The sequence below is a fragment of the Hyalella azteca genome, unplaced genomic scaffold (assembly GCF_000764305.2).
Source record: "Hyalella azteca isolate HAZT.00-mixed unplaced genomic scaffold, Hazt_2.0.2 contig6244, whole genome shotgun sequence".
In the NCBI taxonomy this organism is placed as follows: Eukaryota; Metazoa; Arthropoda; class Malacostraca; order Amphipoda; family Hyalellidae; genus Hyalella; species Hyalella azteca.
This window is the reverse complement of record NW_025936410.1, coordinates 1-52,608: the sequence shown is the minus strand read 5'-3', so window position 1 is coordinate 52,608 and position 52,608 is coordinate 1. Positions and strand designations below refer to the sequence as shown.

General features: G+C 39.9%; 4 protein-coding genes across 4 annotated transcripts; 1 reads left to right on the top strand and 3 right to left on the bottom strand.

The window, feature by feature from the left end:
• Positions 1-1,825: 1,825 nt before the first annotated feature.
• Positions 1,826-8,860, bottom strand: LOC108670416 (equilibrative nucleobase transporter 1; the record flags this gene model as incomplete). The annotated part of the gene is made up of 10 exons (XM_018157891.2): positions 7,459-8,860; positions 6,929-7,071; positions 6,252-6,298; positions 5,831-6,000; positions 5,278-5,401; positions 4,503-4,554; positions 3,216-3,280; positions 2,794-2,877; positions 2,357-2,441; positions 1,826-1,993 (listed from the first exon to the last, which is right to left on the bottom strand). Coding segments are annotated over exons 1-10 (1,226 nt in total), but the record flags the coding sequence as incomplete, so codon positions are not given.
• Positions 8,861-19,019: 10,159 nt separating this feature from the next.
• LOC108670415 (RNA-directed DNA polymerase from mobile element jockey) lies at positions 19,020-22,003 on the top strand. Its single transcript, XM_018157890.1, has 2 exons — positions 19,020-21,225; positions 21,876-22,003. The coding sequence occupies exons 1-2, from the start codon at positions 19,020-19,022 to the stop codon at positions 22,001-22,003; spliced, it is 2,334 nt and encodes a 777-aa protein (XP_018013379.1).
• A 1,587-nt stretch (positions 22,004-23,590) lies between these two features.
• On the bottom strand, positions 23,591-29,294 carry LOC108670417 (ionotropic receptor 21a-like). Its single transcript, XM_047880785.1, has 8 exons — positions 29,197-29,294; positions 28,652-28,784; positions 27,007-27,231; positions 26,292-26,564; positions 25,031-25,255; positions 24,384-24,617; positions 24,000-24,104; positions 23,591-23,823 (listed from the first exon to the last, which is right to left on the bottom strand). Exons 1-8 carry the CDS (start codon positions 29,292-29,294, stop codon positions 23,638-23,640), a joined length of 1,479 nt encoding a protein of 492 aa, XP_047736741.1. The 3' UTR covers positions 23,591-23,637.
• A 6,230-nt stretch (positions 29,295-35,524) lies between these two features.
• Positions 35,525-40,288, bottom strand: LOC108670414. Its single transcript, XM_018157889.2, has 7 exons — positions 40,191-40,288; positions 38,935-39,266; positions 38,555-38,627; positions 37,897-38,022; positions 37,336-37,480; positions 36,058-36,275; positions 35,525-35,884 (listed from the first exon to the last, which is right to left on the bottom strand). The coding sequence occupies exons 1-7, from the start codon at positions 40,219-40,221 to the stop codon at positions 35,793-35,795; spliced, it is 1,017 nt and encodes a 338-aa protein (XP_018013378.2). The 5' UTR covers positions 40,222-40,288; the 3' UTR covers positions 35,525-35,792.
• Between the last annotated feature and the right edge of the window lie 12,320 nt (positions 40,289-52,608).

Below are 52,608 nucleotides of genomic sequence, written 5' to 3'. Positions count from 1 at the left end.
CCCTTTGGCTCCCTAGTGAATTTCTATCGCCCCCCACAGACCATATAAAACATACGCCTCTTTCCTGAAATTTAGTACGCTGCAATTTCAAAATATAAAGGTTAAACACAAATGTGTATTTCACAAATAGAACCCCATTTAGTGAACCAATATGTTTTTAAGCTGTTTTAACTCTTTCAGCACTAGAAACCTAGGACATCTTGGGCAAATTTACGGCCGGACTCGTGGCCGGTCGGAAACTTGGAATATCAGAACGGTGATTCATCAGAACCTAACGGTGATTTTTAGCTCGTAAAAATTTTAAATTTTACCTTCATTCGTGAGTTATATTGCGATAAAGGCCGAAATTCGCAGTGATCAAATAATTTGAACGAAAATTTGAAATTTAACGAAATTTTGAATATACATTCCTAACTACCAAATGATGATTTTTTAGCTTCAAAAAATTTTCGATTTTACCTTCGATTTTTTCGATTTTTTTTTTCATTTTGCCGTCATTCTTGATTTCACACTTCCTTATATTCGGCCTGTATCGCAGGATAATTTGTCGCTTAAGTTCGCGGCGATCAAGAAATTTCTTCTAAATTACTCTATAGATTTCAACGAAACTTTGAATATAAGTACATAACCTCCCAACGGTGATTTTTAGCTCATGAAAAATTTTCTATTCTGCTTTCGTTCGCGAGTTAACAGATATAGGAGGAACAACTGGCTTTTCTACCGGCCGGTTTAACTAAGAGCCGTTTACGAATATCCGTATACTTATAGCCGTATAACTCGCAAACGAAGTCAAAACTAAAAATTTGTAGCAAACTAAACATCACCGTTGCTGAGGTTAGGTATTTAAATAATAAGTTTCGTTCAAATATATTCAGTAGTTTTGGAGGAAATTTCTTGATTACTGCGAATTTAAGCGCGTATTGCTGTTTAAATCACGAATGAAGGTGAAATGAAAAAAAAAAAACTCGCGAACAAGGGCACAATCGAATAAATTTTCACGAGTTAACATTACCGTTCGGTAGTTAGGACTGAAAATTCAAAATTTCGTTCGAATCTGTTCAATAGTTGGAAGAAATTCCTTGTTCACTGTGAATTTCGGCCCGTATTTCCATATAACTATGGCAAAAACAAATGAAGGCAAAATTAAAATAAATTCACGAACTAAACATTACCGTTAGGTCCTAATGAATATGTGTACCAAGTTTCAACGAGTTAAGTTCATTAGTTCGAGATATTCCTTGATCATTGAATTTGGAAATTGGCCGTGAGACCGGCCGTTAATTTGTCCGAGACGTAAACACAGGAGAGGTTAAAAAAACAGATCTGGGTGACAAAACCATTGCTAGGAGTAATGATGTGCTGCACGTGTTGTGTACAAATCGTCAAACAAACGTTGGAACTTCTGACTTTGACTTCGGACTACCGCCCCCCTATCGCCCCCCAAACGCCCTTTTCTTCCGTACCGCCCCCCAAAATCTTTCCACCGCCCCTAGGGGGGCGATATCGCCCACTTTGGGAACCACTGGTGTATAGCGTCATGTCGAGCATCGTGTATGACATTTACATCCTCAATCATTATAATAACAGCGTGTCAGCGTTGCAAATTAGGACTTGAGACCAGTAGCCGATTCTTAACATCGTAGAACTTTTCACAACTTGTTCAGTGTCTCGAACACGAAAGTGACTGCTTCAATCTTGTTTCTTTACGTAAACACGAAACCACCCCACCCTCATGAAACACCATGCCCTCCACAGCATCAGTCAACTCAACACCACCATTCTATCACCATCGTCATCAGACCTACTCGGAGTGAGCAAGACTCACCTTATCCTGACGAAAGCGGTGGCGACGGCGACGACGCAAGGACGTGTGAGGGCCATGAAGACGAGGGAGCAGTAGACCCCCACAGGGTGGAAGAACAGCAGGAGCAGGTACATGCAGAACGTGCACACGGTGGTGAACGCCAGCGGGAAGATGGTCGACCGGATCTCCCTGGTACGGCGGTCACGGTATGAGAGGCCTGGTGGAGGTGTGAGGTCAAAGGGTATGTCGGGACACGTTGGTACCGAGAAGGGTTACGTAGGTACGAAAGAAGGGTTATATCGGTACACGAGAGGAGTTCTTTGGAACTCTAACTTTGGAATGTTGGTAAATCTTCAGTTCATACTGGGTAATACAATACTAGTAGGTCCAGAGCACAAAAAAGGCTCTGAAGCACAAGTAACAGAAGGGTCTCTGGCACAAGAGTTACAGAAGGGCCTCTGGCACAAGAGTTTAAGAAGGGCCTCCGGCACAAGAGTAACAGAAGGACCTCTGGCACAAGAGTAACAGAAGGGCCTCTGGCACAAGAGTTACAGAAGGTCAACGAACACCGAAATGAAGTTCACGCAGCTGTACAGGATCGAGAAGAGCTCGGCCTCGTCCGTGGTGCACGACACGACTGTGGAGCATGCGTGGTGTGAGTGGCATGTGTACAACAAGCGTGAGTGGCATGTGTACAACACGAGTGAATGGCGTGAGTGGCATGTCTACAACACGAGTGAATGGCGTGAGTGGCATGTCTACAACAAGCGTGAATGGCGTGCGTGGCATGTGTACAACACGAGTGAATGGCGTGAGTGGCATGTCTACAACAAGCGTGACTGGCACGAGTGACGAGTGGCATCAGTTTAATTACATGCGATTATCACGAATATAATAGAACGATAACTTGAGGTACGCTCAACTAGAGGGCGATTATCATGAATATAATAGAACGATAACTTGAGGTTGGTTAAACTAGAGAGGCTCACTAGTGATCCAGTAGTTGTAGGTGAGCTGGTAGATATTAACAGCGAGGAGGTTGGCAGTTAGCCACACCTGCAGCAGGATGGACGNCAACAAGCGTGAGTGGCACGAGTGGCGTCCGTTTAATTACATGCGATTATCATGAATATAATAGAACTATAACTTGAGGTAGGTCCAACTAGAGGGCGATTATCATGAATATAATAGAACTATAACTTGAGGTAGGTCCAACAAGAGGGCGATTATCATGAATATAATAGAACGATAACTTGAGGTAGGTTCAACTAGCATGAATATAATAGAAATATAGTAACTTGAGGTAGGTTCAACTAGAGAGGCTCACTAGTGATCCAGTAGTTGTAGGTGAGCTGGTAGATATTAACAGCGAGGAGGTTGGCAGTTAGCCACACCTGCAGCAGGATGGACGACAGCGTCACCAGGGCCCTCAGGAGGGACAGCTCCTGCACCTCCTTCACCGCCACCCCTCCTGTGCTACAAACGCACATAATAATAATAATAGCGGTTTTAGCGTTTATTAGGCCGTAGGCCTGTCGCCGATTCTTAACATCGCAAAACATTCACAGCTTGTTGCGTTCTTGAACTCGCAACACACTGCTACAATTCTGCAGTGCTTAACCGCCCGGCCTCCTCGCCGATTCTGACCAGAAACTGGCGCACAGAGCTGGGATCGAACCCGCGCCTCTCTGCGCCAATCCTGGTACTCTGGGACCATATTTTCAAAACTCGCAAAGTGAACGTAAGTACTTACGCTCTATTTTCTTGTCAATGATTGGTGGATATTGCTTGAAAGGCCGTCAATTATTGGCTGATGAACTTACGATCCCTTAACTTTTTTTGAAAGTATAGGCCAGCTGAATTGCAACCACTGAGCCACCCTGGGCCATCGTTTAGCTTCGTGATGATAAACTATCAGCAGTCCTATAACAAGAGAATTACTAGTAGTAATAGATATGTGTTTAATAATAGAATTAATTAGTACTGGTAAGAAAGAAAGAAGGTTTCCAATGTTATTGTTTCGACAGGATGAAATAGGGCACAGCCCAATATTTGCCCAAAATAGGGCACGAATTTTGAAAAAATTCGTTTTAAATCGACGACATTCAGACACCCATACTCCACATGAGCGGGGATGGCGGATATGTTGACGCGAATGAGATAATTTAGGTGAAAGGCAGGATTTATGAAATGTATTCGACATCGTACGAGTATTCCTAAAGAATCTCACGATTGTCGTAAGCTGCTGGCCGGTCGTAATGGCACTTTATTAGAGTCATAAAGACGTGGAGTGACGACGCATGTCGTAATCATGTCCACGTATCATGAGCATCAAATTAGTGATGTTACGATGTTGGATGTCGTAATCATGCTCAAGTATCATGAGCATCAGACGTTACCGTCATACATACAAGAATAGTAAGGCGATACGGCGATCTTATTGCTGTACACGTGACACACTTGTACACGTGACACACTTGTACATGTGACACACTTGTACACGTGACACACTTGTACATGTGACACACTTGTACATGTGACACACTTGTACATGTGACACACTTGTACATGTGACACACTTGTACATGTGACGCACTTGTACATGTGACTCACTTGTACACGTGACTCACTTGTACATGTGACTCACTTGTACATGTGACTCACTTGTACATGTGACACACTTGTACACGTGACTCACTTGTAGCTGTAGGAGAGCGTGAGTTCGTCGTGCTCACCGACGCCTGATTTGTCTGTAAAACAAGAAGACTTTAATAATAAATAATTAACTAATTAAGTAGCCTGATTTGTCTGCAAAAAAGACTTTATTAATAATTAATTATTTACTTAAATTAATTAACATGATAATTAACGACAGACGCGGGGAGCGAAGACCAGGAAGCAGGTCATGTTATTTTTTTTAGTTAAAAAAACAAGAAATTCTGACCAAAAAATCACTAGAAAACGAACTATAAAATCCCGCCTACAACCATCAATTGGTCCTTCAGCGCACCGTGAATGAAAACTACATGAATTAAATTGAATGAAAACGTAAAAATTATTTGCAGTGTGCCAGTTTTATGGTCTACATTAATGCTACAGAAATAGCACTGGATTATTAATGTAATCGATGATTACATAATTTTCTAACTTTTTCAAGAGCGTGTAGATATCAACGTATTTAATACAGAGCGACAACGTATAACAACGTTTAGAGAAATACATTAAACCGGCACATCATGTTAAAGTTGACAAACTTCAGAGACCGATATTTAATATTCAAAGACCGATATTTATTTTTTAATTCAATATGGAGCTTTTCCGCTAGCCATCAGGGTAACCACTTTTCTTCAATAAATAAATAAATAAATAAAGATATTACTGTACACCTCACACATGTTAACATAGTCATTCCTATGTAGCATTCATGTTGAAATGTATGTAATAATGTTCAACATAAAATGTGGTGTATTCACCGTAGTCGTCGTGGCAAGGAATGTGGTGTGGTGGCATGATGAATGTCATCCACAGCACGAATGTTGACAGTCCAGCCAGACACCAACATATGATGCTGCGCTCTATGTGGTACCGTTCTGCAAGCTGCACAACATAGCAACATTTCTTGAATGTTTTATTCTTCGATCGGAGAACATTCCCATTTAATCTCAATTTTAATCTAATAAAAAATAAATTCCCACTTAATCTAAATCTCTAATATTAAATTAAAAACAATCCCACTTATTATATATGGGTGAACGTGCTGGCTAGGAGGGTGAATGATGCTAGGAGGGTGAACATGCAGGCTAGGAGGGTGAACATGCTGGCTAGGAGGGTGAACATGCAGGCTAGGAGGGTGAACATGATGCTAGGAGGGTGAACATGATGCTAGGAGGGTGAACATGATGCTAGGAGGGTGAACATGATGCTAGGAGGGTGAACATGATGCTAGGAGGGTGAACATGCTGGCTAGGAAGGCGAACAAGTTGGCTAGGAGGGTGAACAAGGTGGCTAGGAGGGTGAACATGTCACCTGGAACACGAGGAAGAGGGAGGCGGAGGTGCTGAACATGCTGGCTAGGAGTGTGAGGGCGGTGGCTTTGTGTGCAGGGAACATGTCAGCGAACTGCAAGCCGCTCATGCGCAGCTGGTTGCCTCCTAGCGCCAGCAGCATCATGGCTGGGAACAGCCAGTACGGCGACTCTGTTGGGACATCGCTGCTAAAGAATCAGTAGAAATAATATATGTTCTCACAATGTTCGTATAAACATGAACGTATGATAGATAAAATCACAACTCTGATCTTATTAGCAAGCTATTATTATAAAACACGAACATATGATGCATCAAATCACAACACTGATCTCATTGGTAAGCTATTATTATAAAACTTATCTCATTATAGAGGCAGTGAAGCAGTAAGTGAGGCAGTAAATGAGGCCAATTATATATACCTTTGGTCGTGATGCCCAGAAATATGAAGCCCACACACAGCATCGCCCTGTAAACAAAGATATTTCAATGCCTCCGTCATCATAAAATACTACAAATTAAATCATATAAAATTGCTATGCAAAATTTTCAAAGAATTTTTTCCGTAAAACCATCGCGTGTAGGAACTTCGTCCCGATTTCCGTAGGTAAAACATTACGAGACTCGATACCATAATTAGGGAGCACGCATTTCTATTTTGCTAAGCTACACGCAGCACGGTAGCCACACGCTCGCCCCGCAGTCGCCACACGCTCGCCCCGCGGTCGCCACACGCTCGTCTCGCGGTCGCCACATGCTCGCCCCGCGGTCGCCACATGCACGTCACACGCTCGCCACACGCACGTCACACGCTCGCCTCGCGGTCGCCCCACGCTCGCCTCGCGGTCACCACACGTTCGTCCCACGCTCGCCCTACGCTCGCCCAACGCTCGCCCTATATACGCACGTCACACGCTCGCCTCGCGGTCGCCCCACGCTCGTCCCATGCTCGCCCTACGGTCGCCAGACACTCGCCCTATAAGCTCGCCACAGCACGCTCGTCCCGCGGTCACCACACGCTTGTCCCACGCTCGCCACACGCTCGCCCCGCGGTCGCCACACGCTCGCCCCGCGGTCGCCACACGCTCGCCCAACGCACCCTGCAGAGATCCTGGTGGGCCAGAGGCCGGCGTGATGCAGCAGGAAGCCCACCAGGAAGCTCGGTATACCGTAGCACCCAACCGCCAGCGTGAAGATCAGCGCGAACATCTCATCTTGGGGGGCGCATTGCTCGACCCCCACCTGGAGGGAATGATTCGTAGGGGAAATTCACTGGGGATGATTCACAGTGAGGGATGATTCACTGGAGGGAAGGATTCATTCGGAAGAATGATTCACTGGAGGCAATTAATTTATTGGGGTGAATACATCATTGAGGAAATGAGTAACTCTGTATTTATGATCGATGAATTATTTTCTGCATTTTTTTATGAAATGATTCATCGGCATTGACTAAAACTTTTGAATTGATTTCTGAAGAATATACAACAGATTTTTAATGACATGTTTCCGGAGACCAGTTTCATCCTTATTTAAGATCTACGGAGTAACATAATCGGAAAGAATACAAGGAATCATGCAATGAATAATTTATCTCAAAATAAACCGGTCGAAGATATCTAATCTCACCTTGTGTCCCGGCAAGAAGACGGGTGTCGCATTTAGCGCCATGCAGCGGCTGTTGTTGAATATTTCGCCTTGCGGCACAGCCTCGTATTTGTTGATACCAGGCCCTGCGGCCGTGTTGACGTCGTTGCAAAGATCAGCGAAAACGCTGTCCATCTTCAGGAGGTGGACAAGCTGCGGCCACCCGAACACGGCTCCTCCAAACAGCAGGACCTCCAGCGCCCCTACCATGAAGATCGCAGCTCGCCGGCATGGCGAGAGCGTCAGGTCCGGGGCTTGTTGGCATGTCATGCTTGGTACGTGTCTTGGATACGAGCTACGTATATCTTAAAATATGAGCTATGTATGGTTTAAAATACGTGCTACGTATGGCCTAAGTTACGAACTACGTATGGCTGAAAATACGAGCTACGTATGGCCTATGTTACGAGCTACGTGTGGCTTAAAATACGAGCAATGTTTGGCCAAGATATGTGCTACGAATGACTAAGTTACGTGCTACGAAGCGCCTAAGATACAGGTTTCGTATTGCCTAAGAGGGTGGTATGTACGTGTGGTCTAAGATACGAGCTACGTATGTCCTATAGCTGTATAAAGTTTGTATGAAATATGAGATAGCCGTGAGTACTTATGATCTAAGATGGTCGTAGGTACGTGTGATATCACGATGGCCGTAAGTTCTGCACTGTTCGACAAGTTCTCGGGTTTGACATTCCCATCAATCACAACCAGATCAGATTCAATCCCCTATATAGATTAGTAGGGGATGAAAGACGGGGATGATCAGTTGGGGATGCAAGACTCAGCGAGTCTTTTGAGCTTCCCTTGCACCTGCCAACCCGGTCCCCCAAATCCGGGGACGACGCGTACGTTGACGTAGCGCTGTAGGGGGACACGTCAGGGCTGAAAACGTCTTGCCACGTCTCGCGTGACGACAGTGACGTTGTGTCGTGTCAAGACGTTGTGTAGGCTACAGTGAGGCGTAAACTTTCAGTCTTCAGTTCATAAACAGCAGGTGGACGAACACACTCTCGGTAGAAGGCAGGAAAGGATGGTAAATATTCTCAATTTACTTTTATTCTGTTAGCGTCAGAACTATAATAATTACACTATTCACTTCACTGTTCCTGAACACTATTAAATGTCAATGTTATTACAACTACAACAAAATAGGCTCTTTCACAATCAGCCGTCAATGGCTTACTATAAATAAGTGCTGTGTGGGCGCAATAATTTCTGGCAGAAAGATTAAAAAATGCTCAGTAACATGACGGCCGCTTAAATATCCGACCACAGTTTAAGAACTGCAGCAAGCACAACGCAAATGGCAAACTCTTAACACTCTTAGGAATGTCAATTCAGAGTAATTAGTTAAAATATTACTCATCTTAACTTGGGCAATCATAGCTACTGGGAATCAAAACAATGATTTAATAAAAAAAAGATATTATGAGACAGGTGAATATAGATTTTTAATTGTCACTCAACAATATACTGTTGCTGACATATAAAGCTTGTGATTGCTCTTAAAAAATCAACCTCATATACTTCTCGAAATTTAATTCACGTCTAATAGGCATTCACATAATTCCTTGATATAGTGAACTGCCTGATGTTCACTAACTCGAATAGCTAAGCTTAGATAGTTCTTAGCATGGTTGAACTAAAGCATTAATTAACTAACTAATGTATCAATTCAACCATGGTTCTGAATGCCCGAAACTAAAAATATTTTACAGAATGTTTGACACAATTTAGACACGCACGGATGAGAAAAAATCTCATAAAAATTTTCGAAAAACGTATCAATCGTCCGCCAAAAACAAAAGTGTCGAAGCTGATTTTGGCCTGGCGAACAACTGATCATCTTCTGACACTCCCGATATACGCGCTCAGAGGTCACATGGTCCGATGCTCAACAGGCGATCGATTAACCGCGCACGAATGACTGCCGCCGTGCATCGCACCTGCGCTCACTGCGTACGATGTGATGCGCGGTGCGTATACGCAGCACGATAACTAAACGAATAATGATGAGGTGTGCGCAGCACGCTGCTGTGTACGCAGTGGTGCACGCAGCACGCTGCAGTGTACGCAGTGGTGCACGCAGCACGCTGCAGTGTACGCAGTGGTGCACGCAGCACGCTGCAGTGTACGCAGGGGTGCATGCAGTGCTCCGAGGTCAGCTCATTGCTGACGCAACATCAGCGAACGTTTCGCGGGCTGCCCGCTTGAGCTGACGACACCTACCCCGCCATGGCGTCAGCTCCCAACACCACCTAAACAATCAGCTTCATAATCACTTAATTATAATTAAGTTAAGATGGCAGTAGACCAAGTAACATTAAAACGATTAATGCTATTGAAAAAAATAATCTTGCCTAGAAATAAAACACCCATCACTTTCACTGATATCTAAAAAAATATAACTCAGTACTCACAGCAGTGAGTGACAGAGAACGCATTTTCTCGTCGACGAAAACTTGAGGTCACGGACAGACGGACGGACAGACAGACAGACAGAGAGACAGACAGACGGACATGGCGAGCACAGTAGTGCATTTTTCCATAAATGAGAAAATACGCTCATAAGTTAAAAACTAAGATAAGCCAAGTGACAGACCTGGACGTCTTCACTCACAGTTCATCACTCACTGATGGACCAAACATCCTCTTCAAGTTTGTAGCTTTCGTTATCGGCGCGATAACATATCTCTACGTAACGGTCCGTGCCGGATATACGTGCTTGTTATTGATATCTTTGCGTTATATAATGATAAACGTGCTTTTTATAGATATCTTTGTATTGTATACAATGATATACGTGTTTGTTATAAATGGCTTTGTATTATATACAATGATATACATGCTTATTACAGATATCATTGTATTATTAACGATGATATACGTGTTTGTTATAGATGTCTTTGTATTATATACAATGAATTAAATGCTTCTTATAGATATCTTTGTACAGGTATTGTATACATTGATGTACATGCTTGTTATAGATATCATTATCATCAATAGTATTCAGGATAAAGGTACCGAATTTAGGAGGTAGCTTGAGACGAAGCTGTAGAATGAAACCAAAATATGTATATTTCCCCAATACCATATTTATAGATTTGTGACAAATATAAAAAAAATGCAACTCAGTACTCACTGCAGTGAGTGACAGAGAGCGCATTTTCTCGTCGACGATACGCGAAGTCACGGACAGACGGACGGACGGACATGACGAGCACAATTAATAGCGCCTTTTTGTCACAAATGAGAAAATGCACTAAAAATACAAATATGGACAATAAGAAATGGAAAACAATATATTATGTGAGTCATGTGGTGAGACACCGCTAACTTGCTAAGCCTGTTGAGCATGGAATGCATATCGAAACTAGGTCTCTAAATTAATCCTCAGCATCACCAATAGAATTTATGAATTATTAAAAATTAATTCTTTCCAATTAAAAAATAATAGTTTTTTGTAAGCTATTTTTTTACTTTTTTTAGATACTTTTTATATTCGGTAAATTCGTTGGAGCCAACGAGAAATGAACAGTTAGTCGTCATATTTGCTGTCGCTGTTAATTCTCAATCAACCATAATTTGTGTTGAAATTGTTTATATTGATCATTGTTTGAAACAGGAGTAGAAAAGATCAAACACGTGGGATATCCAAGGAACAGGAATGGAATTAATAACATTCAATAAACTTGACAGATTAAAATTTAGCACAAATAAGATTCCAACAAATATAATAAGAGCTGCCAGGCAGATATGGGGTCATCCAGCAGCCAGGGCAGGGCGGGTGGTGATAAGGACGGACGGACGGACATGACGAGCACAATAGCGCCTTTTTTCCATAAATGACAAAATGCGCTAAAAATATAACTCAATACTAACTGCAGTGAGTGACAGAGAGCGCATTTTCTCGTCGACGAAAACGTGAAGTCACGGACGGACGGACAGACAGACAGACGGACGGACGGACGGACATGACGAGCACAATAGCGCATTTTTTCCATAAATGAGAAAATGCGCTAAAAAGTCGCACAAATAGAAAGGCAATAACACATCAGTCGACACAACATTTATGTCTCTAGCAAGCAATCGAATAGAAACCGAATCAAGCCTGACATTTCTGGTAAGATCGAAGAAGGTTTACTGGGAGGCTTTGCTAAAATAACATTCGCATTTTCTCGTCGACGAAAACGTGAAGTCTCGGACGGACGGACAGACAGACAGACGGACGGACGGACGGACATGGCGAGCACAATAGTGCTTTTTTTCATAAATGAGAAAATGCGCTAAAAAGTCGCACAAATAGAAAGGCAATAACACATCAGTCGACACAACATTTCAGTCAACACACACACGACACAACAACATCAGTCGACTCCAGCAAGCAATCGAATAGAAACCGAATCAAGCCTGACATTTCTGGTAAGATCGAAGAAGGTTTACTGGGAGGCTTTGCTAAAATAACATTTTTCTTTGCGAGCGGAGACTAGCGAGTTGAGTGCAGTGTCTGCAGTCTGCTAAGATAACGATGCGGCTGGTGTGTGTCACTGACAGTTGCTTGAATTAACGATTTATCTTCTACGTACGAAGAACCTGCACTAGAATCCTATATAGATGAGAAATTTTCTAGCCGTCTGAGTACAGAAACGTTGATTGTGTGACGTCTAAATCCCAAATGTTTACTGTCTTTTGTATAAATACCACTCTCGATATATTATGAGATTCAGTACCAGTGTTTATTTAACTACTGCGTTTAGTTTTTCTGCTTGAAAATCTGATAAATAAGGGAATCATTTAACATTTGGCAGCGATTCCATATCACCTTCTTTCAGTAATCTCATCAAATCACTTTTGAACTAGAGCAGGAACGTTTAGCCGGCACTGCAAGTGCAGCCGATGACGTCCAAGATGCACTGTACACACTCCTCACCGCTCGGCATACGCCGGCCAACTGCACACCGATTGACCGACTACCGATTTACGCGACGGAAGAAGTTTGCGCCCTGCAGCTGGCACTTCTGTAGATGCGAAACGACATAGATGCGTTTCGTTGAAGTCAAATATGTATATATAATTTTACTAAAAAAATGATTGCGACGGATTTTATTAAATTGAACCTTTAAATCACATTTTAAACGCCAAGTGATCGATACAAAGGTGGATAAAAAGCCGTTCAGCATATCATATGTGTTATCGCACCGTAATTAGGCCGATGCGTGACTTTAACCAAAGTATAGGACAAATTTAAAATATATATTTATCGGAATATATACTGTTTGTTTAATAATAGAAATTAATTAATTTTCTCACATGTATCGCTAATATTTGGCTGTCTAAATACCTACACAAAATTGATCTTAAGAAAAATATCGATATTGACCTTTCTGAGCCATCCACACTCAAGAACCTATGTTGAATCAAAATTTCCTTCTCCTCTTACGATTACAGTTAGAAATTTCATTCAAGATTCTCCATCATACGAAATAGAACAATGTTTATTATTTAGAAGCTGGGTCTTAGATTGTTGTTTCTATGGATAATATATTTCAATGTTCTAGATTTGGTATAGAATAGCGGTGTCACCGTTGGCTAGGCCGTTAGACCTTCAACCCATTCTTAACATCGCAGAACATTCACAGCTTGTTGCGCTCTCGAACAAGCAACTCACTGCTCGTGTTTTGCGGTGCTTAACCACTCGGCCTCCTCACCGATTTTGAACAGAACTGTAGCAGGTAGCCGGGGTTGATCCCCCAACTCACTGCTCGAAATTTATTACTCTTAACTGTAACCACAGGGCCACCCTGCATGCGTCCCTGCCACATATGAGGATATATTGGGAATGTGATAAATTGGGTTATTTAATAAGGGAAATGTAAGGTTAGACTGATAAATATATTTTTTCAGTGATTCAATGGAGGTCAATTAGATCAAAGAGCTTGAAAGAGGTCACTTTCATGAGTTGCATCATGGTTTAGAAGCTTACGGTTTACATTTTGTTACGCAGATGACGTTACTGCGCAGATGAGATTTGGGTCATTAATTAATGGTTAAGGTTCAATCATTACCAATCATAACTCAAAAGGATAAGAAAGTCTCAACAATAGATTAATACAATAATTTTTACGTGTAATGAACGAAGCAATGGGTAATGAAGACGGTGATATCTGTTAAGGAATGAATATGTCATGCTAAAAATTGCAAAAGAAAATACAACGCACTAAAGAAAACTGAATTTTCTAAGATTCTATGGTATCCTAAAATCGGATATTTATGTAGAGCAGAGTCACAAGACATAGAATAGAATAGAAGTGTCGGCGTTGAAGACATAGGCCCATGGCCATAGCATGGTTGAATTAATACATGTATTAATTCAACCATGAGACATAGTTCATGTCCACGTATTAATTATTTATTATGGTATCAAACCAATTATTATCAATTTTTATACGAAATTTCAGCGAATTCATGCATTTGTAAAAATTAGTCACTGTTTCTGTATTGATATCGCTCATGATAATTTCTGAAGTAGTCGTTTTAATGTAAAAATGTTAATTTGTTATTTTATTGGTTAATGGTCAACTGCACCTGTATAATATGTATACATTTCCGTGAGTTATGATGCATGTCAATAAAATTAATATTTAACCGATTTTGAGCAGGTGAAAGTTTTTCATTCAACTTCAGTAGGTATTGTTTAGTATCCGTTAAATTAAATTAGGTATAATGAAATAAATTAGTTATAAATAGATAATAGCAAGCATATGGCTGTTTATTTTGCGTGGTATGTTTCGGTGAAAAATTAAGTAAAGGATTTTGTCACATAAGCTCGTTCCTACGTGCACGTAGCTCAGCCCCTGCACGTAACTCAGCCCCTGCACGTCACTCAGCCCCTGCACGTAGCTCAGCCCCCGCACGTAGCTCAGCCCCTGCACGTAGCTCAGCTCCTGCACGTATCTCAGCCCCTGCACGTAGCTCAGTCCCTGCACGTAACTCAGCCCCTGCACATTATATAATCAATTATGTCGCTTACACAATTAGGCAGAGGTCTCCATGCATTATTTCCTTGATACCTCAGACTGTTGGTTCTCATTGATTGAAATGAAGTATTTTTCTGGCAATTCAAGTGAAATAGGACACGATTAGTGTTATCCGGGGGGCGTAAATCGCGTGAGGAAAAGTTGAAAACGCATTTTTCTCCGGACTTCTCTCAACACGGGGTGATAGGATACAGTCATTACAGAGTCAAAGTTAATGAGGTCTGCTGGTAAATACATAAGGATATACCACCAACTACTCGCTCACAATTGAACCTTTTTTGGACGCGAGCCTACGTTTTTTTAGTAGACCTACGCGCGCACATTCTGATAGTGAAAATGTTTATAGTAGTGCAATTACCATTGATTGACATTTATGTCAATGTTTTGATAATTTGTAGTTAAGTTAGCATTATTATATAGTCTTCACGAGTAGACGAATTTATATACGAGAATTGCTACTATATATTACATTATTGCAAAGCGAAGCCTCATTAACGGTATAAATTGCAATATTTTTAATATGTGTCACTCTCTCAGCTAGTGAAATAGCAAACGGTATATTGATTTTTTAATATTCACATACGAATTACAGTCTGCTTTAGTGCATAATTGAACTGGTTTCGTAGTCTTGACATCCATTTCGATTTACCTCGTGTGAGGAGAGGGCAGCATCAACCATTCGAGTTTCGTTTACTGCTGGCAGGTTCATGTTTATGGTATTATATAGTATCTATAATATATGGTATATTATAGATGCTATGGTATAGTATCTTATGGTATAGTATAGTATATAGTATAGTATCTTAGACGTTGAAGAATAGGCTTGGTTAGGCCTGTCGCCGATTCTTGTATTTATCGTGAATTGTTTGCAGATCTAAAAACTGACCTGTTGACCTAATCTTTTCAACTGACGGAGGTTTGAAATCATTACTGGACATTCATTTGTTTTATAGGGTGCTAGGCATTTAAAGACTGAATAAATCCTAATGCGTAGCCTTGTCTAGTTTATTCTTGAACGCATTTATAATCGGAGCGTCAACAATGGTCCCAGGGAGTTTATTTCACATATATCGATGACTCGAAGCGAGCGAGAAGTGTTGTCGAGTGGAAGAGTTGCACCGAATCGCCCATCGAAGAGTTGCACCGTTTTCGCCCATCAAATGCATCAAATGTAAAAAATATGCACGACCTTGGCACTGCTAAAAAAGCAGTGGATCGGCATAACATCAACAAACATGAACAGGCACGCGGGTTGTCGACTTGACGAAGTGTGGCCGAAATGAAAGTACCACGGCATCAGATTACCTGGCATAAGATTCTCCATCAACGTTTAATATCATCCATGTCTGTTGCAGCCCCAAGGTGGACTTCTGAGAATACAGTCTGCTACGGAGAATTGAAATAATTGCTTATATACTTATATGAAGGATATACGAAACAACCTGACGTGTCATAGTTAATAAATCATGCACGGTTAATCGGGCCTGCCGCATTTTAGTTCTAACCAAACCGATGACGTCCCGATACGCACGATTATTCAGAATATTTTATACCTACACAATTCCTTCATTTATCAAATAGAAAATGTGCTCGAAACGCAATAATGACGAAGTAATGAAACAAAAGTTATCAACTTATTTTATTAAAGCATTAAGATATGTTACTTTCGTGAGCACTAATCTTAAGTAAAGAGTTTTTAAATATTTTGGCGTTCTTAAATATTCGTGAAAACTAAGTGAAGAAAATTAAGGGCTACAGGTTTATTTTTACATCCACTAATACCAATCGGACATTTTTGCGACCGGATTTCTGATCTAACTTACCAAGATATACTGCCTATTCTATCGAACAGATTTCAATGAAACTTTGTGCATGATTTCATTAAACCTCCCGCTCGAGTTTGGATCATGTGAAAACGAAAGTGCTTCGTGAAAGAATGATATGTAGGAGTTGAACCAGCCAGACTTGAGGCTAACGACGGGGCTGGAGACCACAGGGTTGCCATACGGTATTTTTTTCCGGACATATTCCGCGATTTAGTCTTTTCAATGTCGTTCGCCGGCTAAAATTTATGATAGAGGTACTTCCTAATTAAATTTGAAAACCATAAAAAATGGAATTTCTGCACCGGAACCTACAAATATATTAGTTTATATTGGGTTATAGGCCGTTATATTGAGATATTTGCTCGTTTTTAGACCATATAGGAACCGTGCAGTGGAGACTCGTAAGAAGACTTCTTGGAAGCTTCGCGAATTTCTCCGCGCGTGCACAAAAGGCGGGCGTTGAGAGCGCGGGGTGCGCGGAGTGCGCGGCCGATGAGAGGGCGATCAGTGTGGGTCAAGCGTGCGTAAAGAGATGTGCTGCTTGCCTTGAAATTGAATAAGTGAAATACGGTGAGAGATGCCACTTTGTTGGAGTGTTCGGCGTTAACTGCAAGAGGGAGTTATATCTTATATGTAGCCCGGAAATGTTATGGTGATTAATTTTCTTCAAGATCAATTAGATACCAAAGTTACCTGTTCCTTATTTAATATCCACAAACTTGATTATGATTAGTTTGATAATTCATGTGAAAATCCCTACACTATCATCGACTATGTTGGTCAATTTGACCTGGCGTGGACGGCGGCAGTAACGTTTTTGTGAGCAGCCAATAACTTGTGCAAGGCAATATTTTGGTGACATTCGAGTTGGAAATTTTTGCGAAAATAGCACAGCCAGGGATGTAGAGTCCCATAATATTCTACTAAGTCTCGAAGGAATTCTGAAATTAATTTAAATTCGCAATCGCAATCATGCAATGGAAAATAATAATGTTATTTTAATTTAGCGTGAAAACGTTGCCATATTTTGGTTGATCATCGCCGTTTCTATTGAATCGCTAAAACTGATTGTTTAACGTTAACCTCTCAATTAACTAATAAATTCTAGAATTAGGAATTCAGTGGCATAGTTTAAACACATGGCCATACATTTTCATGATGCTTTAACCTTATTTGACCAGATCAATTCAGGCAGTACGGACGGTGGCTACGGTGGAAGACGGACGTGCGTGGGTCGCTCTCTAAATTGTCTGGTGTTGTCAGTATTTTCGAGTACCAAATGAAGTAATCCCGCTTTAAGTGGACTATTTATCTACCTAAGAAGCCAATATCCATAAATCTGAACGGAATCGAGTATTTTTAACTGAATTGTAAGCTTTTTGAAGACTTGTTTGTGAGGTGAGCGACCGACAACAATCAAGATGGCGACAAATCCAAAGTGTTCGTCCGATTGCTGAATTACTGACGCAGATAAGTTGCTGTATCGTATAACATAAGTCGACTAACTAATCAAATCCCAAGATCCTAACGGTGAGTGACACCTTTTCTAGGTTTCCATCGCCAAATTGAATGAAAATATGACATCAACTAGGAGGGGAACGGCCTCAGCCCAACTCGGGCAGAAGGCGAAAGATTGTGGAATTTGTACGAAAATCGTAACTGCGAGAGACAAGGCGCTGAAATGCGAAATCTGTGAGCAATGGTACCACACCTCGTGCGAAAAAATTGAAGATGATGAATACGAATTCATCCTGAAGGATAGTAAAAAGGATTGCCCCCGTCTACATTGGTACTGCACCAAGCAATGCAACCAAGTAGCCAGCAAATTTCTCAATGGAATGACTGAAATTCAGAGGCAGGTTGACAACCTAACTGAGCACGTAGCACTGGTAGAAAGGAAGATAACTGATGTACGTGAAGGCAAATTCACCCAGAAAATGATAGACTCAGTCAAAGAAATAACTAAGGAAGAAGTTCATGTACAACCATCTGAAGAAAAGCTGGAGGAATTAATGGGCATATTAGATTCAAGAGGCAAAGAGCACATTACAGAACTTGAAGAGAGAATGAAACGAAAGCATAATTTGATGTTGTTTCATCTTCCGGAAAGCAAAAACAAGGACAGGGAGGCCCGACTGAGAGAAGAAAAAGAACAGATCAACGAACTGCTGACGGAGGTTAAAGTTGACCATAAACCGTTGGAGCTCCGTCGCATCGGTAAGTTCACGGAGGCAGCCAAACCAGAGGAGCAGAAGCATCGTCCAGTACGCCTCACCTTCTCATCCGAAACAATGAGGGATGAAGTGTTGAGGGCCTACCACAGAGCAAGGAAGGAGGAACCAGCCAATGACCAGACGGACGCTAAGCTGTGTATGACTCTTGCTCTGCGGAGGGACTTGACACCCCAGGAGAGGAAAGAAGAAGATAGGCTGTTTGAAGAGCTGAAGGCCAAGCGACAACAGTCCGAGCAGTCGGGGGACGAGAATGCCCACTGGATAAGGAGGAACGGTCGAGTGGTCAACATCGGCCGGTACCCCCGTCAGGGGGAAGGAGACCGTTGAAGAAGAGCATAGCGAAAGATGTAAATAATTTTAAACGTCCGTCGGATCTTGAAAATCGCACATCTTTGTTCAATAATGTAAAAAAATTTACCTGTGTATATAGCAATGTGGACCAAATGATGAACAAGAGAGATGAAATCCAAGCACTGATAGAAACTCACCAGCCTGCTGTGCTGGGCATCACCGAAGTGAAACCAAAGAATAATCGCTTCACCATTGAGGAGTGTGAGGTTGCCTACAAGGGCTATGAGATATTTCATAACTTGGGCAAACCAGGCAGAGGTATAGCCCTATATGTGAAAAGTGACTTGAAGCCATCAGTGTGTGATTCTTTGGACAGTGATTTCGCAGAGTCAGTATTTGTCGAGTGCCGCCTTTCTGGCAATGAACAGCTTCTCATTGGACTAATCTATAGAAGCCCCAGCAGCACTGCGGACAACACAGCCAAACTCAATAAACTCCTGCAGCAGGCAGCTGATTTGAAACCCTCTCACCTTCTCATTATGGGTGACTTTAATTTCCCGGAATTGGACTGGAACACAGAGAAGAGTGAAGCAGGACCAGCGCACCCCGCCACTGTCTTTCTCAGAGCCACAAAAGACGCATTTCTTCTGCAGCACCAGAAACTTCCCACACGGTACCGTGTAGGACAAAAAGCCAACGTACTTGACCTAGTCTTCACAAACCGAGATGATATGATCAATGACGTCACCACTACAGCTGGGGTTGGGAAAAGTGACCACTTTTTGTTGATCATCAATGTAAACTGTGATTACGACGTCGCGCCCCGACAAGCTCGCTACAACTACAAGAAAACAGACTTCACAGTTTTGACCCAAGAACTGGAGATGGTGGACTGGGTTACTGAGCTCACCGAGCTGTCGGTGAACGATGTCTGGTTACGCATCAAGGAACATTTACATGGAGCTGTTGAGAAGTCGACTCCTAAATCATCAACATCGGGACGCAGAGGGAAGAGTTGGATGGACACTAGCACACTGGCATCAGTTCGCAAAAAGCACCAGCTGTTTAGAAGATGGCTTCAGACTCGTGTTGGTGCCGACTACCAAGCCTACATTAAGGCAAGAAACCAAGCAAGGAAAAAATGTCGCACAGCGCAAAAGAAACAAGAAGAAAGTGTTGCCCGAGAATCAAAAAGGAATCCAAAGGCTTTTTGGGCATTCGTGAAGTCAAAAACAAAGACACGTTCAGGAGTAGCAGACCTCAAGAAACCAGATGGCACCAAAACTTCCAATGACTTGGAGAAGGCAGAGCTACTTAACTCATTTTTCCAAAGTGTTTTCACCAAGGTAGATCCTGGCCCTCTCCCACCCCCTCCGTCTGTCCCCCATGAACAAACACTGGAAAATTTCGTCATTGAAGAGGAAGACGTTCGCAAAGTGCTGGCAAACCTCAAAGTGGATAAAGCCCCAGGCCCTGATGGCATAAGCCCGCTTGTTCTTGCAAAAGCTGCAAACATTCTTGCCAAACCCATCTGCCTTCTGTTTAGACAATCTCTAGAGTCTGGCGAAATACCGAATGACTGGCGGCAAGCAGTAGTTTCACCTATCTTTAAGAAAGGTAACAGATCTGATGCCAGCAACTATCGGCTGGTTAGCCTGACCTCGATACTGTGCAAGTGCATGGAGAAACTGGTGCGAAACAGCGTGACCACACATCTACTAGCCAACAACCTCATTTGTAAAGAGCAGCATGGCTTCGTCGCTGGCCGCTCATGTACAACCCAACTGCTGGAGACTCTTGATGAATGGACTGAGATTCTTGATGATGGAGGTAGCGTAGACGTCATTTACACAGACTTTCAGAAAGCGTTTGACACCGTACCGCATCGACGACTCCTTCTGAAACTTCAAGCGCTCGGTGTAAGTGGACGAATACTTTCCTGGATCAGTGCGTTCCTAAGTGATCGCCGGCAGAGAGTAGTTATCAATGGCGTACCATCAACTGAAGCATCTGTGTGGAGCGGGATCCCGCAAGGCAGCTGTCTCGGGCCGTTACTGTTCGTCGTCTTCATCAACGATCTGCCAGACAGCGTTAGCTCATCAGTGAAAATGTTTGCAGACGACACGAAGGTCTATCAAAGAAGCGACATAGCCGGCGCCACAGCTGAAATACAGAATGACATCGACAAGCTCCAGCGGTGGTCTGACGACTGGCTTCTGAGGTTTCATCCTCAAAAATGCAGCGTACTCAAGCTTGGTGCCAAAAAATCTGATGCGAACTACTATATGAAGTCCAAGGATGCCAACGGCGACGACTGCATTCTTCAGCTGGCAGAAAGCGAGGCTGAGAAGGATCTGGGTGTCACGATAGACAATAAACTATCATTCAATCAACATGTGGCTCAAGCAACATCGAAAGCTAACAGAATTGTGGGCATCATTCGCCGCTCATTCACTTGCCTGACGGAAAAAACATTTGTGACACTATATAAGAGCCTAGTGCGACCGGCCCTTGAGTATGGTCATTCAGTGTATAACCCCCAGACAAAACAACTATGCTGTGAGCTGGAGGATGTCCAGAGACGTGCCACTAAACTGCTGGCTTCACTGAAGGGCAGGTCTTGTGAAGAGAGACTGAGAACCCTGGAATTGCCCAGCCTTGAGCACCGTCGCTGTCGAGGTGACATGATTGAGGTCTATAAGTACCTTCACGGCATATATTGTACCGAGCGACCTCGATTCGAACACCCCCCGGCCAATTTCGTGGCATTCATTGCTGGAGTGACGCGTTTATGACGTCTTGCCCCGAATTCCACGCTTGTATGATCTGCTGTCTCATCAAAAGATTGCTCACTGTCAATAAACATATTAATCTGATCTGTTGTCTCTATCATGCCACTTTCTTTGGGGTACTTGGAGGCAATTTTTTTAGCCAAGTTAAGTGCTTCAACATCCTCACCATCATTGGCTGTCCCTATGATATCACTTTCACGTGCTCGCTTTTTGCAGCCTGCAACTGTCACTTTATCATTGCTGGCAAGATCAATGTCACTGTCAGAAGGAATATTTGCAAAAGAATCCCTGAGACATGCAGACTGATGTCCGGCATCACAGGAACTGCTCAAGGAAGCGTCTAGGCCTCTAGAGACTAGCTCTAGATGCAGTTCTTTTAAATGCAATTAAGTATAACAACAATGAAAAGAGAGGAAAAAGAAATAACAAATAGCCTAAATAAATAATAACAAAAGTAGAAGAAAGGAGGAAAAAAATAGGTAAAAAGAAAAAAAAAGGACTGGCAAACCTTTGTGGGAGAAAGCCAGTAGGGTTTTTCTAATGAAAATAAAATGAATTTCTATGGTGGAATAGGCCTACACAATGATTTTATAACTTTAACTTCAAGTGGTGTACCTACGAATTTAAGTTGCAAAATTAGCTAACCGGTTATTTGACAGAACGCAATTCAAACACGTGCTGTCGCTTCCAACGCAACTGACTCTCTCAGTCCACTGTCTACAGACCACAGTGACCGACATTAGACAAAAAAAAATAATAATTTGCCTTAGGATGACAAATGCGAATGCATTTTGTACCAACTTTTCATAGAATATAACACAACTTTATTAAATTTTCAATTATTTATTCTTTTTCGCATCAACTGATCAAGTTATCCTCTGTGTCAATGTAGCTAGTGCGTATGCATATAATTTATAAAAACAAGGTTATTACTCAAAAAGCAGGCAGAAACGCACAATCACTAATCAGTGCCGCAGTGCGAGCGTTACACAACGAACTACAAAGCCGACTACTGGTGAATCACTGATCGCTCAAGAGTCAAGACTCAACCGGCGTACTCATTACTCAAGAATGAACTGGGTTCACGAACTTCACGTTCAGCCTTCAGGTTGGATCAAGTCTGTACAGGAAAAAAAACGTCGATCGTTTGCTCGCTTCCACAGAATGTTTGTCGTCTTCTTCTTTTCAGGATGTCCACGCAGGGTAGACTTAAAGCCACAGGACAACCGCAAGGATGACCGTTGGGCCTGAGAGCTTGTGTAGTTTTGGACCTCTTGGTATGGAGGTCNTCAACCGTTTAGTGAATTTCACCGCCGATATTGCGGGATTCCAAGCAATGCTATAGATGACATCAAACCTGAAGTGAATAACTACATTCTTACGTATTCTACAGAAAAGAATTATACAGAAACCTAAGCTGTTTCATTCTAGGTTCAATAGTTAACCAAAGACTTGTTGGTATTGCGTCACATTTATTATCCTTCTTACGAAATGAAACAATTTCACAAATATTTATGCATAATGAAGTTTATTTTGTAAATCAAAGATTACTTATATCATATATTGATTGCACTCATTTTTTACTCAAAAAGCATAGAATGATGCTCACTGCGAGTCACTGGTATCGAGTGGTATGTAACATATACATCATATGGATAGTTGTCATTCAGTAATGGTCTAATAGACTATATAATCAAGAACTGCTTTTATGTATCCATTGTGGTTTTTAAATGCTGAAGCTGTAAAGCACTGTCGATGTAGTCATTATAGCCATGAAAGCAATCAAAAACTTTGCTAGCTTTACATAACATGAGCCATGTTACGACATGATCGATTGACAGTAGAGAACGATCCTTACTGCGAGAATTACATCACTCATTCAGTCATTGCGAATTGTGAACGTAACTCGTGGTTTTGACTCAAGAAGGACTTCGATTTCCTTGCATTCTTCTTACAAAATTTTCATAACTGAAGTCGTTTATAGATTTTTCCGTTGTTTCTTTAATGCATGTTCCAAGCCGAAAGCAAGGACCGCAAAGACCAGACACAATAAGTAGACCATGAACACGCCCTGTAAGTGATACATGCTCAGGGCCTGTGCCGTTCCGTCCGTGTCCACCAGGCGCTTCGGGTCACCGCCCACAAGAGCCAAATCAGCTTGCAGCTGCAAGAAAGGATAGAGACTAGATAGAGTGAAGAATGTAAAGGTTTATTCATACTATTTCATTTAGTAACTGTTCTTATGGAAAAATGTGTGAAGGTCTAATTAAAAATGAATCTATATACTGTATATTAGATTTCTTATGCTTATTATATATTGTCTATGCGCAGGTTACTCACAGCTTTTTGCTTTCCCAATTGTGCGTGCATTTGAATGAACTCTGAGAGCCACTTCTGCACCAAGCCCCCCTCCATGAGCCGACGCATAACCACGTCCATGTGAGCCTAAAAAATAAACACAAATTGACTGTTTATTCGCCTATGGCATTTTCGTAGAAACTAAGATAATTAAATTTCCTGTTTACAGTTTTGTTTCAGGTTATTACCTATATGACGTATATTTAAGTTTCATCGGTTCCTACAAAACTTGAACAATATAGTTACAACATAAGTGACCTACAATAATAATTTATAGCAACTTGGTAAAAAAATATGAAAATGATAATTCGCGTATATCATGAAGCTTACTATTATCATTATGATCTACATGAACTAATTCCATACTTTCAGTCTGGAGTTTCGTGTCAAGCTGAAGCCAAGTTCAGCAGGAGCAAACGAGTCTCGAGCCAGAATGACTTTAGCGTCTCCGTTGCGGTCGGTGAAGTCCACGGCGATGGCATCGCGCAGGTACGTCAGCCAGGATATGAAGGCAAAGTTCTCGTCTATGGTTTGTTGAAGACAAGACTTCATTGTCGAACAAACCTTCAAACTTTGAAAAATTCTCTTGTAAAGAGGCACCTGAAAAATAATCGTCTGCAATTATCAAAAGGTTTAGACGTTGACGAGGTTGAATAAAAGTGCAAGCCCTTTGAATAGTTTGCTTTTGCTTTGAGAGAGTGAGTGTACCAAAATTAGTGGTAAATCGTTGCTTAAGAATTGAATTTGCTCAATGGTAGTCTAAATCGTTCGCTAACAAACCCAACATAATATGAGAACAAATTATTTGATCGCTTTGAATATTTTTCAGCACACGAAAATTAAAAACGTTCCTCATAATAATGTTATCGCTCATATTTTTCATCTATTTAGTCCCTTAAAAAATACAATCAAAGTATTCACTCTGAATTATGCATATATCACAAGTACTAGAGATTGCTTGGTTCAATTATGGGGCACGCAAAAATTCAAGGAAGAACATCCCACTGCCACACCTCGCTGCTCTTGAAGAGCTGGTAGTCAGCAGCGCCGAGGTCCTGCAGTCCCCATGAGAAGTGGGAGCGCGAGAGTTCGTCGAGGTCCTTGACAGTGGGACTGAGTGTGGGCACCGTCAGGAAGGCGGTCAAGTAACTGACGTAAATAATAGTCAGGACGAAAGATACGATGAGCCACACACCCAAGAATATTTGCTCAGCAGGCCTGCGAGGCATGTTCATGTCCTGCACAAGAAATAGAAACTCATGTTGTGCGAAGGATATGTTTAACGTTAAGGAAGTTATTTAGTGAAAATTTTCGCAGAAATAATTCAGTAATTGAGTGGAATGTATCTGTTGCGTTTTTTAAGCAATCATATTCTATTCTTTACACTGTATGACTCACCGATGACCTAAAACCGTAGCTTCGAGTGCCATCTAAGGTGATCAGTGTGTTATCAGTATGTAAGATGAAGAATAGTAGCTGCAATGTGAAACGCCTATCAATGTCTACTCCTGTCGAACGCTTAATAATACTACGCGCTTAACAGTTCAGCTAAAGTATTGTGAGTTATGTTATCAGATTGCTTTTGGTCCTTACGGGCTTGTAAACGGGAAACAGAAACCTAAAAATATAGATACAAAACTTTTCTATTGTAGTTCGGTGCTCCTGAGAAGCGGTGGGAAGATGGAATTAGGTGGCATAGATTGGCGTGAAAAGAGGAGAATAAAATATTTATTAAGAGGTAAAAAAGCTGTAGCAGCATAACAGTTACGACAGTTTTGCTCGAGTATAAATGGGACTGGTAATGAGTCGATCGTTATATATGGATAGGCGAAAAATCTACAGTCCATTTTTTTCATTAATTGGGATGGGCGCAATGTGAGTTGGTCGAAAGGTTCACAGGCGGATGTTGAGATTTTAAATGTTTTGCGTGAATATTGTTGTAGGAAAGTGATATATGATGCCTCAATATTTGTGCAGCCTTGGCGAGGATATGAAATCAACTTAATGAATGTCGATAATGAACCTTGGAGCTTTATTTCCGTCTTTTTTAATTTTGACATTATTTGTTTGGACAGTACTTTGTGAGGTAATGTTGAGAACGTAAGGAAGCGGGGACGAACAACATTAGTGGTTGGTGGGCAAATCTGTGCATTCTGTGTAGATTGTATAAAGACTGATACTTTTTTTGACGTTATTTATAGATGAATTAAATGTCGAAAAATAAAAAACCAGAGTTAATTTTCGAAAAATGAATTCTGCTACGCTTCAACTCACTTGGCGAAGGATGCCGCGTACGACGAGGCCGGTGGCCACTAATGCAGATCTTTTCTTGGACGTAGCAAGGGCCCTCGTGCGTTGCCTGTACGCAGCGAACTCACTTCGCTCTCCGGCTTGATAATCCTGGAATACAGCATCGCTCAAGCCCACCTTATCACTGGTCACCATCAAGACCCATTGGACGAATACTGCTCCGAGAACAGTGAGGATTACCGCAGCCCAGATGACCGGAGTGTAAGGCCTCACCAGCGACAGCCATTGAGGTAGCGGCTGTGGCCAGATATTGAAGAAGTTATTCGATATTTCAACTAATGCTGATACATGCACATGAATCTATTCAGCAATGAATTCGTAAAATTTTCTGCATGTGGTATTGAAGTATTCAATCAGGTTTTTTTTAGTAATCGCTAGCAAATTATATTCAAATCGATAGGATTTATATTCAAATTAAATCCTGTTTAGGGTGACCCAGTGGTAACTGTTCAGAGTATCAAGATTGGAACAGCGGGCTAATGAAGGTTCAATCTCAGTTTAACCTGCTAAAGTTCCGGACAAATTGCCGAGGAGGCCGGACAGTTAAACAAAACAAAATCAAAACAGTGACTTTCGTATTCGAGCCCCGCAACAAGCTTAATTTACACTATACTTCCATACTACTTAGCGGTCTATACTATTCATCTACATATACTACTATACTCGTGACATCTCAGACCAAGAGTGTGCTACGGCCAACACTTGAAACCTTTGGTTTGCCCATGGCAAAAGTCAACGGCTCTCGGTGGTACCCGACCGTGAAGTCCACAACCTCCTCCCTCTGTCCTGTGATGAGGACGTTCAGGCTGAAGTCAGCCTCATACCGCCCTACGGTGCCAATCACTCCCGTCCATGACCCGTTGGCTTGCTGATAACCCCACTGACAGTCGACTGGCTCGTATATCTGGAGAGAAAAGCAGCTACTCAATCACGTACCATCCCAGGTTGGTGTAGATATATGTATTAGCATTAGATGGCAGAATTTTTCTGTTGAAACACGTACGATTAATGACCAGAAAACGCATTATATTTCAATTTTCAATTTTCAGGGAGTCAAAAAATTCTTCAGATGACGTTAATAGATCAAAAGGCAGGTCTCAGCAAGGGCTTATAATATATATATAACGACGTTTCGAATGCATCAACATTAATTTTCAAATTACTATAGAACAATGAAATTTTGGTGGACATAAGTACATAATACACTTAAATAGGATACAACAAGGAAATTTTAAAACAGAAAATGACTCTGAAAATTATCTCAAAGTTCAGACAATTTCGGTAGCTTGCAAACAGATGCTGGAGTCCAACCCTCATAGATAAGGGTTCCAGCAATCGTCGGTCAGTTAATATTGGACGGCACTGCATGATGAAGATGCTGGTGGGTTCCTCCAGCACAGTGCGAGCGACGGTCTTGTGAGCTTGTCTCAAGGGGTTCCTCTGTCTTCCAGACTGTAGGTGGCAGGTGAGACGGTCTCAATGTCGTGGTTGTTAGTCCAATTACTCCAATGTTCAAATGATGAAGAATTCTACAACCTTCTTTGAAGCAAAATCTACTGACTACATCGGCGTCTTGGAGAACTTCCGTTTAATTGCAGTATCAATTGTTGCGTATAGTCCAGAGCTTGACGTTGTTCTTGAGGGTATCACCAAGCCAGTTGAGTTCATCGATTATTTTTTAGATGAAGTTGCTTGTTTGTAACACTCACTGAGAGAGTCTGTCACTGGTGATTTGATGTAGGGAATGACAAAAAACGCGTGAAACGGACAATGATCCATGCACTAAACCGTGGGTGGCACATCTCGCCAAATTTTTCTTGCACAACGATAAAATTTTACAAACAAAATTTCTGCAATCGCTTTGGAAATTACAAATTTTATGACTGATCAGATACATGTGAACGAATGCACTGACTAAACACAGTTGGCAACAACTGGTGGCATGACGATTTTTGGTGAAAGTTAAGGGGCACTACGATACACTGAAATAATTAATAATAGAAAAGCTGATTACCCAAAATTCGCGATCAGTCTACTGAAACAATAAAAATTAATATCTCCAAATGTCAGCTACGGGGCTTCTGAATAAATAGAACAGATATATTCCTATTTACCCTACGACCTAATCTTGAAAATCTCTTGTAAGATTACTGCATAAGACTAAAAATCTTGAAATACTATGCAGCAAAAACTTGACAGTCAAGTTTCAAGTAAATTCAACAACCAAATGCCAGAGAGTCTGTTTGCTTGCAGTGATAATGACGTAATTCAATCGGAAATTACGTAATATATTGGCGCTCTGTAGGAATCCCTTTGTTTGTTACCGCGTAAGTGAAGTTGAGTTGGGCAGCGATGGTATCAATGATACGGACGTCCACAGAGTCCAGCTGCTGGACAGGCTCATTCTTCCCCCTCCTGATGTAGTCCAGGAAGGGGGGGTAGTCCAGGCTCACGGCTCTGCCCAGCAAACGCAGCGAACATTGAAGTTGGTTTTATCAGTTTGGGGATCGTCAATTGAACCATGCAACCGTTCTGCATGAAAAAAACAGTAGGTATATCTTTCCAGGCAAAACATCACTAAAGACAAATTGAAAGTATCCACAAATATTTCTGAAAGAGATACATACATGTGAAATAAACATAACCGAAGCAACCATTCCACATGAAAAAAAGTAAAGGGAATTTTTTCTCAGGTAAACTTCGCTATAGACAAATTTAAAGTATCTACAAATATATCTAAAAGATATACATTTAAATAAATATATACCAAAAATTTCTAAGCTAAATTATTTCAACAAATAACATTAAATTCAGCGAAACATCTTTCTGCAGCAAATGGTGCTGTAAGTAACACAGTTTAGCGAGCTACCTGAAGCGATGGCCCTGGCAGTCTGCGTGGTGTTCAGGGAACAGGTCCACACGCCTCGAGAACCCTTGTCCGTTGCGCCACCTCGTCGCTCGCCTCATCTTGTCTTCGCCGTCAGGACAAAACGGACACGGAACTATGACAAAAAATCCGCCATGTGTAAATTTGGTGCAAATTATAATTATGAATACAATTATTTATCATCTCTATATATATCTTTGATGTTTGAGTTTTGCTTTAATTTGAAAAAGGTAATTTAGGAAATAGAGAAAAAAGGGAAAAATTTAAATTCTGAATATCTATTATAAAATCGTGCCATATCGTTCAGTAAGCCAAGAGGACGACCAAACCTAAGTGATTGCCTATCCCGAGCAACGGCAGCTTAACCTGTCTATCATGCAATGCAAGTTATTAGTGTGCTCATGCGATGAATGTTTTAATTATACAGACGGAAGCGTAGCTGCAAAACTGAGCACATGTCGGGAAATTGACATGATCAGAAATTTGGTTCTTTGTGACGATGATGGATGATGGAACTAGAACATTATGAACGAGTTGAGTATACAAGACTATATATACTATCTTAAATGAATAGCATATCCTTAATGAAACGAGATTGTAGGGAGATTGATTTCAGTACTGAATTCTTAAAATGGTGATGAATGAAGGTGGGTATGAGAGGATACACGAGGCACGCTGCACATTGGTGGGCATTTCATCGTCAGTGAGTTGAAGCGGAAAAGGTGTTGGGGAAATTAGGGATCACGGTTAATATAAAGCTAGCCTATAACTGCTTCAGTGAATGTCCAGGGAAGGTAGTCAGTTGGAGCATAAATAAGGTTAGCACATCGAACGCATACATAAATAATATTATTTCATACTTCAAACCTGTATATCCGCTTGACATGAGTAACCGGAGCAATACTGTCACAAGCCGACTTAATTCCCAAATAGGATACGTTCTAGTGAGCGCAAAATGGCTTGCACCACGTACGATAACTTTGAAATGTTTTCTGTCGCGTACAAACGTCCTCAGGTTGCTACACCCAATAGTTTACGAAAATTTTAAGTTGAAAGTTATGTTCCCGGAGAGTGACATACGGCGGTAGAAGGTTAAGGTTTTATAAAAAGTACAGAATATAGTCAGCTGAGATATTTTAAAAGAAATATTAAACTGCCTAGTAAGACATGCACTTACCCTGCGCCATGCCTCGATCTACTGCTTGGGAAGACTGAACCGTTGGCAAACATGAACACATTACTATAATACTAACTGTCATGAATAACTGAAATCGACGCTGAAACGAGGAAACAATCCTAAAACCAATTAATTAAATCTTTGTACGAATAACCGTAGACTTTACAACTGAGCAGAGTGTCATAACTAAACATATTTAAAAGTATCTCATTTTTAATTCAAAACTGTGATACTATCAAGGGAGATTGCAATTTACGAAATAATTTCCTACACGACTCAAAATTTCCTTCTCTATAAATAAAATTATGTTCGAGAAACGTGAGGAACAATTGATACAGATATGGTAATGTAACTTGTGGATGGCCTTGAAGGAAAGTAAAATTTTGAAAGAAGTCTGAGAGCCTCATACCTCCATTAAGTCAACGGTATTGCATTAATGATATCAGTTCTGCTCGTAATGATATCAAAAGCTGTACGACAGCACAAGCACCTGTTCACATACAGCCGTTAATATTCATACGATAGTATAGTACAAATATATCAACAGTTATACACTCAAAAAATATTTCTCAGAACTCACTGCAGTGAGGGAGAGAGAGCGCATTTTCTCGTCGGCGAAAACGTAAAGTCGCGGACGGACAGACAGACAGACAGACGGACAGACGGATGGACGGACATGGCGAGAAAAATAGCACCTTTTTTCATAAATGAGAAATCGTCGTTGGATCTCTAGCCAGAGTGTTGCAGTTCTACTACAGATATGTGACGTGACTGACGCCCAGAGCAGGGGCCGTAACTTTAAAAAATTAACGATCGTGACTCCGTCAGCCAATCACTGAGTGCTTTTTAATCTGAACAAGCAATAATAGACATGAAATCAGCCGTTAATTACGTGCATGGAGGTCGCTACATGTATTAACCGAATTTGTATAGTATGGTCCCAAAAACCGTACTATCAAAAATAGTTCCGAGTTCTTAACTTCGTCAGCCAATAACCGATAACTTTTTAAACTGAACCCACCAATCACAGACGAGAAATCGGAGTACTTAAGTGAGTTTTGATAATACGTCCACCGAGCAGGACGATATCTCGGTTAGAGTAACCTTTTGAACGAGGGGCGCGTGTTGTTTGTGGACCACGACGGGCAGGCAGGCTGCTAGGTGCTGGTGGTGGATGTCTGCCAGCAACGCCGCTGCAGCGTCCACTTCTGGCGCCGGTTTTGGGACGGAAAACCACGAGCTGCTACAGAAATTTCGTTCGACCGTTCATTATAAATTTATAATTTAAAAGAAAATAATCAAATGATCTACGTACTGTTTTGATTAATATTTCTAATTTAATTTACAAATTAAAGTACTAAAATTGTTCACAGTTATTTTCTCACCTTGCGACCGTCACATGAGCCAAGAGAACGGCAACTGCTAGACGAGACGTCAGCATGGTTAGATTTCAAAATCAGATACTTAGTCTTGAACGCATGAAACTCGTTAAATAAAGACTACAGTAGACCTACGATCAGCAAACTATGAAGATCTATGATCAGCAACATGCTCTCTGTGAGTACGAAGAATTCGCGGTCTTTTAACAGATAAACTTATTTTTTACAAACGGTTCTTCATTGGCGAATTAAATTGCATAACCCGAGATCGTCTCAGCAAGAAATTGATGCATGAATCACAAAACATTTTTTTGGTAAACGTAAGTGGGAAATGAATTTTTCCGAGTCAATTGATATAATTAATTTCAAATTTCAAATAGACGAAAGCCTTACAAGGATACAAATCTGCGATTAATGTTTGCGTAGATGTGAGTTAAGTTAATAATGTTAAAACAGAAACCTATATTTTGATGAACTAATTTTGAAAAAGTTTCTGGGCAGATTATCTTGAAGTGCTTCTCCTCATCACAGCTGAGCTCCTTACAGCAATAATTCTCAGGACATATTGGCTCAACTACCACACTAACAACTCGCTAACTCTGGGAATTTTAATGAGACTCTTAATGAGACTATTAATTCGGTTCTCACGGAGAAATTGCACGTATCATTGATACCACACATTAGGGCGATTTTCTGGTGGGAGCTGAACTCTCATCAATCGGCAATAATAATAACTAACATTTATCATGGGAAGAATCGGTAGCGATTATCTGCCATCCATCTTCTGTGAACAAGTCACGAAAAGTACAAGAATCGGCGACAGGCCACATATATATAGGGCCTACTCTTCAGCGCCGACATCACTATGATATGATATGTTATGTTAAATCTTTTCCCGACCGCCAGAACTCATTATTAACAGTGGTGTCAGCAACAGGGCAAAATTTGAAATCAAAATTGCATCAGGAGACTAAAGGTTAGTCTTCTCTAAGATGGCAAACAAGTAATTCGTTAGCTTCTCACCATTTCAAACACTCGAGATAACCTAGTCGACTATAATTGTTATCAAATGAAGAAATAACATTTGTTTTAGAGACGACATCGAAAGGTTTTCATCCAGATATTAAATTCCGCACCTTGCAAACATTTTAGATAATCGTCGAGTGAAACCTTGACTTATAAAACGATAAGTTCATCATCATCATCGTGCTGTTAATGGGAGACGTTTAAGTGAGTAATTTATATTTTTGATAACATCTACATATTTAAAGGAATTTTCGATTGATTTATCGTGCATGTAAAGAAAATGCAAATAAAAATCCCTTGATGTGAACATGAAATATATGTAATAATTTGCAGTAGGATGCCACGCATATTTGATTATTCAATAAGATGATAGTTTTAAATAATTACAATCAAATTTAAGATATTATTTATTTGGTATAAAGACTTATAAATGGAAAAATGAGACGCGGTACTTTTTAAATCTATTATTAGTTTGTTTAAAATTACTGGACCTTATTTGTATTCTATAAAACTTTAACCCTATGGAACTGGACGCACGATTACACGGATATTTGAATTATTCATCTTATCATTACCAAGCAGTATAAAATAATTTATGCGCAAATCACCACACACAGTAATTATTCATCACATATATTGATATATAGTTCAATACTTGATGTTATTGAAAATATTACAAGACAATATCTAACTAATATCGTGCTTTATTTGCAAGTTGCTGATCTAACTGAGATATTTTACTGCCTTCGTGGTTTAAAAAAATTGAAAGAAGGTTGTCCGAAATTTTCCTTCGCAGGAGGCAAGCCTCTATTATAATGCTCATGTACCAACATTAAGAAATGATTAAAACTAATAAAGAACGTTCAGTCAGATTAATTTTATTGCTAATTTCTGTAGTAACAGATTCGTAGTTGATAATAAATGTTGAATTCATTAGGTGGAATCAGTTCATACAAGCAAATGTAAAAGTCTCGCCTCAACAGTTAGTTTCTTTGCCTCCTCAATGCAAGATACTCGAAGAAAGATTTGCGTCCGAGAAGATGCATAAAGAAAGATTCGCTGAAAGAAGAAAGATTCGCTGTCAAGATGCATACTAGAAAAAAAACGACGGCGAACTTGAAATAGCTATTTCAAACTATCGTCAGTCTTGAAAATATCCGGTCAAATGACAATATTTTAGATCTTCTGTGAATAAGTCACGAAAAGTTCAAGATTCGGCGACAGGCCACACCAGGCCTACTCTGTAGCGCCGACATCACTATGTTATATTATGTTATGTTATTAAGGCTAAGATACACACACTCGGATACACTCGTATCGAGACCTTTAATTGGATATAGAGACCTTTAATTGGACCGAGTGAATTATCGCCTCATTTCATTGCAAATAAGTGCACATTTAGTTCTTTTAGATGTGAAATGCAGCGGACAAATTTGTTAATTTAAAAGTTCCCAAAGTCAAGTGCAAGTTAAAAATCGCCAGGGTTTGTGAAACAATATAGCACTCAGATTTTAGGCTAGATTGGATCAACTTAATTTAGGTAATAGAAAGCAAGGTTATAATTCGCTTTAGTCCCGCCACTTAAACTTTAAAGTGCTTACGCATAGGCAAGAGAATTGACGAAGCAATGAATTCAATTAAATTTCCGAAGGATTACGTTCTTAATCCATATGGGATTATAAATTAGCAACTTAATTAAGCGAGCGCGCCACATTGTAGAAAGATAGTTGACCACCAGGCGCCCAGTAACTTAGAAGTTCTACACAAATGTTGTGCTGAACAAAATTGAAGACCACTTTAAGTTTGCACGGTAAGCAAATGATTTTAATGGTCGACCATAGACACATAGTTTGCACATGTGGGATTGACCAAAAATCCAGCTCTCGCTAAGTCCTTTGGCTCCTATATAATTTATAACAGAGCCTCGACTACTTCTTAGGCGTTGTGCTTTAGGAAGTCAAGTTGGTGAATATTTCCCAATAAGGTAAATCTCGGCGTGCGGGTGATTAGTTTGGTTAAATGCAACATCTTGAAGCTTGGTGATTGGTGATTGGCAGGTGGCAAGGAGGTATGATCGATATGTCCAGTAAGATAGACAAGTGATAGGTGATTGGCAGGTGATTGGGTGATTGGCAGGTGATGGGTGATTGGCAGGTGATGGGTGATTGGCAGGTGATGGGTGATTGGCAGGTGATGGGTGATTAGCAGGTGGTCCGTATGGTAGATTCCGAGTTCCATTGAAATTAATTAGGCCCTGCAATGGCTTAGGTCACAAATTGATCAGAGCTTTAGGGTGGAGTGATAGATCCCTACATTAAACTTTCGCACAGACAAACAATGTGCATCGTGCTTGGGGTTATATATATTTAGATTCATATAGTTTCTAAGAGAATATATGTTGGGAAAATTAGAGTAGTTATAGCATATTATCAAATCTATTTCTAGTTATTATGTGAGCTGTTTCCGTACATTTTTTGGAATCTTTGTATGAACAATTACAAGTAATTGCATATTTCCGAGTATGAACGCCTTCAAGAACAGACTAGACGAAGCTATGCAGGAGCATATGTTCAGTCTTAAAATGCCTAGCAAATTACGGACCAGGCAATAAGTCCAGCTGCTATCTCAATCAATCGCCAGTTAAGGAAAGATCGGGTTCCAAATGCCGGATCCCTTGCGGAATCAAGTCACGAAAAGTACAAGAATTAGCAACAGGCCATGTGCCAACACTTCTATTCTATTTCTTCAGTGCCGACACTTCTGTTCTATTCTGTATTTAAGTATTTTCAGAGTTGAACATTCTATTTAGACATGTTTGGCTTTGAAAATATCATTTTTTATTTCGAACTTCTTTAAATTTTAGGATCCCTAGCTGTCTAATAACTATATTATCTATAATATATTTAAATATATTTAACATATAACATGTACTGTAGTTATACAATAAGTATTTAATAACTATGTAGTAGTCCTGTGCGCACACGGACGCGCAGAGCCTACAACAAGGGTAGCTTGGAGACACACAGCTCCTGTGGGTGCTGACGGCTCAGACGCCTGGGCTCTGGGGACCCAGGTTCTGACACCTCCTCTGCGAAAGACAGTGTTATGTGTCATAAAATCATTCTACGGAGTACTTTCACATATGGAAAAATTTTATATTTTTTAAACATTATCGGAGAAAAAAAGGAAATGAATTTTAGAACCTAAAACATTTCTTTAGTCGTTGGATAAAAAAGTTCATCAGCGTTGCAATGGACTCACCAGCTTCCCTATAACGCCGGGGACTACAAGACCCAGGAAAGATTGTGGGTTCCTTCATGCGGTCAGCGTTGAGCATGTGCAGCCTGGCGCCGTCCAGAGCAGCAGCGCTGAAGACGAGCGCGCCGTCGCTGCCGTGGCGGTAGCCTTCGCTGCTGATCACCGAGACCGTCTCAGGATAGCTTACGTCGTCGGAGAAATCTTTCCACTTATTGCGTATGCTGATCAGAACGTGAAGTAAAGTTGATATTACTGGTAATGATATAGTCATGTTATTAGTAATGAAAGTGAATGATATTAGCTGAAAAGTGAATGATAGGAAAGTAGCAATCGGCTGATCAAAACGTGAAATAAAGTTGATATTTCTGGTCATGATATAGATACGTTATTAGAATTTAATGCCGTAAAGTGAATGATAGAAAAGTAGCAATCGGCAATATGAAAATCCGATTACCTATAACATCGAGGAATATATAAATTAAAAAATAAAGGAAGTGTTTCTTGATCAATTTACGGTTTATCAGAACCGGAGTTTGATCAATCATCGAGACTAAATAATCTTTTAAATATTGAATCCGAGATCATGCATAATGTACGGTGCTATAATTGATAAGTGAAGTAATGTAAATATGCTGGAGTTTTTCTTGTTAAATAAAGTTGATATTGCTGGTCATGATATAGTTAAGTTATTAGTATTTAATGCCGTAAAGTGAATGACAGAAGAATAGCAATCGGCTGATCAAAACGTGAAATAAAGTTGATATTTCTGGTCATGATATGATTGGCAGGTGGCAGGTAGGGATGCTACACAGGTGATGGTGATAGGCAGGTATAAAGTCTTTTAAAAGGCAAAATGAGACGCTATTATTAATTTGTTGTTTTAAAGGCCGAGTGGATGTAGAATCCTTAATTCTACTAACGATGTCGTTATTAGAATTGAATACTGAGAAGTGAATGATACCAAAGGAGCAATCGGCAATATAAAAATCCGATTACCTATAACATCGAGGAATATTTAAATTAAATGAAGTGTTTCTTAATTGATTTACGGTTTATCAGAACCGGAATTTGATAAATCCTCGTGAATAAATAGACTTTAAATGTTGAATGCGAGATCACACATAATGTAGGGGGCTTATTGATAAGTGAAGTAATTTAAATATAATAGGGTTTTTCTACCCATTCGCAAAAACAATTTTTCCGATACTAAAATTATATTAATCAATTTTTTTTGTTAGTATGATCAATATGAGAGATGCATATAATGAGTTGCTTGCTCACCTCGGCTTAATAAATACAAAAAGTATTATACAGATGACAATCAGAACCACGGCAATCACCACGACCGAAGTCCACAAAAGTCCGTGGCCGTGGGCCTCCTCGAATTGCGCTCCCAGTTTAGAACTTATTTCATCCTCGTCTCTACCTTGAAGTGGATTTACGACAAGAAAGTATTACTAAACTCTATTAAAAATGAATGTTTGTGAATCCCTTTTATAAACCTAAGCACCACCAAAATTATCTTATCACACATCATAAATTACAATGTCGTATTAAATATGCGAAGAAATGTTCGCATGGAAAACACAAACTCTAGATAGATAAGAGTTAAATTAATCATCATGACAAGGAACTATATGACAGTCACGATCCCAACTCTCATGGTATGTATTAAATAAGGCATCATGACGAGAAAATATTAGTCACGATCTCAACTCGCTAGGTAAGCATTAAATAAGGCACCTTGACAATAAAATACCTCAGTCAGGATCCCAACTAACCAGGTATGTATTAAATATAGGCATCTTGACAAGAAATACCTCTGTCACGATCTCAACTCACCTTTAAGTCCAGAGTATAGTTTAGGAGGGCAATCGTACGAGACCGTGAAGTTGTTATACGCCTGCGGATGTAACCACACGACTTCATCGCCCGTTTTGGGCTCATCGGGTGTATCCGCTGTCGACCCTGCATGTCCCAATGAGAATCCAAATGAACAGCGCAAGAATTTGGGCCATAATACGTTTAAATGCTACGAGTTGTGCGCAGTCTAAAAAATTTTCAATCACTTTTTGCAACGTCTTTGTGGTTTTTATATAAACAGGGTTTAAGGTTTGTTTTACTTGCATTTTCTTATTATCGACCAATGAAGATTCATATTACTTCAGCGCAATCGTGGATAACTGATGAATGAGGAGCATTATCCTATTTACGGGACTTTGTACTTATTTCGATCCAAATCTCATTTTTGAGTAGTATCGATCCATATTTCATTACTCAATACATCTCGGAACTTGACAATGAATATCGATACATTCGGAATGTTGTTAACATATTAAAAATGTTTTTCGGTAACCTGATTTTCGATCTCCCAATGTAAACGACAAATATAATCCGAATTATTGACATAAATTAGAAAATGATCAACAAAACTAATTCTCTGGCCTGCAATCAAACTTGCTTATAAATTAATTGCATAACATAAAAAATAAAAGCTTACTCGAGAGATGCTTCGGCTTGTCCAAGGACAGGATGGAGGAACGGTTCTGCCACTTCACAAGCAGCTTAGTTCTCTGTTGGATCCGTGGTTTGGAAATTGCAGCATTTAAGTGGAATATCAGAATGACAGTAATAATATAGCAAAATAGCTGAAATATTTGATGGTCCTCCGAATAAGTAGCATGAAGATAATATCAGGTAATTCATTACATGGCCAACAATCATTTGCGAGTAAATTGCAGGTAGAGGTTAATTTCCTTGCTTGCTAACGACAGTAATAGAAGTCTAAACATAACTTAGAATCATTATCAACTTATAGTTACATTTTAATATTATCCTAATTTCGCGTAAAGTAACAAGGAAGTGTACATGTTTACATACTTGCTCTTCCTCAACTCGCTCCACGATAAGCTTCTCACAAAAAGGCTGTCTCATGTTGCTCTGCTCGCTTATCTGACTGGTTTCTCCGGAGTTAGGACTGGAGAACCCAACAATTAGGCACATTCCCCCCGTGGCGTTAATTGCCGGCGATGAAGTAATCATGAATTGAAAAACTAATGAATGACTTCGAGCTGCCTCGGCCTGGGCACATGTCGAACTTTTCATTTCGAGAGGGCCTGGCTCAGCAGCACACACGAATATCACGGCCTGAGGGTTGCTTGTATTTAGGGGGAGGAAGAAGTTGTCAAGGGGCGAGGCGTAGATGGGGCAGTCTGTTGATGCAGTAAAATAAAATTTTATACTCTATAAGTTTTTACGAAATATGCTGAGGGAATTTCATGTTTAGGTGGTAAAAGTAGCATTGGAACTGTTGTAAATTTGTGAACAAAATTAATTTGGAACCGTCATTGAGGAGAAATAAACTATGATGGTTTTTCAGACATTGTATGGGTTTATTGCGGAACACTAATAAAATCAAATCAACTTAAGATCCCATTCAAATTTATTAAACACCATCGATATTACCACGTTTTTCTTAGCTTCGTTTCGTGTCTGTCTGTCTGTCATTAAAAATTCAGACCTTAATTCAGAGCACTTTTGAACATCCTAGAAACTTGAAATTCGGCATGCATGCTAATTATGCTGCCTAACAATTCAAGATTTGATCATCAGAAGTAATGATAAAAAAAATTAGAAAAAAAGGAAAAAAATTAAATTTCACTGTTGGGAATCGAGTTTTTTGTCGAACATCCAGACTTGCCAACCCTAGAAATTGATTTGAATTGCTAAAATTGCTAAACTAAAAAGTATAAAATAAATAAATATAAAACCATTTTTTAAAACCAAGTTTTTCTGGTTTTACAAAACTAAAAATGATGAAATAAAACAAATAAAAAGCTTTTAAAAACCACGTTTTCGCAACGGACAAAAAAGAAAAACATTTACTCTCACATAACATTAAAGTTATGTAAAATGTTATGCAATGTTATGTAGGAGTAAATGTTTTTCTTTTTTGTCCGTTAAAAGAAAACGTGTTTTTTTTTTAATTTTTTATTTGTTTTATTTTTCAGTGAGCATGCAGCCGCATTCTAGAATCATCTAATTGCAACAATGAATGTGTATCAAAACGCACCCAATCACTTCCATCCACTTTTACTCAGGTAAATTCAACTGGGAATGATTAGTTATAAGTTTACCGTGCACACAGTCGAACATGACCGCGGCCATACGAGCGCTGGAGACTCGCACCACAGCCTCCTTGCTGAGGACTCCGCTGACGCTGGCCTTTGTGGCCAAGACGTCCTGGGACCTGCGGTAGCGATGGAGGCTGAGGCGTGAAGCTTATGGTTTCTCATGGTTTTAATTCATAAAGCAACGGGTGAAAATATATAGCTTAAAGGAGGAAATAACGATGAGCTATGACCAGCTTTCTGAGACCAGCTATGGAACTGGTCTCTAAAACATGTATGGAACAGTTCGTCCGTGGCTGGCGACATAAGAGAGAAGCGCTTTGTCGTGCGTCACTATGCGCATGTGTAACACACAAATTATGAACTTATGGTGAATACGCGCCTTTGATTTATCAAATATCATCCTTTAATCAGGGTGAATAAATATCGTAAAAAATTAATATGAAGTTTGTTAGTTCTTTGGCCACTTTTTCAAATGAGCCAACTCAAAGTTATAGTCATGTGAAAGTTATAGTCATAAATAGGATTCAAAAATAGGTTGAAATTGAATATGCGCATAAACATGCAAAGTGCGACAATGGAAACATTACGCTAGAACCTAAAGTTCAATGCATTCTAAGTAAGAACAATACATAAAAATAAGCATCTGATGTATTCATTGCTCCCAATTGTTCAAATAAATTTCGTAGCTTCATGAACACAATCAGAGAAGAGTTATGAATCCCTGCATTAATGCAATGCCATGGCTTTACGCTATTTTCAAACCCAAATCTACAAAAACTTACTTTCATGTGTTGATCATTTTTAACAGCAAGACAATTGCTGATGAACCATGAAAATTCCTGAATACATCTTGACCAAAACCAGGCATTTTTTACTTTTTTAATAAGAAATGATAATCTTTACCATAGACCGGTAAAATCATAAAAAATATTAATGCGAAGTGATATTTATGAGTCAAACATATTTTGGGGGGAATCATCAAAATGCGAATATTTCTTTCTCCGTTTATATCAAGGGCAATGAGGTGAGAATAAAAAATTTCTAACCTGATAGATTTCTGCCAATTGTAAAAGTTTTACCGTACGAAAACCTCTCTATCAGTGAAGTGCGCTGAGATGGTCCACCATTCCAAGAGGTGTTCCTCCCCAGCTAGGCGGTGGGCGTCAGACGCGTTGGTTGGGACTGGTGAAGGGTCGGGCAAAATTTTTCCAAAAACCGCCCGCGGAGATGAAATTTTGGAAGATCTGAAATTAATGGCTTAATGATATGAGGATAAATTTAATTTTTAAATGCCCGCTTGACAATTTATGGACCCAAATGTGAAGTACAGATGTTTATTTCTCAGGTCGCAATAATGTTAAACTAGTGTATGAATAAATTAGAGAAATAGATACTACATGAAAAAGTTTCTAATCACATAAAAAAATCCTCGGAAAAGTTGTTACCTTCTATTTCTGGAGGAGTTTGGTTCTCCTGAGAGCACACCAGAGAAGTAGTTTTGGAAGTTCGCCAGCTTCTCTTTAAGGTTCACCACGACGGTCCTACGAAAATATCATAAATGTGCTAAAATCTGACGTATCTCTGAAAATAGATAATTCAAATTGGAAGAGCATGCTATAGAAAAAATTATCCAGTATTTATGAAGTGTACTATTTAATAGTTTTATTATTAATGGATTAATAACAAGCTGTGATGACCTAACATAGATATTAAATTTTTTTCGATACATCGTACTCACCGATTGTTTGTAAATGTGAAGATGATACTAATGTCTACATCGTGTGTGTTGCGATCCACTCTTGATGAGAGAATCGAAAGGACGAGAGGTGACGATTTCATGACGTAGGAAGGAGTGATGTGTGACGTTGTGTTGGGTATGAGAGGATACACGAGGCACGCTGCACATTGGAGGGCAGTTCAGTTGAAGTTTGAAAAGGTGGTGGGGAAATTACGGATCACGGTTAATACATAGCTTGACTGCAACAGTTTCAGTGAATGCCCAGGGAAGGTAATCAGTTGAAGCATAAATAATGTCGAGATCGAAAGCATACATGAATAATATGCGTTTAAAAATTACTTTTTAAATACAACACTTCTGAATAATCCAGTATCTCCGATGTTACACATGCATGTACAATGAATTTCTAATTTTAATATCAAACGATACAAAAATTAATTTTTAAATTTTATTTTAAAAAGTAAAAAAAATCAAAATTATTTATTCGGTCAATGGATTCATGCATTGCCTCTGACTTTACGCACGTGTGGGAAATTTCAGATCGATTGGACAGGTAGAAGTGTGTTGAATATCGATTATAAGATTTGTAGCAGACAAACAAACAAACAAACAAGAAGTGAAGTCTATAATGAAGTCACGAAAATGAAGATCTCGGAATTTCGTGAAAGTGTTGTAAAAATAGTATTTCATCCTTAGCCCTCTATATCCGCCTGACATGAGTAACCGGAGCAATATTGTCACAAGCCGACTTCCCTAGAACGCAAAAAGGATTTGCGTTCTAGTGAGCGCAAAATGACTTGCACCACGTACGACAACTTTGAAATTTTTTCTTTTGCGTGCAAACGTCCTCAGTTTGCTACACTCAATAGTTTGCGTATAATTTAAGTTGAAAGTTATGTTCCCAGAGAGTGGTATACGGCGGTAGAAGGTTAAGGTTTTATCAAAAGTAGTGAATAAAGTCAGCTGAGATATTTTAAAAGAGACATTAAATTGCCTAGTAAGACATGCACTTACCCTGCGCCATGCTGAACCGTTGGCAAACATGAACAAATTACTATAATACCTATTGCTCCACGTGAGAGTATCACACAGAAAGCCATGTTAAATTATAACAACTGTAAAAATATTAACAGTATTACTGATAATAGAGTTCATGATGAACACCGACGTAAGCAGAAATAAAGTGGGGCAGAGTTTGGAATAACTTGCGAAGCGAGCAATGGCGAACAGAATTATGGAAGGGCATTCGCATACCAAAATACGCAATAATCCGTGGTACGAATATCATATATTAATGTGATACATCTCACTATTATCTCTTGTAATAATGTCGTTCAAATTTAAAATTTATGATAATACATGTTTACTTTGAAGATTAATAATTGGGCTTCGGACTGCAATACAATACACAATAGAATAACATATTCAATATCCATTACGTTGACTTTTTATTCCTGACTGCGAAAAATGTTCCACTAACAGCACACTAATGACTCAAATTTCTAACTGCCGTCACATTCTACTCGGACTGAGACTTTTTCACGGTATAACGGTGTATGTATTTATTGTCATGTGCCTCCATACTCTATAAGTACAATTAAAATCCTTCTAGCGACATAAGGCAGAGAGTACTGGCTTATGTTCAGAGGTGGGCAGTATAGCGCGCTACATGTAGCGGCCGCTAGTAGCGGCCGCTACCATTTCACGACAATGAAATGGTAGCGAGCGCTACCATGTCACGAAAATTAACCAACAAAATTTAAATGAATGTGAAAGAGAATACCACTAGCATACACCAGCGGTGGCGACAGTGAGTGCACGTACAACTGACGACGTTGGACCACTCCTGGTCTTGCGACACTCGCTCCGGATGCTAGGCAAGCTCCCTGCATGTATGACCGGAAATGCAGGAAAGGCTTACGGGTTCTCAAGATAACTTCTTTATCTGCGCTGTGCCCTACGTCGGATCTCTCAGGATGAAACCTCATATATCCTGGAACTCATAAAATAATATTAATAATGAATTGTTATTATTAATTTTATCTAACATATGTGTAGAGTATGTTTCAGAAAAAAATGTAATCAAAGTTTATTGTGAAACAAAGGAAATTAGCAAAGCATTTTTCATCACTGTTCAAATTTTTCGAATTTCAAGAACGTAAATTCTCTTATTTAAGTGGTTTCTCAGGTTAGTTTTCAGAATTTAATACGAAATTCAACAGCACAAATGGCGCAATCGAGGTAGGATGAACGTATTTGCCATTGACAATTTAGAACATAAGCAGAGCTGGGCAGCGCTACTTTGAAATGTAGCGGCCGCTACCGCTACATGCTCTAAATGCAGCGGGCGCCACCGCTACCGCTACAGTAAAATGTAGCGCCGCTACATTAGCCGCTACAATAGCCAAAATTATTGGAAATCTCTAAATATTTATTGTTCTGCTATTGGGACTTACTCATATGCATTTAATGATAATAAAACATTTTCGAACCATATCAATGCAACTTTATTGCAATTAATCTAACCGAACTACATAGTACGTGTTAGATACAGTAAACAAAACTTACACTTATTTTTATGTTTTACCTTCCCTACATGGATGTCTACTTTAATCTACCAATCTCAAAAATTATCCACATATACATATAAAAAATCAGTCTTTATTTGTATATATATGTGGATTATTTTTGAGATTGGTAGATTAAAGTAGACATCCATGTAGGGAAGGTTAAACCTAAAAATAACTGTGTAAAAATAACTGTAAGCAAACTGAAACATGAAAAAATACATGTAAGTGGTAACTGGTAACAACTTAACAAGTAACAACTAACATGTTGACACTAGTAACAGGCTGCGGTTGACAACATTACAACGAAATCTTTCGTACAGTTTTATTCTGTAATTTATATTATGTATGTATCATGCTGGTTTTTAAATAATATTTAATACTATTAAGTAAAATCTAAAGGCTTTATCTATAAATGTAGCGGTAGCGCTGTAGCGGCAAAGCTTCGTATCGCTACTTAAATATGTAGCGGGCGCTATACCGCTACCGCTACATTGCCTTAAATGTAGCGCCGTTACCGCTACCGCTAATGAAAATGTAGCGGCCGCTACATGTAGCGCGCTATACTGCCCACCTCTGAACTAGGTGATGGGTGATTGGCAGGTGATGGGTGATTGGCAGGTGATGGGTGATTGGCAGGTGATGGGTAATTGGCAGGTGGTCCGTATGATAGATTCCGAGTTCCATAAAAATCAATTAGCCCTGAAATGGCTTATGTCAATTTAAATTGATCAGAGCTTTAGGGTGGAGTGATAGTTCTCTACATTTAACTGTCACACAGACAAACAATGCGCATCGTGCTTGCGGTTACATATATTTAAGTTCATCTAATTTGTAAAGAGAATATATGTTGGGAAAATTAGAGTAGTTATAGCATATTATCAAATCTATTTCTAGTTATTATGTGCGCTGTTTCCGTAGATTTTAGGAATCTTTGACTGAACAATTACAAGTAATTGCATATTTCCGAGTATGAACACCTTCAAGAACAGACTAGACGAAGCTATGCATGAGCATATGTTCAGTCTTAAAATGCCTAGCAAATTACGGACCAGGCAATAAGTCCAGACGAAGCTGTGCAGGAGCATATGTTCAGTCTTAAAATGCCTAGCAAATTACGGACCAGGCAATAAGTCCAGCAGCTATCTCAATCAATCGTTAGTTAAAGAATGATCGGGTTCCAAAGGCCGGGTGCCTTGTGAATCAAGTCACGAAAAGTTCAAGAATCGGTAACAGGCCATGGGCCTACACTTCTATTCTATTTCTTCAGTGCCAACACTTCTGTTCTATTCTATATTTAAGTATATTCAGGGTAGAGCCTTCTATTTAGACAAGTTTGGTTTATTATAATAGTGCTAACCGTATCATTTTTATTTCGAACTTCTTTAGATTTTAGGATCCCTAGTTGTCTAATAACTATATTATTTATAGTATATATAAATATATTTAACATATAACATGTAGTTATACAATAAGTATTTAATAACTATGTAGAAGTCATGTGCGCACACGGACGCACCGAGTCTACAACAAGGGGAGCTTGGAGACGCACAGCTCCTGTGGGTGCTGACCGCTCAGACGCCTGGGTTCTGGGGACCCAGGTTCCGACACCTCCTCTGCAGAAGACAGAGTTATGTGTCATAAGATCATTCTACTGCGTATTTTCACCTATGGAAAAATTTATATTTTTTAAACATTATCAGAGAAAACAATGAAATCAATTTTGGAACCTAAAACATTTTTTAGTCGTTGGACAAAAATGTTCATCAGCGGTACAATCAACTCACCAGCTTCCCTATAACGCCGGGGACTACAAGACCCAGGAAAGATTGAGTGTTCCTTCATGCGGCAGCGGTGCAATGGACTCACCAGCTTCCTTATAACGCCGGGGACTACAAGACCCAGGAAATATTGAGTGTTCCTTCATGCGGCAGCGGTGCAATGGACTCACCATCTTCCTTATAACGCCGGGGACTACAAGACCCAGGAAATATTGAGTGTTCCTTCATGCGGCAGCGCTGCAATGGACTCACCAGCTTCCTTATAACGCCGGGGACTACAAGACCCAGAAAAGATTGTGTGTTCCTTCATGCGGCAGCGGTGCAATGGACTCACCAGCTTCCCTATAACGCCGGGGACTACGAGACCCAGGGAAGATTGTGTGTTCCTTCATGCGGCAGCGCTGCAATGGACTCACCAGCTTCCCTATAACGCCGGGGACTACAAGACCCAGGGAAGTCGAATGTATCAACATTCATTTTCAAGTTGCAATTATAAGCATTGAACAATGAAGTTTTGGTAGGGATAAGTACATAATACATGTAAATGGGATAAAAAAGGAAATTCTGAAACAGAAAATGACTCTGAAAACTATTTCAAAGTTCAGTTCACGACAATTTCGGCTGCTTGCAAACAGATGCTGGAGTACAACCCCCATAGATGATGGTTCTATAGCAATCGTCGGTTGGTTATTATTGGACGGCACTGCATAATGACGATGCTGGTGGGTTCCTCCAGCACAGTGCGAGCGACGGTCTTGTGAGCTTAATTGTCTCAAGGGTTCCTTTGTCTTGTTTCCCTGTCTTACAGACTTAAGGCGGCAAATGAGACGGTCTCAATGTCGTGGTTGTTAGTCCAATTACTCCAATGTAGTCTAAATGATGAAGAATTCTACAACCTTCTTTGAAGCAAAATCGACAGACTATCCGTGCACTAAACCGTGCGTGGCGAATCACGCCAAATTTCTCTTGCACAACGATAAAATTCTACAAACAAAATTTATGCAATCGCTTTGGAAATTACAAATTTTATGACTGATCAGATACATGTGAACAAATACATCGACTAAACACAGTCAGCAACAACTGGGGGCATGACAATCTTTAGTGAAACTTAAAGGGCACTACGATACACTGTAATAATTATTAATAGAAAAGCTGATTGCCCAACATTCACGATCAGTCTAATGAAACAATAAAAATTAATACCTCCAAATGTCAGCTACGGGGCTTCCGAAGAAATAGAACAGATATATTCCTATTTACCCTACGACCTAATCTTGAAAATCTCTTGTAAGATTACTGCATAAGACTAAAAATCTTGAAATACTATGCAGCAAAAACTTGACAGTCAAGTTTCAAGTAAATTCAACAACCAAATGCCAGAGAGTCTGTTTGCTTGCAGTGATAATGACGTAATTCAATCGGAAATTACGTAATATATTGGCGCTCTGTAGGAACTGTCTCTTATACACATCTAGATGTGTATAAGAGACAGNAGGGATTGCCTATCCCGAACAACGCCAGATTAGCCTGTCTATTATGCAATCCAAGTTATTAGTGTGTTCATGCGATGAATGTCTTAATTATACAAAGGAAAGCGTATATATAGTTGCAAAACTGAGCGCACGTCGGGAAATTGACATGATCTGAAACTTGGTTCATTGTGATGAGGATGGATGATGGAACTAGAACATTTTGATCGAGTTAAGTATACAAGACTATACTATCTTAAATGAATAGCATATCCTTTATGAAACGAGATTGTAGGGAGATTGATTTCAGTACTGAATTCCTAAAATGGTGATGAATGTAGGGAAGATGATTTTCTCTATCATAAGGGAAGGAAGGAATCAAGTTTCAGTAATTTTCAATAGCGAGCAATGTTGGTTTTAACCTGCTTGTAAATGTAGAGGACAAATCCAACAAAAGAAATCGCAAACAAACCATGATATCAACGCTGAGAGCGAAAAAAGAGAATTTAAAACTTCAATTTTACGACCCATTTCCAAGATATATGAACAAAAACTCGTTTTGATCACGTAGATGTATGAACAAAAACTCGTCTACATCACGGAGATGCATGAAAAAATACTCGTTTTGATCACGAAGATGTATGATCAAACACTCGTGTAGATCACGGAAATGCATGAACAAAAACTCGTTTTGATCACGAAGATGTATGAACGATTACGTAAATTTATGACAAAAATTAATTTCGTAGATATATGAACAAACACTCGTGTAGATCACGGAAATGCATGAACAAACACTAGTTCAGATCACGTATAATGTCGAAGCTGAGGTCAGGTCCCGGAACCAGGAGAGCGACGCTGTGAGCCTGCGTGAGTGTGCGGGAGGCGTGCACCGCTGCTGCGCGCGTCCCCGGGGGCGCCAGCCACACGTAGTACGAACGAGTGCCCAGGAACCAGTCTGTGCCAGTAATTAAATGTAAGTAAATTAATTTATTTTAGTTAAATGTATTAAAATTAAACCAATTGAGAATTAGAAGTGAACTGAGAAGAATAACTATAGAAGAAAAATTGGAAAAACTGAGCGCAATACAGATTATTCTAAGGTTTGAAAATTTCTTTAGACATTTCAAGATAATAAATGATTTACTTTACATATACATTCGTAAGTTCAGCTATATTTGCCCTCTTCCAGTGGCACGAATGATGCTAACCTGATCGAGAGATGGTCGTGTAGATCCGTTCAGCCAGCATCATGTCGGCCATGATGATGTAGTACACGCACGCGCCTGCATCATGCTTCAGCACGTACGATGATGGCACAGATCTGCCCTCCAGAACTTCGTCCGACGTGTACACCACCACAGCGAGGCTTGAGCCACTCAATTCCTCCGTTATCTGCAATATTAAATGTTACTCTAATGTTAAATTAATAGCATGAATAAAGTGAAAGTTAGCATAATAAATTAACTCCTGATACATTGAAATACTGACGTCTAGATTAAATTATGTTACTCTGGCGATTTTTTCATCTACTTGCTCCTTTCCTATTGAATATCTCGTAATTTTTTATAGAAATTTTCAGCGTGGAGAGCCCCATCTGAATAAACTCCACGAAACGTTCGTCTACGAATAATTTGAGTTTCATTGAAGGGAATCATTTAAACTGTCATGAATAACTGAAATCGACGCTGAAACGAGGAAACAATCCTAAATAGGCTTTATCTATAAATGTAGCGGTAGCGCTGTAGCGGCAAAACTTCGTATCGCTACTTAAATATGTAGCGGGCGCTATACCGATACCGCTACATTGCCTTAAATGTAGCGCCGCTACCGCTACCGCTAATGAAAATGTAGCGGCCGCTACATGTAGCGCGCTATACTGCCCACCTCTGAACATAAGCCAGTACTCTCTGCCTTATGTCGCTAGAGGGATTTTAATTGTACTTGTAGAGTATGGAGGCACATGACAATAAATACATACACCGTTGTACCGTGAAAAAGTCTGAGTCCGAGTAGAATGTGACGACAGTTAGAAATTTGAGTCATTAGTGTGCTGTTAGTGAAACATTTTTTTCTCAGTCTCAGGTGGGTTTTCAACGTTCTAGCTCGTCTAGACCCGAATATGCTCAAAATCTCGGGGATACGACGAAAGGAATTTAATTAATATAAAATATTTACTAACATAACTAAATGCAACAATAGTACAGATAACTTCTCTTAGTTTTCATTACAATATAAAATACACTGGTTCATCAATACTATACCATGACGGGATATAATTCTGTATGGAGTGCCAAATAAGTTCTTTCCTCTACCAGAATAATGCAATAAATTTCCTTAAAAACTATCATTTGACTTCTAACGTAGGAGCGCTTAGAAAATTTAACGTATGTCCTTTTTCTTCAGGACACTCTGCTCTGGTCTTTTGTTCGGGAGCCGCGACGGCTGCTGCAGATCTCGGAATTTCGCTGTGATTCGCCCAAAGTGAATTTTTCCTAGCTCGTCGCACTAAAATAATTAACTTGCGTATTATCTTCCGATTCGCGGTATTTTTATTCAAGATTCAATGAAATTTTTCGATGAAGAAGTGCTTACATAATTTGGAAACCTGCGCATTTGACGTCCTGATCAAATGATCAAACCCATCGGCCTCGGGGTAGCTGGGCCAGACACCGCTATTGAAATCTACGAGTGTTACATACTTTCATTTTTCGATTGAGTTAGGTTAGTTAGTTTGCAGGAGCTTGGTTGTTTAAAACTGACTAAAAATCTTGTGTGCCCACACAAATAACCCCTCTAAATTCAACGCGATATGAACACGATTTCAAAGCGCCAGTTGTTGTAATGGTCCACTAATGGCCAATCCTGGAGTTGCGACTTAGGAGAGGGGTGATATATCAGTTTTTCCCGTTTTATTGCACAACACAGTACTCTGGACAAGCCATGCAGGTACTCATTTGTCAACTAGAATTTGATGAATGGCTGAGCTGGCGTTAGTGCGAGCAGTACCACCGCCACTAACATCATGGTTCAACCATGACTGACATCACCTATTTTATCGCAATATGGAACTACCATTACCTGCTACATAATAAGAGGCTTGTGGTCGCATCCGAATCAACGAGCGAATTTTTCCTAATCCGAAATAGAATCTTCGTTAATGATTCATGTTTAAATGCAGCCCCTAGACGCTCAATATTAGAGGACAATATTGCGGTTTTCCCCAAAACATTGAGCGTTTTGGGTCATAAACATTACTTGCGCAAAATATTGCCGGATAACAAACTTCTTCTGGATTTTACTGAGCTTTATAGAAGTTACAAGCTTTATGGGAGGCTGAATGCAAAGAAGATTATATTGATCGTTCGAAAAACGGGAGTAGTCAGGGACTAAGAGGTACTGATTGACACTGTGATCTCGGATGCATTTATCGTCGTCAATGCTATTAGTACCTAGTGTCTTGGGATCGAGATGACCGGTTACTTACGAAAGGGAAAATACTCTCAGTTCATTTGGTATTATTTGGTGATAAAACTTCCATCTCAATAAACCAAGGCTTGGACTATTTGTCCCTTTCTGATAGCCTTCTTACATTCTACGACTTTCTATCACATAATTATGACACAACCTGATTCAGGTTTGCTCGATATATTGACTTCTTGAAATTGTAGTATAGACTTTTGCGCAATATGATTGTATGTACGGTAGTGTGATTACACAATATACTACGCAATCTCTCAATATGGCTCCTAGCCGCTCAACAATATTGCGCAAACATAAATATTGAGCAATAATATTTAGCGTCTAGAGCAGTGCTTCTCAAACTTTTTCAGGCTGGCGCGCCCTTTGGCTCCTAGTGGATTTCTAGCGCCCCCCAACAGACATATACGCCTCTTTCTTGAAATTCAAGTATCAGGTAATATCTCCCAAACTAATGAACGCAGCTCTATGAAACTTGGAACACGTATTCATCAGAAATTAACGGTGATGTTTAGCTCGTAAATTTTTATTTAAATTTCACCTTCATTCGCGAGTTACGCGTATATAGCGAAACACGCCGAAATTCGCAGTGATCAAAGAATTTCTTCCTAACTATTGAACAGATTTGAACGAAATTTTGTATATACATTCCTAACTACCAAACGATGATTTTTTAGCTTATAAATTTTTTCTATTTTATCTTCGTTTGCGATTTTTTTTATTTCGCCGTCATTTTTGATTTCACACTTCCTTATATTCGGCCCGTATCGCCGGGTAATTTGTCACTTAAATTCGAGGCGATCAAGAAATTTCTTCTAAACTACAGAACAGATTTCAACGAAACTTTGTATATAAATACCTAACCTCTCAACGGTTATGTTTAGCTCGTGACAATTTTTCTATTTTGCTTTCGTTTGCGAGTTATACGGATATAGGAGGAACAACCGGCTTTTCTACCGGCCGGTTTAACCAAGCCGTATAACTCGCAAACGGAGGTGAAACGAAAAAAAATGTAAACATCACCGTTGCTGAGGTTAGGTATTTAAATACTAAGTTTCGTTCAAATCTATTCAGTAGTTTGGAAACAATTTCTTTATTATATACTGCGAATTTAAGCACGTATTGCTGTTTAAGCCACGAATGAAGGTGAAATAAAAAAAAAAAAACACTCTCGAACGAAGGCAGAATCGGAAAAATTTTCACGAGCTAAATATTACCGTTCGGTAGTTCGGATGGGTCGCCTGCGTCGAACCAGCCCTCGGTCGAACGGCAACTTGTCGAAGGACGATAAATTTTGGAACAGAACTATGCTATCTGAAACCTAACCTCAGATGCGGTGAATGTAAAATTACGTAATTTAACGATGCCCGGAAGTCAGATTCG

Coding starts and splice junctions, on each gene's coding strand:
- LOC108670415 (XM_018157890.1), top strand. CDS start 19,020: ATGATGAACAAGAGAGATGAAATCCAAGCACTGATAGAAACTCACCAG. Junction 21,226..21,875: donor CGAGGCTGAGAAGGATCTGG/GTGTCACGATAG, acceptor CGCTTTTTGCAG/CCTGCAACTGTCACTTTATC.
- LOC108670414 (XM_018157889.2), bottom strand. CDS start 40,221: ATGGCCGCGGTCATGTTCGACTGTGTGCACG. Junction 38,628..38,934: donor AGCGAGTTGAGGAAGAGCAA/GTATGTAAACAT, acceptor CGGATCCAACAG/AGAACTAAGCTGCTTGTGAA. Junction 36,276..37,335: donor TTTGTATTTATTAAGCCGAG/GTGAGCAAGCAA, acceptor CGTTCTGATCAG/CATACGCAATAAGTGGAAAG.
- LOC108670417 (XM_047880785.1), bottom strand. CDS start 29,294: ATGAGGCGAGCGACGAGGTGGCGCAACGGACAAGGGTTCTCGAGGCGT. Junction 28,785..29,196: donor TGCCAGGGCCATCGCTTCAG/GTAGCTCGCTAA, acceptor TTTGCTGGGCAG/AGCCGTGAGCCTGGACTACC. Junction 26,565..27,006: donor TTGGCCGTAGCACACTCTTG/GTCTGAGATGTC, acceptor ATCTGGCCACAG/CCGCTACCTCAATGGCTGTC.